At 41.4% G+C, this 56,897-nt stretch overlaps 2 pseudogenes; both read right to left on the reverse strand.

Moving 5' to 3' along the window:
* Nucleotides 1-23,051: 23,051 nt before the first annotated feature.
* LOC124707442 lies at nucleotides 23,052-23,944 on the reverse strand (annotated as a pseudogene).
* A 14,282-nt stretch (nucleotides 23,945-38,226) lies between these two features.
* Nucleotides 38,227-39,462, reverse strand: LOC124672245 (annotated as a pseudogene).
* Between the last annotated feature and the right edge of the window lie 17,435 nt (nucleotides 39,463-56,897).

A 56,897-nucleotide genomic window follows, 5' to 3' on the forward strand; every position in this document is an offset into this window, starting at 1 on the left:
CATGATGGAGAATTTGCAGCGAACAATATCAATCCAAGTGAACTTCCAAATAAAGCTATGCTCCCCGGCAACGGCGCCAGAAAACGGTCTTGATAACCCACAAGTATAGGGGATCGCAGCTGTCTTCGCGGGTAGTAAAACCCAATTTATTGATTCGACACAAGGGGAGACAAAGAATACTTGAAAGCCTTAACAACAGAGTTGTCAATTCAGCTGCACCTGGAAACAGACTTGCTCGCAAGAGTTTATCAGTAGTAACAGTTTTATAGCAGTAGCAATAGTGAAATAACAAGCAGCAGAGTAACGAAACAGCGAGTAGTGATTATAGTAAACGAGCAGGATTAAAATACCGTAGGCACGGGGACGGATAACGGGCGTTGCATGGATGAGAGAAACTCATGTAACAATCAAGCGGGGCATTTGCAGATAATAATAAAACGGTGTCTAAGTACAAAGCAATCAATAGGCATGTGTTCCAATTATAGTCGTACATGCTCGCAATGAGAAACTTGCACAACATCTTTTGTCCTACCAGCCGGTGGCAGCCGGGCCTTGATGTCTACGGGAGCTTCTATTCTTGTAGACAGTGTTGGGCCTCCAAGAGCAGAGGTTTGTAGAACAGCAGCAAGTTTCCCTTATGTGGATCACCCAAGGTTTATCGAACTCAGGGAGGAAGAGGTCAAAGATATCCCTCTCATGCAACCCTGCAACCACAAAGCAAGAAGTCTCTTGTGTCCCCAACACACTGATGTCTACGGGAGCTTCTATTCTTGTAGACAGTGTTGGGCCTCCAAGAGCAGAGATTTGTAGAACAGTAGCAAGTTTCCCTTAAGTGGATCACCCAAGGTTTATCGAACTCAGGGAGGAAGAGGTCAAAGATATCCCTCTCATGCAACCCTGCAACCACAAAGCAAGAAGTCTCTTGTGTCCCCAACACACCTAATAGGTGCACTAGTTCGGCGAAGAGATAGTGAAATACGGGTGGTATAAATAAGTATGAGCGAGTGGCAACGGCACCGAGAAAAGTGCTTTGCCCAGGACGATGAAACAAGCGAGTAGTAACGCAGCAGTATTTAGGAACAAGGCCTAGGGATTAGACTTTCACTAGTGGACACTCTCAACTTTGATCACATAACAGAATAGATAAATGCATACTCTACACTCTTGTTGGATGATGAACACCATTGCGTAGGATTACACGAACCCTCAATGCCGGAGTTAACAAGCTCCACAATTCAATGTTCATATTTAAATAACCTTAGAGTGCATGAAAGATCAACACGACTAAACCAAGTACTAACATAGCATGCACACTTGTCACCTTCACACTATGTAGGAGGAATAGATCACATCAATACCATCATAGCAATAGTTAACTTCATAATCTACAAGAGATCACAATCATAGCCTACGCCAAGTACTAACACGGATGCACACACTTGTCACCATTACACCGTGCGGGAGGAATAAAACTACTTTAATAACATCACTAGAGTAGCACATAGATAAATTGTGATACAAAACACATTGCAATCATAAAGAGATATAAATAAGCACTTCACTACGCCATTCATAACAGTGAATAAGTATTCTGTGAAATATAGCCTAAGAGACCCACACGGTGCACACACTGTCACCTTTACACACATGGGACAAGGAGTCTCCGGAGATCACATAAGTAAAACCCACTTGACTAGCACAATGACATCTAGATTACAAGCATCATCATATGAATCTCAATCATGTAGGGTAGCTCATGAGATTATTGTATTGAAGTACATAGGAGAGAGATGAACCACATAGCTACCGGTACATCCCCGAGCCTCGATGGAGAACTACTCCCTCCTCATGGGAGACAGCAGCGTTGATGGAGATGGCGGTGGTGTCGATGGAGGAGCCTTCCGGGGGCACTTCCCCGTCCCGGCGGCGTGCCGGAACAGAGACTCCTGTCCCCCAGATCTTGGCTTCGCGATGGCGGCGGCTCTGGAAGGTTTCTCGTACCGTGGCTTTTCCGTCTCGAGGTTTTAGGTCCAGGGGCCTTTATATAGGCGAAGAGGCGGCGTCGGGAGGTCGAAGGGGCGCCGACACAATAGGGGGCGCGGGCCCCCCTTGGCCGCGCCGGCCTAGGGTTTGGTGGGCCTGTGCCCCCTCTCTGGCGGTTCTCGTGTGTTCTGGATGCTTCCGGGCAAAATAGGAACCTGGGCGTTCATTTCATCCAATTCCGAGAATAGTTCGTTACTAGGATTTCTGAAACCAAAAACAGCAGAAAACAGCAACTGGCCTTTCGGCATCTCGTCAATAGGTTAGTTCCAGAAAACGCATAAATATGACATAAAATGTGCATATAACATGTAGATATCATCAATAATGTAGCATGGAACATAAGAAATTATCGATACGTCGGAGACGTATCAGCATCCCCAAGCTTAGTTCTGCTCGTCCCGAGCGGGTAAACGATAACAAAGATAATTTACTGAAGTGACATGCCATCATAACCTTGATCATACTATTGTAAGCATATGTAATGAATGCAGCGATCAAAACAATGGTAATGACATGAGTAAACAACTGAATCATAAAGCAAAGACTTTTCATGAATAGTACCTAAAGACAAGCATCAATAAGTCTTGCATAAGAGTTAACTCATAAAGCAATAAATCAAAGTAAAGGTATTGAAGCAACACAAAAGAAGATTAAGTTTCAGCGGTTGCTTTCAACTTGTAACATGTATATCTCATGGATATTGTCAACATAGAGTAATATAACAAGTGCAATATGCAAGTATGTAAGAATCAATGCACAGTTCACACAAGTGTTTGCTTCTTGAGGTGGAGAGAAATAGGTGAACTGACTCAACATAAAAGTAGAAGAATGGCCCTTCGCAGAGGGAAGCATTGATTGCTATATTTGTGCTAGAGCTTTGGTTTTGAAAACATAAAGAGAGCATAAAAGTAAAATTTTGAGAGGTGTTTGTTGTTGTCAACGAATGGTAGTGGGCACTCTAACTACCTTATCAACCAGACTTTCAAGAGCGGCTCCCATGAAGGACGTTATCTCTACCGAACAAGGTAGATCATCCCTCTTCTCCTTTGTTTACACATGTAATTTAGTTTAGTTTTTCTTTATTTATGGATGACACTCCTCCCAACCTTTTGCTTACACAAGCCATGGCTAACCGAATCCTCGGGTGCCTTCCAACATTCACATACCATGGAGGAGTGTCTATTTGCAAAATTAAGTTGCTTACTGATGAATCGAGCAAAACATGTGAAGAGAATTATTAATGAAAGTTAATTAATTGGGGCTGGGAACCCCATTGCCGACTCTTTTTGCAAAATTATTGGATAAGCGGATGTGCTACTAGTCCATTGTGAAAGTCTGTCAAAAGTAAATGACAAGATCGAAAGATAAAACACCACATACTTCCTCATGAGCTATAAAACATTGACACAAATAAGAGGTGATAAATTTTGAATTATTTAAAGGTAGCACTCAAGCAATTTACTTTGGAATGGCGGAGAAATACCATGTAGTAGGTAGGTATGGTGGACACAAATGGCATAGTAGTTGGCTCAAGGATTTTGGATGCATGAGAAGTATTCCCTCTCGATACAAGGTTTAGGCTAGCAAGGTTATTTGAAACAAACACAAGGATGAACCGGTGCAGCAAAACTCACATAAAAGACATATTGTAAACATTATAAGACTCTACACCGTCTTCCTTGTTGTTCAAAACTCTTTACTAGAAATTATCTAGACCTTAGAGAGACCAATTATGCAAACCAAATTTTAGCAAGCTCTATGTATTTCTTCATTAATGGGTGCAAAGTATATGATGCAAGAGCTTAAACATGAGCACAACAATTGCCAAGTATCAAATTATTTAAGACATTCTACCAATTACTACATGTACATTTTCCGTTTCCAACCATATAACAATTAACGAAGCAGTTTCAACCTTCGCCATGAAAAATAAAAGCTAAGAACACATGTGTTCATATGAACCAGCGGAGCGTATCTCTCTCCCACACAAGCATGTATTTATTCAGAGAATGAAAATAGCAAAACAAAAATAAAAGCACACAGACGCTCCAAGTAAAGTACATAAGATGTGACCGAATAAAAATATAGTTTCAAGAGAAGGAACCTGATAATTTGTCGATGAAGAAGGGGATGCCTTGGGCATCCCCAAGTTTAGACGCTTGAGTCTTCTTGAAATATGCAGGGGTGAACCACCGGGGCATCCCCAAGCTTAGAGCTTTCACTCTCCTTGATCATAGTATATCATCCTCCTCTCTTGATCCTTGAAAACTTCCTCCACACCAAACTCGAAACAACTCATTAGAGGGTTAGTGCACAATAAAAATTAACATGTTCAGAGGTGACACAATCATTCTTAACACTTCTGGACATTGCATAAAGCTACTGCACATTAATGGAACAAAGAAATTCATCCATCATAGCAAAAGAGGCAATGCGAAATAAAAGGCAGAATCTGTTAAAACAGAACAGTCCGTAAAGATGGATTTTATTGAGGCACCAGACTTGCTCAAATGAAAATGCCCAAATTGAATGAAAGTTGCGTACATATCTGAGAATCACGCACGTAAATTGGCATAATTTTCTGAGCTACCTACAGAGAATTAGGCCCGGATTCGTGACGACAGAAGATATCTGTTTCGCGCGAGTAATCCAAATCTAGTATTGACTTTACTATCAAAGACTTTACTTGGCACAACAATGCAAAAAAATTAAGATAAGGAGAGGTTGCTACAGTAGTAACAACTTCCAAGACACAAATACAAAATAAAAGTACTGTATCAAAATAAACACATGGGTTATCTCCCAAGAAGTGCTTTCTTTATAGCCATTAAGATGGGCTCAGCAGTTTTAATGATGCACTCATAAGGATGAGAGTTGAAGCAAAAGAGAGCATCAAGATGTAAATTCAAAACAAATTTAAGCCTAACATGCTTCCTATGCATAGGAATCTTGTAAATAAACAAATTCATGAAGCATAATGCAACAAGCATAGAAAGATAAAACAAGTGTAACTTCAAAAATTTCAGCATATAGAGAGGTGTTTTAGTAACATGAAAATTTCTACAACCATATTTTCCTCTCTCATAATAAATTTCAGTAGCATCATGAGCAAACTCAACAATATAAATATCATTCTTATCATGAGTCTCATGCATAAAATTATTACTCTCCACATAAGCATAATCAATTTTATTAGTAATAGTGGGAGCAGATTCAACAAAGTAGCTATCATTATTATTCTCATCAAGTGTAGGAGGCATAGTATAATCACAACAAAATTTACTCTCCATAGTAGGTGGCACCAAAAGACCACTATCATTATAATCATCATAAATAGGAGGCAAAGTATCATCAAAGAAAATTTTCTCCTCAATGCTTGGGGGACTAAAAAGATCATGAAAACCAGCTTCCCCAAGCTTAGAACTTTCTATATTATTATCAACAATGGTGTTCAAAGCGTTCATACTAATATTACTACCAGACATGCAAATAAGATTCCATAGGTTTTTTAATTTTCGCATCAAACCATCCATGTCTTAAATCAGGAAATAGAATAAGAAGCTCATTGTTGTCCATTATGCCAAACTAGTGTAAACAAGAAACAAAAAGATGCAATTGCAGGATCTAAAGGAAATAGCTTCAAGTACTTACAACGGCGAAAATAGCTTAGTAGCCGAGATCCGGAGTGTGATTACCTTTTACCTTTCCTCCCCGGCAACGGCGCCAGAAAATAGCTTGATGTCTACGGGAGCTTCTATTCTTGTAGACAGTGTTGGGCCTCCAAGAGCAGAGGTTTGTAGAACAGCAGCAAGTTTCCCTTAAGTGGATCACCCAAGGTTTATCGAACTCGGGGAGGAAGAGGTCAAAGATATCCCTCTCATGCAACCCCGCAACCACAAAGCAAGAAGTCTCTTGTGTCCCCAACACACCTAATAGGTGCACTAGTTCGGCGAAGAGATAGTGAAATACAGGTGGTATAAATAAGTATGAGCAAGTGGCAACGGCACCAGAAAAGTGCTTTGCCCAGGACAGTAAACAAGCAGTAGTAACGCAGCAGTATTTAGGAACAAGGCCTAGGGATTAGACTTTCACTAGTGGACACTCTCAACTTTGATCACATAACAGAATAGATAAATGCATACTCTACACTCTTGTTGGATGATGAACACCATTGCGTAGGATTACACGAACCCTCAATGTCGGAGTTAACAAGCTCCACAATTCAATGTTCATATTTAAATAATCTTAGAGTGCATGAAAGATCAACACGACTAAACCAAGTACTAACATAGCATGCACACTGTCACCTTCACACTATGTAGGAGGAATAGATCACATCAATACCATCATAGCAATAGTTAACTTCATAATCTACAAGAGATCGCAATCATAGCCTACGCCAAGTACTAACACGGATGCACACACTGTCACCATTACACCGTGCAGGAGGAATAAAACTACTTTAATAACATCACTAGAGTAGCACATAGATAAATTGTGATACAAAACACATTGCAATCATAAAGAGATATAAATAAGCACTTCACTACGCCATTCATAACAGTGAATAAGTATTCTGTGAAATATAGCCTAAGAGACCCACACGGTGCACACACTCGTCACCTTTACACACGTGGGACAAGGAGTCTCCGGAGATCACATAAGTAAAACCCACTTGACTAGCACAATGACATCTAGATTACAAGCATCATCATATGAATCTCAATCATGTAGGGCAGCTCATGAGATTATTGTATTGAAGTACATAGGAGAGAGATGAACCACATAGCTACCGGTACAGCCCCGAGCCTCGATGGAGAACTACTCCCTCCTCATGGGAGACGAGCAGCGTTGATGGAGATGGTGGTGGTGTCGATGGAGGAGCCTTCCGGGGGCACTTCCCCGTCCCGGCGGCGTGCCGGGAACGGAGACTCCTGTCCCCCAGATCTTGGCTTCGCGATGGCGGCGGCTCTGGAAGGTTTCTCGTACCGTGGTTTTTCCGTCTCGAGGTTTTAGGTCCAGGGGCTTTATATAGGCGAAGAGGCGGCGTCAGGAGGTCGAAGGGGCGCCGACACAATAGGGGGGCGCGGGCCCCCCCTTGGCCGCGCCGGCCTAGGGTTTGGTGGGCCTGTGCCCCCTCTCTGGCGGTTCTCGTGTGTTCTGTATGCTTCCGGGCAAAATAGGAACCTGGGCGTTGATTTTGTCCAATTCCGAGAATATTTCGTTACTAGGATTTCTGAAACCAAAAACAGCAGAAAACAGCAACTGGCCTTTCGGCATCTCATCAATAGGTTAGTTCCAGAAAACGCATAAATATGACATAAAATGTGCATATAACATGTAGATATCATCAATAATGTAGCATGGAACATAAGAAATTATCGATACGTCGGAGACGTATCACACACCTAATAGGTGCACTAGTTCGGCGAAGAGATAGTGAAATACAGGTGGTATAAATAAGTATGAGCAGTGGCAACGGCACCAGAAAAAGTGCTTTGCCCAGGACAGTAAACAAGCAGTAGTAACGCAGCAGTAGTAACGCAGTAAAACAGTAAACAAGCAGCGATAGCAGTATTTAGGAACAAGGCCTAGGGATTAGACTTTCACTAGTGGACACTCTCAACTTTGATCACATAACAGAATAGATAAATGCATACTCTACACTCTCTTGTTGGATGATGAACACCACTAATTGCGTAGGATTACACGAACCCTCAATGCCGGAGTTAACAAGCTCCACAATATTCAATGTTCATATTTAAATAACCTTAGAGTGCATGACAGATCAACACAACTAAACCAAGTACTAACATAGCATGCACACTCGTCACCTTCACACTATGTAGGAGGAATAGATCACATCAATACCATCATAGCAATAGTTAACTTCATAATCTACAAGAGATCACAATCATAGCCTACGCCAAGTACTAACACGGATGCACACACTGTCACCATTACACCGTGCAGGAGGAATAAACTACTTTAATAACATCACTAGAGTAGCACACAGATAAATTGTGATACAAAACACATTGCAATCATAAAGAGATATAAATAAGCACTTCACTATGCCATTCATAACGAGTGAATAAGTATTCTGTGAAATATAGCCTAAGAGACCCACACGGTGCACACACTGTCACCTTTACACACGTGGGACAAGGAGTCTCCGGAGATCACATAAGTAAAACCCACTTGACTAGCATAATGACATCTAGATTACAAGCATCATCATATGAATCTCAATCATGTAAGGCAGCTCATGAGATTATTGTATTGAAGTACATAGGAGAGAGATGAACCACATAGCTACCGGTACAGCCCCGAGCCTCGATGGAGAACTACTCCCTCCTCATGGGAGACAACAGCGTTGATGAAGATGGCGGTGGTGTCGATGGAGGAGCCTTCCGGGGCACTTCCCCGTCCCGGCGGCGTGCCGGAACGGAGACTTCTGTCCCCGGATCTTGGCTTCGCAATGGCGGCGGCTCTGGAAGGTTTCTCGTACCGTGGCTTTTCCGTATCGATGTTTTAGGTCAGGGACCTTTATATAGGCGAAGAGGCGGAGTCGGAGGGGCGACGAGGCGACGACACAATAGGGGGGCGCGGGCCCCCCCTTGGCCGCACCGGCCTACCATCTGGTGGGCCTGTGGCCTGATACGTCTCCGACGTATCGATAATTTCTTATGTTCCATGCCACATTATTGATGATATCTACATGTTTTATACACATTATATGTCATATTTATGCGTTTTCCGAACTAACCTATTGACGAGATGCCGAAGGGCCGGTTCTCGTTTTCTGCTGTTTTTGGTTCCATAAATCCTAGTAAGGAAATATTCTCGGAATCGGACGAAATCAAGGCCCAGCATCCTATTTTTCCACGAAGCTTCCAGAACACCCGAGAGTCGCCAGAGGGGGGCCCTGTGGGCCCCAGACGATAGCCCGACGCGGCCAGAGGGGGGCCGCGCCCCCCTGTTGTGTCGGCGCCCCGTTGAACTTCCGACTCCGCCTCTTCGCCTATATAAAGGTCCCTGACCTAAAACTTCGATACGAAAAAGCCACGGTACGAGAAACCTTCCAGAGCCACCGCCATCGCGAAGCCAAGATCTGGGGGACAGGAGTCTCTGTTCCGGCACGCCGCCGGGACGGGGAAGTGCCCCCGGAAGGCTCCTCCATCGACACCACCGCCATCTTCATCAACGCTGCTTGTCTCCCATGAGGAGGGAGTAGTTCTCCATCGAGGCTCGGGGCTGTACCGGTAGCTATGTGGTTAATCTCTCTCCTATGTGCTTCAATACAATAATCTCATGAGCTGCCTTACATGATTGAGATTCATATGATGATGCTTGTAATCTAGATGTCATTGTGCTATTCAAGTGGGTTTTACTTATGTGATCTCTGGAGACTCCTTGTCCCACGTGTGTAAAGGTGACACTGTGTGCACCGTGTGGGTCTCTTAGGCTATATTTCACAGAATACTTATTCACTGTTATGAATGGCATAGTGAAGTGCTTATTTATATCTCTTTAGGATTGCAATGTGTTTTGTATCACAATATATCTGCATGCTACTCTAGTGATGTTATTAAAGTAGTTTATTCCTCCTGCACGGTGTAATGGTGACAGTGTGTGCATCCGTGTTAGTACTTGGCCTAGGCTATGATTATGATCTGTTGTAGATTATGAAGTTAACTATTGCTATGATGGTATTGATGTGATCTATTCCTCCTACATAGTGTGAAGGTGACAGTGTGCATGCTATGTTAGTACTTGGTTTAGTTGTGCTGATCTGTCATGCACTCTAAGGTTATTTAAATATGAACATTGAATTGTGGAGCTTGTTAACTCCGGCATTGAGGGTTCGTGTAATCCTACGCAATGGTGTTCATCATCCAACAAGAGTGTAGAGTATGCATTTATCTATTCTGTTATGTGATCAAAGTTGAGAGTGTCCACTAGTGAAAGTGTAATCCCTAGGCCTTGTTCCTAAATACTGCTATCGCTGCTTGTTTACTGTTTTACTGTTTTACTGCTGCCGGCAATATTACCACCATCAACTGCACGCCAGCAAGCACTTTTCTGGTGCCATTGCCAGTGCTCATACTTATTTATACCACCTGTATTTCACTATCTCTTCGCCGAACTAGTGCACCTATTAGGTGTGTTGGGGACACAAGAGACTTCTTGCTTTGTGGTTGCAGGGTTGCATGAGAGGGATATCTTTGACCTCTTCCTCCCCGAGTTCGATAAATTTTGGGTGATCCACTTAAGGGAAACTTGCTGCTGTTCTACAAACCTCTGCTCTTGGAGGCCCAACACCTGTCTACAAGAATAGAAGCTCCCGTAGACATCAAGCTATTTTCACGGCGCCGTTGCCGGGGAGGAAAGGTAAAAGGTACTCACACTCCGGATCTCGGCTACTAAGCTATTTTCGCCGTTGTAAGTACTCGAAGCTATTTCCTTTAGATCATGCAATTGCATCTTTTTGTTTCTTGTTTACACTAGTTTGGCATAATGGACAACAATGAGCTTCTTATTCTATTTCCTGATTTAAGACATGGATGGTTTGATGCAAAAATTAAAAAACCTATGGAACCTTATTTGCATACTGGTAGTAATATTAGTATGAACGCTTTGAACACCATTGTTGATAATGATATAGAAAGTTCTAAGCTTGGGGAAGCTGGTTTTCATGATCTTTTTAGTCCCCCAAGCATTGAGGAGAAAATTTACTTTGATGATACTTTGCCTCCTATTTATGATGATTATAATGATAGTGGTCTTTTGGTGCCACCTACTATGGAGAGTAAATTTTGTTGTGATTATACTATGCCTCCTACACTTGATGAGAATAATAATGATAGCTACTTTGTTGAATTTGCTCCCACTACAACTAATAAAATTGATTATGCTTATGTTGGGAGTAGTAATAATTTTATGCATGAGACTCATGATAAGAATGCTTTATGTGATAGTTATATTGTTGAGTTTGCTCATGATGCTACTGAAAGTTATTATGAGAGAGGAAAATATGGTTGTAGAAATTTTCATGTTACTAAAATGCCTCTCTATGTGCTGAAATTTTTGAAGCTACACTTGTTTTATCTTCCTATGCTTGTCACTTTGCTCTTCATGAACTTGTTTATTTACAAGATTCCTATGCATAGGAAGCATGTTAGACTTAAATGTGTTTTGAATTTGCCTCTTGATGCTCACTTTTGCTTCAAATACTATCTCTTGCGAGTGCATCATTAAAACTGTTGAGCCCATCTTAATGGCTATAAAGAAAGAACTTCTTGGGAGATAACCCATGTGTTTATTTTGTTACAGTACTTTTATTTTGTATTTGTGTCTTGGAAGTTGTTACTACTGTAGCAACCTCTCCTTATCTTAGTTTTGTTGCATTGTTGTGCCAAGTAAAGTCTTTGATAGTAAGGTTCATACTAGATTTGGATTACTTGCACAGAAACAGATTTCTTGCTGTCACAAATCTGGGCCTAATTCTCTGTAGGTAACTCAGAAAATTATGCCAATTTACGTGAGTGATCCTCAGATATGTACGCAACTTTCATTCAATTTGAGCATTTTCATCTGAGCAAGTCTGGTGCCATTTTAAAATTCGTATTTACGGACTGTTCTGTTTTGACAGATTCTGCCTTTTATTTCGCATTGCATCTTTTGCTGTGTTGGATGGATTTCTTTGTTCCATTAACCTCCAGTAGCTTTGTGCACTGTCCAGAAGTGTTAAGAATGATTGTGTCACCTCTGAACATGTGAGTTTTTGATTATGCACTAACCCTCTAATGAGTTTGTTTTGAGTTTGGTGTGGAGAAAGTTTTCAAGGGTCAAGAGAGGAGGATGATATACTATGATCAAGAAGAGTGAAGAGTCTAAGATTGGGGATGCCCCAGTGGTTCACCCCTGCATATTCTAAGAAGACTCAAGCGTCTAAGTTTGGGGATGCCCAAGGCATCCCCTTCTTCATCGACAAATTATCAGGTTTCCTCCCTTGAAACTATATTTTTATTCGGTCACATCTTATGTACTTTACTTGGAGCGTATGTGTGCTTTTATTTTCGTTTTGTTATTTTCGTTCTCTGAATAAATACATGCTTGTGTGGGAGAGAGACACGCTCCGCTGGTTCGTATGAACACATGTGTTCTTAGCTTTTAATGTTCATGACGAAGGTTAAAACTGCTTCGTTCATTTTTATATGGTTGGAAACAGAAAATGCTACATGTAGTAATTGGTAAAATGTCTTGGATAATTTGATACTTGGCAATTTTTGTGCTCATGTTTAAGCTCTTGCATCATATACTTTGCACCTATTAATGAAGAAACACCTAGAGCTTGCTAAATTTTGTTTGCATAATTGGTCTCTCTAAAGTCTAGATAATTTCTAGTATTGAGTTTGAACAACAAGGAAGACGGTGTAGAGTCTTATAAAGTTTACAATATGTCTTTTATGTGAGTTTTGCTGCACCGGTTCATCCTTGTGTTTGTTTCAAATAACCTTGCTAGCCTAAACCTTGTATCGAGAGGGAATACTTCTCATGCATCCAAAATCCTTGAGCCAACCACTATGCCATTTGTGTCCACCATACCTACCTACTACATGGTATTTCTCCGCCATTCCAAAGTAAATTGCTTGAGTGCTACCTTTAAAATTTCCATTCTTTACCTTTGCAATATATAGCTCATGGGACAAATAGCTTAAAAACTATTGTGGTATTGAATATGTACTTATGCACTTTATCTCTTATTAAGTTGCTTGTTGTGCGATAACCATGTTCCTGGGGACGCCATCAACTCTTTGTTGAATATCATGTGAGTTGCTATGCATGTCCGTCTTGTTTGAAGTAAGAGAGATCTACCACTTTAACGGTTAGAGCATGCATATTGTTAGAGAAGAACATTGGGCCGCTAACTAAAACCATGAATCATGGTGGAAGTTTCAGTTTTGGACATATATCCTCAATCTCATATGAGAACACTAATTGTTGCAACATGCTTATGCATTAAAGAGGAGTCCATTATCTGTTGTCCATGTTGTCCCGATATGGATGTCTAAGTTGAGAATAATCAAAAGCGAGAAATCCAAAATGCGAGCTTTCTCCTTAGACCTTTGTACGAGCGGCATGGAGGTACCCCATTGTGACACTTGGTTAAAACATGTGTATTGCGATGATCCGGTAGTCCAAGCTAATTAGGACAAGGTGCGGGCACTATTAGTATACTATGCATGAGGCTTGTAACTTGTAAGATATAATTTACATAACTCATATGCTTTATTACTACCGTTGATAAAATTGTTTCTTGTTTTCAAAATAAAAGCTCTAGCACAAATATAGCAATCGATGCTTTCCTCTTTGAAGGACCTTTCTTTTACTTTTATGTTGAGTCAGTTCACCTATTTCTCTCCACCTCAAGAAGCAAACACTTGTGTGAACTGTGCATTGATTCCTACATACTTGCATATTGCATTTGTTATATTACTCTATGTTGACAATATCCATGAGATACACATGTTACAAGTTGAAAGCGACCGCTGAAACTTAATCTTCCTTTGTGTTGCTTCAATAGCTTTACTTTGATTTATTGCTTTATGAGTTAACTCTTATGCAAGACTTATTGATGCTTGTCTTTAAGTACTATTCATTAAAGTCTTTGCTTTATGATTCATTTGTTTACTCATGTCATTACCATTGTTTTGATCGCTTCATTCATTACATATGTTTACAATAGTATGATCAAGGTTATGATGGCATGTCACTCCAGAAATTATCGTTGTTATCGTTTACCTGCTCGGGACGAGCAGGAACTAAGCTTGGGGATGCTGATACGTCTCCGACGTATCGATAATTTCTTATGTTCCATGCCACATTATTGATGATATCTACATGTTTTATACACATTATATGTCATATTTATGCGTTTTCCGGAACTAACCTATTGACGAGATGCCGAAGGGCCAGTTCCTGTTTTCTGCTGTTTTTGGTTCCAGAAATCCTAGTAAGGAAATATTCTCGGAATCGGACGAAATCAAGGCCCAGCATCCTATTTTTCCACGAAGCTTCCAGAACACCCGAGAGTCGCCAGAGGGGGGCCCTGTGGGCCCCAGACGATAGCCCGGCGCAGCCAGAGGGGGGGGGGCCGCGCCCCCCTGTTGTGTTGGCGCCCCGTTGACCTTCCGACTCCGCCTCTTCGCCTATATAAAGGTCCCTGACCTAAAACTTCGATACGAAAAAGCCACGGTACGAGAAACCTTCCAGAGCCGCCGCCATCGCGAAGCCAAGATCTGGGGGACAGGAGTCTCTGTTCCGGCACTCCGCCGGGACGGGGAAGTGCCCCCGGAAGGCTCCTCCATCGACACCACCGCCATCTTCATCAACGCTGCTGTCTCCCATGAGGAGGGAGTAGTTCTCCATCGAGGCTCGGGGCTGTCCCGGTAGCTATGTGGTTAATCTCTCTCCTATGTGCTTCAATACAATAATCTCATGAGCTGCCTTACATGATTGAGATTCATATGATGATGCTTGTAATCTAGATGTCATTGTGCTAGTCAAGTGGGTTTTACTTATGTGATCTCCGGAGACTCCTTGTCCCACGTGTGTAAATGTGACAGTGTGTGCACCGTGTGGGTCTCTTAGGCTATATTTCACAGAATACTTATTCACTGTTATGAATGGCATAGTGAAGTGCTTATTTATATCTCTTTATGATTGCAATGTGTTTTGTATCACAATATATCTGCATGCTACTCTAGTGATGTTATTAAAGTAGTTTATTCCTCCTGCACGGTGTAATGGTGACGAGTGTGTGCATCCGTGTTAGTACTTGGCGTAGGCTATGATTATGATCTCTTGTAGATTATGAAGTTAACTATTGCTATGATGGTATTGATGTGATCTATTCCTCCTACATAGTGTGAAGGTGACGAGTGTGCATGCTATGTTAGTACTTGGTTTAGTTGTGTTGATCTCGTCATGCACTCTAAGGTTATTTAAATATGAACATTGAATTGTGGAGCTTGTTAACTCCGGCATTGAGGGTTCGTGTAATCCTACGCAATGGTGTTCATCATCCAACAAGAGTGTAGAGTATGCATTTATCTATTCTGTTATGTGATCAAAGTTGAGAGTGTCCACTAGTGAAAGTGTAATCCCTAGGCCTTGTTCCTAAATACTGCTATCGCTGCTTGTTTACTGTTTTACTGTTTTACTACTGCCGGCAATATTACCACCATCAACTGCATGCCAGCAAGCACTTTTCTGGTGCCATTGCCACTGCTCATACTTATTTATACCACCTGTATTTCACTATCTCTTCGCCGAACTAGTGCACCTATTAGGTGTGTTGGGGACACAAGAGACTTCTTGCTTTGTGGTTGCAGGGTTGCATGAGAGGGATATCTTTGACCTCTTCCTCCCCGAGTTCGATAAACCTTGGGTGATCCACTTAAGGGAAACTTGCTGCTGTTCTACAAACCTCTGCTCTTGGAGGCCCAACACTGTCTACAAGAAAAGAAGCTCCCGTAGACATCATGGCCCCCCTCTGGCGACTCTCGGGTGTTCTGGATGCTTCCGGGGATTCTAAGATGCTGGGAGTTGATTTCGTCCGATTCCGAGAATATTTCCTTACTAGGATTTCTGAAACCAAAAACAGCGAGAACAACAGAACTGGCCCTTCGGCATCTCGTCAATAGGTTAGTTCCGGAAAACGCATAAATATGACATATAATGTGTACAAAACATGTAGATATCATCAATAATGTGGCATGGAACATAAGAAATTATCGATACGTCGGAGACGTATCGGCATCCCTAGCTTAGTTCCTGCTCGTCCCGAGCAGGTAAACGATAACAAAGATAATTTCTTAAGTGACATGCTATCATAATCTTGATCAATACAATTGTAAAGTATATGTAATGAATGCAGCGACAAAAACAATGGTAATGACATGAGTAAACAAATGAATCATAAAGCAAAGACTTTTCATGAATAGTACTTTCAAGACAAGCATCAATAAGTCTTGCATAAGAGTTAACTCATAAAGCAATAATTCAAAGTAAAAGGTATTGAAGCAACATAAAGGAAGATTAAGTTTCAGCGGTTGCTTTCAACTTGTAACATGTATATCTCATGGATAATTGTCAATGCAAAGTAATATAACAAGTGCAATATGCAAGTATGTAAGAATCAATGCATAGTTCACACAAGTGTTTGCTTCTTGAGGTGGAGAGAGATAGGTGAACTGACTCAACATAAAAGGTAAAAGAATGGTCCTTCAAAGAGGAAAGCATCGATTGCTATATTTGTGCTAGAGCTTTGGTTTTGAAAACATGAAACAATTTTGTCAACGGTAGTAATAAAGCATATGTATCATGTAAATTATATCTTATAAGTTGCAAGCCTCATGCATAGTATACTAATAGTGCCCGCACCTTGTCCTAATTAGCTCGGATTACCGGGATTATCATCGCAATACACATGTTTTAACCAAGTGTCACAAAGGGGTACCTCTATGCCGCCTGTACAAAGGTCTAAGGAGAAAACTCGCATTTGGATTTCTCGCTTTTGATTATTCTCAACTTAGACATCCATACCGGGACAACATAGACAACAGATATTGGACTCCTCTTTAATGCATAAGCATGTAGCAACAATTAGTGTTGTCATATGAGATTGAGGATATATGTCCAAAACTGAAACTTCCACCATGATTCATGGTTTTAGTTAGCGGCCCAATGTTCTTCTCTAACAATATGCATGCTCTAACCAATAAAGTGGTAGATCTCTCTTACTTCAGACAAGACGGACATGCATAGCAACTCACATGATATTCAACAAATAGTAATTGATGGCGTCCCCAGAAGCATGGTTATCGCACAACAAGCAACTTAATAAGAGATAAAGTGCATAAGTACATATTCAATACCACAATAGTTTTTAGGCTATTTTGTCCCATGAGCTATATATTGTAAAGGCGAATGATGGAAATTTAAAGGTAGCACTCAAGCAATTTACTTTGGAATGGCGGAGAAATACCATGTAGTAGGTAGGTATGGTGGACACAAATGGCATAGTGGTTGGCTCAAGGATTTTGGATGCATGAGAAGTATTCCCTCTCGATACAAGGTTTAGGCTAGCAAGGTTTATTTGAAACAAACACAAGGATGAACGGTGCAGCAAAACTCACATAAAAGACATATTGTAAACATTATAAGACTCTACACCGTCTTCCTTGTTGTTCAAAACTCAATACTAGAAATTATCTAGACTTTAGAGAGACCAAATATGCAAACCAAATTTTAGCAAGCTCTATGTATTTCTTCATTAATGGGTGCAAAGTATATGATGCAAGAGCTTAAACATGAGCACAACAATTGCCAAGTATCAAATTATCCAAGACATTTTATCGATTACTACATGTAGCATTTTCCGTTTCCAACCATATAACAATTAACGAAGCAGTTTCAACCTTCGCCATGAACATTAAAAGCTAAGAACACATGTGTTCATATGAACCAACGGAGCGTGTCTCTCTCCCACACAAGCATTTATTCAAACAAAAACAAAAACAAACGAACGACGCTCCAAGCAAAGCACATAAGATGTGACCGAATAAAAATATAGTTTCAAGAGAAGGAACTCGATAATTTGTCGATGAAGAAGGGGATGCCCAAGGCATCCCCAAGCTTAGATGCTTGAGTCTTCTTATAATATCCAGGGATGAACCATGGGGGCATCCCCAAGCTTAGACTCTTCACTCTTCTTGATCATAGTATATCATCCTCCTCTCTTGACCCTTGAAAACTTCCTCCACACCAAACTCGAAACAAACTCATTAGAGGGTTAGTGCATAATCAAAAATTCACATGTTCAGAGGTGACACAATCATTCTTAACACTTCTGGACATTGCCCAAAGCTACTGGAAGTCAATGGAACAAAGAAATCCATCCAACACAGCAAAAGAGGCAATGCGAAATAAAAGGCAGAATCTGTCAAAACAGAACAGTCCGTAAAGACGAGTTTTAAAATGGCACCAGACTTGCTCAGATGAAAATACCCAAATTGAATGAAAGTTGCGTACATATCTGAGGATCACTCACGTAAATTGGCATAATTTTCTGAGTTACCTACAGAGAATTAGACCCAGATTCGTGACAACAAGAAATCTGTTTCTGCGCAGTAATCCAAATCTAGTATGAACCTTACTATCAAAGACTTTACTTGGCACAACAATGCAACAAAATTAAGATAAGGAGAGGTTGTACAGTAGTAACAACTTCCAAGACACAAATACAAAATAAAAGTACTGTAGCAAAATAAACACATGGGTTATCTCCCAAGAAGTTCTTTTCTTTATAGCCATTAAGATGGGCTCAGCAGTTTGAATGATGCACTCGCAAGAAATAGTACTTGAAGCAAAAGAGAGCATCAAAAGGCAAATTCAAAACACATTTAAGTCTAACATGCTTCCTATGCATAGGAATCTTGTAAATAAACAAGTTCATGAAGAGCAAAGTGACAAGCATAGGAAGATAAAACAAGTGTAGCTTCAAAAATTTCAAGCACATAGAGAGGTGTTTTAGTAACATGAAAATTTCTACAACCATATTTTCCTCTCTCATTATAACTTTCAGTAGCAACATGAGCAAACTCAACAATATAACTATCACATAAAGCATTCTTATCATGAGTCTCATGCATAAAATTATTACTCTCCACATAGGCATAATCAATTTTATTAGTTGTAGTGGGAGCAAATTCAACAAAGTAGCTATCATTATTATTCTCATCATCAAATATAGGAGGCATATTGTAATCATAATCAAATTTATCCTCCATAACAGGCGGTACTAAAAGACCAATATCATTATAATCATCATAAATAGGAGGCAAAGTATCATCAAAGTAAATTTTCTCCTCAATGCTTGCGGGACTAAAAAGATCATGAAAACCAGCTTCCCCAAGCTTAGAATTTTCTATATCATTAGCAACAATGGTGTTCAAAGCGTTCATACTAATATGTTCTATAGGTTTTTTAATTTTCGCATCAAACCATCCATGTCTTAAATCAGGAAATAGAATAAGAAGCTCATTGTTGTCCATTATGCCTAACTAGTGTAAACAAGAAACAAAAAGATGCAATTGCAGGATCTAAAGGAAATAGCTTCGAGCACACACACAACGGCAACGAGAAAAGTACTTTACCCGGGACCGGAGTATGAGAGCCTTTTACCTTTCCTCCCCGGCAACGGCGCCGTGAAAATAGCTTGATGTCTACGGGAGCTTCTATTCTTGTAGACAGTGTTGGGCCTCCAAGAGCGAGAGGTTTGTAGAACAGCAGCAAGTTTCCCTTAAGTGGATCACCCAAGGTTTATCGAACTCGGGGAGGAAGAGGTCAAAGATATCCCTCTCATGCAACCCCGCAACCACAAAGCAAGAAGTCTCTTGTGTCCCCAACACACCTAATAGGTGCACTAGTTCGGCGAAGAGATAGTGAAATACAGGTGGTATAAATAAGTATGAGCGAGTGGCAACGGCACCGGAAAAGTGCTTTGCCCGAGGACGAGTAAACAAGCGGTAGTAACGCAGCAGTAGTAACGCGATAGAAACGAGTAAACAAGCAGCGATAGCGATATTTAGGAACAAGGCCTAGGGGTTAGACTTTCACTAGTGGACACTCTCAACTTTGATCACATAACGAGAATAGATAAATGCATACTCTACACTCTCTTGTTGGATGATGAACACCACTAATTGCGTAGGATTACACGAACCCTCAATGCCGGAGTTAACAAGCTCCACAATATTCAATGTTCATATTTAAATAACCTTAGAGTGCATGACAGATCAACACAACTAAACCAAGTACTAACATAGCATGCACACTGTCACCTTCACACTATGTAGGAGGAATAGATCACATCAATACCATCATAGCAATAGTTAACTTCATAATCTACAAGAGATCATAATCATAGCCTAGGCCAAGTACTAACACGGATGCACACACCTGTCACCATTACACCGTGCGGGAGGAATAAACTACTTTAATAACATCACTAGAGTAGCACACGGATAAATTGTGATACAAAACACATTGCAATCATAAAGAGATATAAATAAGCACTTCACTATGCCATTCATAACAATGAATAAGTATTCTCGTGAAATATAGCCTAAGAGACCCACACGGTGCACACACTCGTCACCTTTACACACGTGGGACAAGGAGTCTCCGGAGATCACATAAGTAAAACCCACTTGACTAGCATAATGACATCTAGATTACAAGCATCATCATATGAATCTCAATCATGTAAGGCAGCTCATGAGATTATTGTATTGAAGTACATAGGAGAGAGATGAACCACATAGCTACCGGTACAGCCCCGAGCCTCGATGGAGAACTACTCCCTCCTCATGGGAGACAACATCGTTGATGAAGATGGCGGTGGTGTCGATGGAGGAGCCTTCCGGGGGCACTTCCCCGTCTCGGCGGCGTGCCGGAACAGAGACTCCTGTCCCCCAGATCTTGGCTTCGCAATGGCGGCGGCTCTGGAAGGTTTCTCGTACCGTGGCTTTTCCGTATCGATGTTTTAGGTCAGGGACATTTATATAGGCGAAGAGGCGGAGTCGGAGGGGCGACGAGGCGACGACACAATAGGGGGGCGCGGGCCCCCCCTTGGCCGCGCCGGCCTACCATCTGGTGGGCCTGTGGCCCCCCTCTGGCGACTCTCGGGTGTTCTGGATGCTTCCGGGGATTCTAAGATGCTGGGAGTTGATTTCGTCCAATTCCGAGAATATTTCCTTACTAGGATTTCTGAAACCAAAACAGCAGAAAACAACAATCGGCCCTTCGGCATCTCGTCAATAGGTTAGTTCCGGAAAACGCATAAATATGACATATAATGTGTACAAAACATGTAGATATCATCAATAATGTGGCATGGAACATAAGAAATTATCGATACGTCGGAGACGTATCAGGCCTCAAGGGAATCTACTGGATATTAAGGTACTCCTTTTAATAGAGTACCGGAGCAAAGCATTAACACTCCGTGAACACATGTGATCCTCACATCACTACCATCCCCTCCGGTTGTCCCGATTTCTGTCACTTCGGGGCCATTGGTTCCGGACAGCGACATGTGTATACAACTTGCGGGTAAGACCATAAACAATGAATATCATGATGAAATAATAACATGTTCAGATCTGAGATCATGGCACTCGGGCCCTAGTGACAAGCATTAAGCATAACAAGTTGCAACAATATCATCAAAGTACCAATTACGGACACTAGGCACTATGCCCTAACAATCTTACACTATTACATGACCAATCTCATCCAATCCCTACCATCCCCTTCAGCCTACAGCGGGGGAATTACTCACACATGGATGGGGGAAACATGGCTGGTCGATGGAGAGGCGTCGGTGGTGATGATGGCGATGATCTCCTCCAATTCCCCGTCCCGGCGGAGTGCAAGAACGGAGACTTCTAGCTCCCGAGACGGAGTTTCGCGATGTGGCGGCGTTCTGGAGGGTTTACGGCGACTTCGACTTCTCTCGTGCGTTTTTAGGTCGAGGCCGATAAGTAGTCCGAAGGAGGGCGTCGGAGGCCGGCCGAGGGGGCCACACGCTAGGGCCGCGCGCCCCCCTCCTGGCCCGCGCCGCCCTAGGGTGTGGGGCCCTCGGGCCTCCCCTGACTTGCCCTTCTGGCTCCGTAAGTATTCTGGGAAAATAGGGCCTTCTGTATAAATTCCGAGGTTTTTCCTGAAAGTTGGATTTCTGCACAAAAACGAGATACCAGAACAGTTCTGCTGAAAACAGCGTTAGTCCGTGTTAGTTGCATCCAAAATACACAAATTAGAGGCAAAACAACAGCAAAAGTGTTCGGGAAAGTAGATACGTTTTGGACGTATCAAGGCGCGAGAGGGAAGGTGCGACGAGAAAAAAGGCGTGAACCAACGGTTTATGGAAATAATCGCCGACAGGTGGAAATAACCCGCCTCGCTTTTCGTTGTGTCCGGCGTGCCCAGAGCGTCCCCTGTGGGGCGGGGACGGGCTCGGGGCGCTGGACAACATATCAGGTCGCGCTGATAAAAAAAAGGCTTTGGGGGGACGCGACTGAAAACGTTTTTTTATCCGGCGCGTCCCAAATCCTTTTGTAAGACGCTTTTAAAGGACGCGAGTGGAGATGCTCTTAAGCAGTACAGAATACAAAGTAGGATACGCCACACTGGGCAGTTTTGCAGGTTCAGGAGCCTCCCAAGTCCCAACCATAAGAGCAACTATAATAGTATATCTGGTTGTTGGCTATAAGCAAGATGTCATCTCATCTATAGTCAACATATAGCCAACAAGTACAATAGTTGTCTATAAGAATGTACTACTCATATCGTTCACACAACTTATATACGAGCACATGCTAGAGCTAGCTCTTGCATAAGAGCTCACTTACATTCTCTTTTCTCTTTTCTCTCCTCTAACTAGACATAAATATATTATTTTAATCTTTGTAGCCAGCTCACTAGAGTTTATTGTACTTGCTCTAACCAGATGGTCACGTTGTGTTTGCACGTCTCTGTATCATGCAATAGGTGTTGGTGTCAGTGTCACTCTCTCACAGTCTCACTCCTAGTTCCTTCATCAGCTCAGCTCCACCACACTTGGTGGCCATGAATTAAGATCAATCTTTCAGATCGAGCTGCGGTTTCAGCTCAGATGCCTTGCTATGAACAGGATGAACAGCGTGAGGTTAAAGCAGCAGCAGGGATTCGATTGAAATTACTCGAGCTGCATGCACGCATATCCGATCTATATAACTAAATCTTTTGTTTATAATCGTGTCATCTCATCGGGATGCCAAATTTCAGCCTATATACTATGTACAACAACCAGAGATTATGTTACAACACAGTACGGTTTGGGGGGGTGGGATCAACGCAAAAATCACCTCACACCCCGCCCGCGCCTGGGTGGGCGGTCACAGCTCCTTGTTGCCGCCGTCGTGGTCGTCGTCGTCGCAGACGCCGCGCTTGCCGTAGCAATGCAGGAAGACCCAGAGCAGCGCGGCGTTGAGCAGCGTGTTGAACACCCAGGCCCCGATGCCGCTGCACCCGCCGGCGACGGCGCCGCCGAAGTGCATCCACGCGACCCCCGCGTGGCACGCCAGGTTGCACCCCAGCAGGCCCGTCTGGCAGGCCAGCGCCACGGGCGCGCTCCGGGCCGCGCGCGCGACCGGCAGCCCGGCGCCGACCCAGAACCGGAACCCGGACGCGACGGCGTGCGCGAGCGTGGAGGCCAGGATGGCGAGCACCTGGAACGACTGGGAGAACTCCAGCCAGAGGAAGGCCATGGCCACGGCGGCGGCGTGCGCGAAGACGCGGGCGGAGGCGCCGCGGCGGCGGCGGAGCACCGCGAACAGGCCCCGCGCCGCGTGGAGGTAGCGGGACAGGTAGTAGGCGTAGGACCAGAAGAAGACGCGGCCGGAGGAGCGGGTGCCCGGCGGGAAGCAGAGGAGCCACCGCAGCGGGGTGGTGCGGCTACGCCCACGCCACGACCACCGGGTGTCGCGTATCTCCGCGACGGCAGACAGGATCGTGCCCGTGAAGATGGCCGCGGAGACGAATGCCATGAGGACCGCGTGCGCGGAGGGGAGGGGCCCGAGCGGGAGCGGCCTCTTGCGGCGGAGCGCGGCGAGGAGGGCGTCGAGGATCAGGCAGAGGGCGACGTACGACGGTACGCGGCGAGGAAGCAGAGGAGGGAGGCCCAGGTGGAGAACCAGAGGCCGACCGAGGGGCTCCACCGGAATCCTACGATGGCAGGGTGCTCCGCCAGCCAGTACCTGGCGTTGTTGTCGCCGGCGAGCGCGGCCATTGAAGGGTAGTTGCGGTCGTGTGGTTTGGAGGATAGAAAGGGATTTTGGAACAAGGACGTCAAATATATATACTCGCCTGGTAGTCATTTCGTTTGTCGGTCACACTTTGTGGACGGTGGACCCAGTCATGGGCAACCTCGGCCATGGCCCGGTCATAGTCAGACATGAAACTAGTTTCCAAGCTGCATATATATGCTTCTAAATATTGATTTAATCCCTTTGACGCCTCCTATAATCATAGCACCGCCTTAATTTTTTTCCAAATATTCAATAATGGCGGTCTTCTCGAAATACAAATAATTCGAAAACATGCTGGGAACAATTTTTTGACAAAGTCATACCTGATAAAGTTAGAGTAGCAAAAATTATTATTATCTATGATATAATATATATATATATAATTTGGAAATATGTTTCTCGGTGATTCTAATAGTGTTGATTTCATATTATAATAGAAAGTTTATAAAACTTGACTTTTACGCAAAATTATGTGCAACATAAATTAGGACTTTTAAAGGAAACAAGAGAAGACAATTGAAATGGGCTTGTCTAAAGAAATGGTGGCATGACCAGCATGGGTTGGTCATTGTTTTAGGGAAGGTAGGTCATGCATGAAACACGATATGCATGCTTGGTAGTATTGGGGATCCGTCGATACAACCAATCCTAATTAGGCTGGTACCAATGCATCACCCCACTATAGTCTCGCCACGTCAGCTTTTACCCCACTCTCACCCCACTCTCACCCCACGGTGCCAGTGCACGGGCTATAGTGGCAGCTCTCACTTCTCTCTCCTCCCTACCGCCTCGCTACCACCCCCACTAGCACCGCTATCGCCTCCCTCTCGCCCCGCTCTCGCCTCCAACGCAGGCTATAGGCGGGCGGTACCGCCCCCTACCGCCGGGCAGTGGATCCACCGCCCGCCGCTAGCGTCTCGCCCGCCTCTCGCCTCCCTCTAGCCCCGACGCGGGCGGTACCGCCCCGCCTCCAGCCCGCGTTGGCACCAGCCTTATAGGGAGCTCATGCATGAACAAGCGTGCGTGTGTAGTGTTCTCTTGAAAACGGGCGCTACTCGAGTGAAGAAGTGAGTCTAACTTACAATGAATGTACAATAAAAGTGCCTAGGTTCAACCGTTCAGGTCTTCAAGAATGTGATTTTTAGATAGTATTATGTTTCCGCTTAAAATAAGTACCCGGTCATTCGATATGCACCTTAGAGCAAATACAATAAGGTACAGTCAGCTGGCTATAAGAGATAAAATATTATAAGTTTGCTTAGTTGGAGGAGAGAGATTATGAGAGAGAAGAGAACTGGACTCTTATCTAATAGCCAGCTCTAGCACGTGCTGCTAGGCACTATGTGAGACTAAAAGGTGGACCATGTATTGTAAAAGTACTACAGTTTTATAGCTTACTATTGTACATGGTAGCTATAAGTTAACTATAGATGATGTGGCAAATTGTTATAGCCTGCTGTCAACTACATTATTGTTCTTGCTCTTATGGATGTGAGTAACTCTCAATGGACATAAAATCACCGTAATTATCCATCAGATAACAACATCGAAATATGTGTGCAGCTGGAAATTTTGTATGCAATTGTAACTTCATGTACAATTCTTGAATCCATGAATCACAACACAAATCCAATGGTATGGAAGTCGGTCAAGCTAATTTAATTCTCAGTCAACCTAGAATTAGTAAAACAGTAACTAAATCTGTTCGTCTGTTGCTTGCAACCGTGAAATTACTTGAGTGTGAGACCTCGAAATTCTTTAAAGAAATACTTGGAAAAAGTCAAGAGGGGGTCTGTTCGGGTTGTCTTGCTTGAGATCTGGTTTTCCAATCTTAACTTGTTTATATTCTTCGTGTTAGACCTATGTAGTTAATTAAGCTACTTTTTGGATTGCAAGTGTGCACTAAAAAATTGTTGACAACCAAAAGACTACTCATGTATCTGGATTTCATAGATTCTTTCAATAGTTCAAAAACGCCGTCTATGTCTACCAGGTGACATCATTATTCTTCACTGCATAGGTCGGTGTTTATTATATATACATCTAGCGAAATGTATCATACACTGTGCATCGGTTGCTTAACAAATCTCCCTTCATTTTAAAATAAGTCTCTCGACTTTTTTTAAATATAGATGTATCTATAATTAAAACATATCTAGATACATTCGTATGTAGACAAAACTGAGACACTTATTTCATGATGGAGCTAGTATTACATATGCTCCCTCTATTTCAATTATAATTGACCCTTGATTTATCTAGATTTGTATGAATCTACATACTCCTTCCGTTTCCAAAAAAAGTTGCTCAATTTTTTCAAGATACAAATGTTTCTATAATTAAAATATGTCTAAATATCTTCGTATCTTTTTCGATAAGGGGTGCTTTATTACTCCAAAAGTTTTTAAGCATTACACTCAACCTCTGCATAATTAGTATGCACACAGCAGTTTAGTAGTCCAGTATCAAACAAATGGCTATAAAAGAACGATGTAAAAAAGCCAACTACTATAAAACTTCATTGGCTTCAATCCTCCGACTATGCAGCCACCCATGTTAGGAAATAAGCTCCATTTCATCTTCGTATCTAGATGAAATTGTGCACCTCTTTTAGGGAAGGAGGAAGTACTAAATACACATACTGGGCCAAATGATGCCGCTAGTAGGATTACGTACTCCCTCCATCCAAAAATATGTTGCATATAAGTTTTACTCAAAAGTCAAACTTCGTAAAGTTTAATCGGCTATGTAGTAATATATATTTTTACCTATAATATAAAAGTTATATAATATAAAAAAATATTTTACCGTGATTTAAATAATATTGATTTGTGCCACAAAAGTTTGTATATTTTATTATATATTGAATAAAAAAAATAAAAAGTTTGACTTTCACGCAAAATTTTATGCGCAACATAAACTGAGACGGAAGGAGTATGTAGATAAATCCACATTAATTAATTTGGAAAAAAGAAGTATATATCCTTATCGTTCAAGGCATGTGCGTCATTGACCTCTGAGGGCTTCTAGATCGAGTCTGTTTTAGTTAGACAGACTAGACCAAATGGCTTGCCCGTGGAAAAATTAGTGAACTATAGCTTCAAGCTTCCATTCTTCTTCTTCTCGAACCAGGTTGAAGAGTTGGACGAACAACAACAAAGCTGTGTGTGTCAACTGCTCATGGATGATGGATGGATTCGCTTATCTAGATTAGTTTGAATGCAACGTAGTGGAGAAAAAGTCAATATTCTGGGTTGGGCGTACATGAGGACATGAGGTGGTCGGTTCTTGAACCCAGCGTGGTTTACGCGTAATAGTATTGGAATATCAGGCATGCATGCATGCCACTTCTATACGTCTGAAGCATATGTATTTCTTTCTTCAGAATTAAGGTCAATGAATCCTCTTTTGCTGACATCTCGAGAAAGTGGTTAAATTAACTTGCACTGATCCGTACATTGGAAGAAAAATCTGGTTGATGCCTAAAAATGGTTTGACTAAACGGATTGTAGTACTTTGTTAGTGCTGGTCTGCGAACATCGACATATGTAACTTTGTCTATTTGTTTGTTTGTCTTTAAGAAAGGAACTAGGTAGTAAACCTAATAGGTGCAGCTTCTCTGCAGACTCCAACACCGGAGAGGAATCGAAAAGCATATGTAGGCAGAATGTCAGATTTCTTTAAACAACATAGGGGCGCATGCAAATATTTACATATACTTACTCCTATTAACGCGAGCACACCTTACTCTACGAGCACCTGGTGTGTGCAAAACAACACTTGATCAGTGTTGTTAACTCATGGAATTTTTTTTCGAACCATGCAAGAGCCTTGCATGTATTAAAATAGAAGAGGGAAAAAACACAAAAGTGGTTAGAGTTTACAGAACAACCAAGGGGTTCACAAAAACTAAAGAAAAAAGAAGAACAACCAACTGAAGAAAAACAGACTACTCGACCTTCTAACTACACGGGAAAGATTAATTTCCTAGGAAGATTAAGCGACATGCACTAGCTAAAGACCATTGCCTCCCTTCTGTCTTGATTTGATCGATTAGCACATTGACTGGCTTGAATGTGTTGTCGAATACTTGAGCGTTTCTTTCACGCCAGATAGACCAAGCGACCAGTATCACCATGAAGTTCAGTTTGGTTTTGTTTGTTCCTTCCGTCCTTGCTCTTCCCTAATGCCACCATTCCTGTAGTGATCGATCCATGAGTGGAACGGCTTGCTGCAACCCAGCCCAGTTAACTCATGGCATGTAACTCAACGATTGCACACTATGGACAAATCGACTTCATGTTAGCATGCTCAGAAATGGATGGAGTAGAGTAAAGGGTCCTCAGCTTAGAGCTTGCAAGTGTCAACCCTTTCCTGTCCTTGTTCTTGACCACGGGCTGCCATGGCTGCAGAAATGTAATCATTTGGAAGAGAATGTAGTTCTACTTGGACAAGTAGTTGTCTTCCTTCTAGAAGCATGTGCTTGATTTGTTTGAATAATAAACTGTTTTCTGCCATCAACAGTCATGTACTCAACTGGATCAATTGTTTTCCAAGTCACAGTTAATATTCTGGCTGAATGCATCAGGTGGTTGGTTTTTCCAGAAACTTTTTCTAGAGGGGCAATGAATATAGTTCTAGATGCCGGAGAAAAGTTTGGATGTATTCATGTACAGTATGTAACTCCACGACTTTTGTGTAATTTCTCTTATTTTTTTCTAGAGAATGAAGTTGGGTTTCCCATCCTGACATGAAAGGTCAATCCCCTCCGCTCTGCTGCTGATATCTATAGACAGTTCCTTCCTGAAATATATAAAGGAAGTGATTAATTAGGAGTAGAATGCATACTCTTTTTTTCCGACATAAATAATACTCCCTCCGTTTCTAGATATGAGTTGTATTGTTTTTGGGGAAAGAAAATTAAAATACGCACGTGGAGAAAATATTACACCAGGTTTGAATGAGATTATTCCTGAATAATCGATGTGAGAAAATAGAAAAGTTTTGCAAAAGATAAGGAGATAGAATACAAGTTGTGCAACACAATACACCTTATATTACAATTTTTTCCTAAAAACATATACACCTTATATCTAAGAACAGGGGACTAGTACAATATTATCTAAGAACCCTATTTTATTGAAATAATCATTTTGACCTGCTAGTGTAGCAGAGGAATAACTGGATCTTCAAATTAAGGAATTGGACCAACTTTCAGAGATTGTAAAGCAATGTTTTGTCATGAAGTCACTATGCTTAAGCATCGTGTGAAAGCTGAATCTGCAAACAAACTATCATCCTGGCTTATTTCTCTTCCATAAACTCTAGGATCCTCCTTCTTTTATGTATACTAGATGACCCGGTGCGCCCCGGCGCACAGGCAAATGCAAGACATTAATATAACCATAAATTTATGTGACTGATGTTTGTTTATTTGTCCAAGCATTCAGTAGGTCTTCTACAGCCCTTAAGCCTGTATAAGCAATTTTTTTATAGAAAATAAAAACTTTCAAGCAACTATCTACAGATAACACATGTACAACACATGAGCAACTTTTTGTGCATCCAACCATTTGTTCATAGCAAAGAGAAATAAATGTGTATAAACATTATGTTTTTCGGTGCCATCAAGACATTCAATAACCCAATAAGTACATAAGAATACATCAGGAGCATCACTAAGAAGCAAAGAACAAATGGGCCCAGGCCACCAAATGGTCCTGATCATACTTGTATACCAAGATCACTATACATCATTACCGGCGGTTCCTCTGATATTAAGCCTATCAAACAAATACAAAAGAACTACAATCAAATATACAGTTGAAAAAATAGAACATACATACTGACTAAAAAAAGTGAGGACTATTAACCTTGCTATGAGGGCATGCGTGTGACTTAACAAGATTTCAAGTATCCTCTACTTTGGACTCCAAAAAAAAATGAATTTGGTAAGCACGTAATAAAATAGAAACAAAAGTGTTCAACCAACAGTGTAGCTATCTGCATAAGATACTACTTTAGAAACACATTATCTGGGATAGTTTTCAAATCTATTTCTCCCTCGGTCCATAAAAGGATGTCGGGAGGTTCGTCTAAATTTAGATGTATATTTATGTACTATAGAGTGTCAAGATACATTCGAATTTAGACAAACTTTCGACATCATTTTATGGATAGAGAAGTATGTTCTATCAGTACAAACATTGAGGTTGCGATTCCCAGCCAACAAACTGCAGCAACATGCATAGCTTCTACCACTCTACAAATCTATAATATCTGGGGTGATTTCTAAAGGTGTTATCTTCTATCCGAAGTAAAAACACGGATACACATTAACATAGAAACACCGACCTTACTCCAAGAAGCAGTACTCAAACTCATCAAGAACTCAGATTGTATACCTCAAATATCTCGATTTGATAGGGTGTTGGCTGGCGTATAGTGGCAAGTCGACAACGATTTGAGTCCGCCTAGTCTCCACATTGACGCGACCTCTTCCTCCAAAATGAATCTGAAACTAAACAATAACTAATAGCATACACCCTTCCAAATAATAAAGCCACAATTTAATCTATGGAGATTTTTTCTTGGGGAAAACAAAGTTACTTTAAATTCTTCACTACCTTAAGAAAAGCGTGCTATTACGAACCAAACATAGAATATGTAAAGGCATCCATGAAAACAATATGCAGCTTCCCTAAGCCGACGCTCCTCCTCCCATTTCTTCATCTTGAGAGCCGGCCTCATGGCACTACACACATAAACAACCAAGTAGAAAATCAAGCAACAAAATTAGGTAGATATAAAACCATAATCCGAAACAAGGATAGTAAATGATATGATATTTGTAACACCCCAGAAAACACGTTAAGGTCAGGAGAGGCACAAAACTTGACATAGCCGAATAAGCGCCAGAGAAGAGCAAAGCACATGAGCATAGAAAAGAAGCAACCCTGTGAAACTCGTACAACACAACCACCAATGACTCTAGGATGAACCAACTACACAGACACAAAGAAGGGCGCAGCGGCACGCCACACCAGATCGTGGTAATTGTGTAGTTAATTTGTTACTTAGTAAGATTTTTTTTTTGTTTTTTTGGAAATTGTAACTGAGTATGTGTTTTTACCTGTGGGTTCTATACGGTGGTGCGGGGTAGCTGTCATTTGAGTGGTCTGTGATGTCCTGTGTCCGAATTTAGAGGATGTGTCTGCATAGCGGTAGTGTTAATTGCGATGGTTGGTCGTCCGTGTATGGACATGCTTGTATCAGTGACTTGTGTCAGTGTTTTTGCAGTGAGGAAGCTTTGTGTGAATGGTTGCACTGAGGAAGCTTTGCAGTGCTTTCATATATAAGCTGTGCAGAATATTTGTTTTTCTTACCATGGAAGTGGATAAGGATTTTGTTTGCTTGATTCAGTATTCTTCAGAGGGGGAAGCAGTCGCTCCTTTTCATGATTAAGCGATATAGATTGCTGCCTCTATGTATAGGAGTGGTTCCCATGTAAGTCTGTGGTGGATAAATTTTGTGGGACCTGAAGTGTTTAGTGACAACTTTGTTTTACTATTTATTGAGGATGGTACGGTGCATATGTCGAGCGTTGCAAGTCTATTTGTTGTTCTTAGCTACACTTTCTCAGTCTTATATATTACTTAGAGGTAAAAAAAATTTGTAACCACTTCGCAATAAAACTGAAGGGATGAATTGATCTAAAGTATACGAAATACCATGCCTATAGACAACAAATTAATTGACCAAACGATCATTACATAAACAGAGTCCGGATATTAAGAAGCACATAATACAGAAGAAGCAAGCATGCAGATAGAATACAACATAAGTGATAGGCAGTACACAGGACTTAAACAGTTTGTCTGAATGTTGTCCTAGTCCTAGACATGAAAATAGTTAAGCCCAAGACGATGGGTTTTTAACAACCAGAACGAATGTGCATAAAGGAGTCTTTGTGCTACATATTGGGCAGATAGAGCAGTCTGGAAATAGTGCGGACGATAGCAGATATAATATCACTGACAAATGAACTGTCTTGGTGTGAGCATGCACATGAGAATCTAATCGTCTTCTGAGAAGTTCAGGTCTTTCTTTGACTTAGGGTTTTTGCCATCATCGATCTTCCAGATGAGTTGGAGACTACCTGCAATTATAAGTACTAGCAATGATTGGCGCGGCGGCACGCCGCGCCATATGGTAGCTGGTTTATGGTAATTTTTGGTGGTTGCAAATGTTTGTAGGCTCCGGTGAACGAAGGCCAACATCCGCTTGTCAACATTATCGAAATCGGTGGGACCAAGGTGCAAAGGCAGTGAAGCACATATAACTTGTAACTCACAATGTACAAACAAATATGAAATACATTGGCAGTGTATTAGCTGACGCAGTAACATATGACCACGACTATCATAAGTTATCTGCGATATCATCATATTGGGCATCTATGGCATTTCTTCCTTGGACATAGAAATCGGCTTATACAATAGGAGCCTATTTATGCAGTAACCTGTGACTGCATATCTTAGTTAGCTTACGTGTTTCACAAATCCCTGTACTCTCAGAAATTCTTTCATCAAGAAGGCCAGGTTCAGCAACACGCACATGTACATTCTTGTAGTCTGATGTTTGAAGCATCAAATAGCCTACAAAATACATAATTAACTATGTTTATTAGAAAATCTAGATGATAGACACACATGTTCATGGCAATCATTTCTACACGTCCTTCCAGTCCGTTTTTCCAGTGGTACTCAATTAGACGATTAGCAAACAACCAAGGGCTTGTCGTGTATAGGAGTTTAATGGTTTTTTCTCTAAAATGAGAATTTTAACGACTTGATATTGCCGTATTGGTAGCCTTTGCACTCCTGCATTTGTTTTGAACATGGACTAAGAGGTGGTGAGACGATTTGCTAAGAAGAAAAAGGAGACAGTAAATCCCTACCCCATTCTTTTCACTGGAGCAGTCTCCGCGTGCCTTGATTGGTAAATTTGTAGCCAACATCACACAACAAACCAAAAGAGAACTCAGCAATTCATGCATGCTTTTTTCCCATATTGATTCATGTATGCTGGAAAAGCTAAGCATCTAAAACGTTGAAAATTTAATCCAAATCTGCCAGAACCAATTTGGAAAACAATAATCTAACAGAACCATTGTAGAAGCACCATACGGTCGTCCGCACCCAACCAGGCGCTTATGTTAATGTAAGCTGTGAAGCTGGTGTTGTTCTCACCTGAGGTGACAATGGAGTTGGTCTTCGGCTGTAAACCATTAGTTCTGTACGGGATCATCTGTCGTGGCACATCGACCAGCTGGAGGGCCTGCAGGTTTGGTGCCGTCAGTGTTTGTCATGACAAATTGTACTAATAGTTCAGTTTGGTAACAAATCAGGCTAGCAGTGTTCGTCTAGTAGTATTTGATTTTGCAGATTTGGGATTGATAGATATTAGTCAGCTGATACCCTTTCCTGATTGTGTAGCCGCTGGGCAATTATTATTAAGGTGTGACTGTACCAGGCATAGAATCAGTATTTTCTTTAGTGTTTAGTGATGAGCATGAATGCTATTTGTAACAGAGATGGTGACTGACCTTTTTAATTAGAATAATGGAAGTGTTCTTATTGTAGTTGATAGTTGCAGTGCATTGTCATCTAAATGTAGCCGGTACAAAACTCCGAATAGTCCGGTGAAGCAAAATTACAGTTAGTTAAGAAGTATAGCTCGAGAATCATAAGAAAAGTAGCACCTAATAGGACTAACATAATATTTTCATAAATGTAGAAACAAAACTCCGTTCCATAGTAGTAAAGCTTGAAGAAGCTTTGTCCAGAAGGCAGACCCACTTCATAATGATCCAGTATCGTACAAATATGCATATGCACTATGGATTTATTGTCTTGTGACAGGGGAGCTATAGGTAAATATTGTGCTTTAGGAGGAGGTGCTTCCAGAAATTCTAATACTCTCTCGGATTCATATTACTTGACACTAATATAGATGTATCTAGACACATTTTAATTACAGATTTATCCATTTTGATGGCAAGTAATATGGATCAGAGGGAGTACTAATTTGAACCAATATACCTAAAAGGCTGGAAGCATAAAACTTTTTTTTCCTTTTGTAGAGATTGAATTTGTTTAGTAAGTCTTGGGTCAGTTAGTAAATTAGATGCTCACAAACATAAATGATTAGTCTGATACTTATATTGGCATTGTTGACAGTGAAGCCTCAGAAGGAACTGTCTATTTAGGAGGTAGAAGTAGCGGTTATTGAAAGTATAATTTATGTAGCTTCAAAATGACAATATAGGAAAATGGGTCTTGGTAACAATGACGGTGAAGTTTTGAAAGTATAATTTACGTATACATTATGACATATGACAATGTGCCACTTCATCAAAGTAACTTCTATCTAGGATTGCCCTGGATAATATTTAGAGCAACATCTAAAGAAAAGAAGTAAACTGTCTTACTAAATAGTACAACAATGTTTTGAATTCATATCTAGAGAGAGATTCAAATAGTAGGGTATGTAATAAGACCTATAGATATAATTTTTAAAAATAATTTATAAAATCAAATCTGCAGTACCACCAAATAGTATAGTTTCTTGAGGACTACACAAATATGTGACCATGTAGGAAGATCACCTTCTGATAGTTCAGGTTTGTTGCTCTTTCCTTTATTTTGCTACAACACTATTGATTGTTGTAACTCAACAATTAGGATAAAGAGGAACACGATTTATTGGATAAAATGGTCACACTGCAGAATGGTCTTGGTATCTATTTATCAAGTAAGAATTTCAGAAATAATTCATAACTAACTTTTCTGAACATCATTTTTGGAGAATGATCTCTTATGAAAATTGAACAATTAGAAAGCCGAGTTACTGAACCTTTTCTTAATTTCCTAGTTGTTCCATCTTCTCAAGACATATTAAAAGTATCAAGTGATCAACAATCAACTTTGTACACATTACACAGCAACTTAATGCGATATATAACAAACTGCAGGATACATGAAAGCCAGCTGTTAACTCGATTTGTTCAAAAACAAATTGTATATGAAATGCACGTACATCTAAATAAAACCTTTCCATCAAACACATAGACTGTTGTGAATGAGCTGGATGCGAATGCAGTACATCAGTGGAAGTATCTAAACTGAAAGTTGAGTTCTTAGGTTGATCTCATATACAATAAGACATATCCATGACACAACAGTTTTTAGTCACGGCTTAAACAGGTGGTATTACGTCAGATTGGCAGGATCTGAATATGCAAACCAACTGCTACATAAATATGTCTACATCTAACAGTTAGCATGAGCTGAATTTCAAATTATCCAGTTGGATAGACAAATGTTTATCTTATAATATACTCGGGTTGTCTAGCATTCTTGGTTCTAATTCATTCCCAGATTATCATCAGTATTATCCGTAGTCCTTCGGGCTATTCATTATCTTGGCTTCTTGATTTTTTGAGAGTTGCATGGTGGTACTGTTTGAAGATTTTCATTCAAAATTGAGAAAAAATGAAATACAATGCAACGATACTCTGTAAATACTAAATAGGCTTTTATATTAACCGTAAATGTAGCATTAAAAATGCATGGAAGGAAGCAACATGCAGGCGATGAGCAGTAGATAACCTTTACGTAATATCTGAACTCATATATCCCTTGAGAAAACTAACTGAATTGATATACTACACTTGGAACGTTATAATCTAGAACAATAACATGGTCATATAGGACTCCCAGGAAATTGAAACTCCCACCTACTGCATCAACAACTATAACTTGGTCAGTATGTCTAATTCAATATATTCAGGACCTTTGAAACATTGATATTTATTTTATTATACTCGTTTTCATATGTCTCAACAATTTCATCACAAAAACAACCACACCATATATAGGTCTTCTATTTGCACGTTACCTCAAATATATATGGATGTTGGAAGGTGGGATGTTTGCAACTGCGTATATGAAAGTAGCATGTTGCAACCAATGTCATTCTCACGAAAGGATTAGTGCAGCAGAGGGTTGATACCTTCATTGTGGAAGTCAAGGTGCTACTTCTTGCAGGGTACATGCATATTGGGCCTGTCGTCATGGGAGCAGGCCATGCCGACCTTCCCATAGCAGGTCAACCTCGTCACCTCGTTGTCCGCCATGAATTGTCATCGCAACATGACCAGTTTTTGCTTCGCCGTCCTCATCCTTTTCTCCCATTGCTGAGATAGCAACGTTGAGGTAGCGTCAACTTGGTCGTTGACGCCTCAGATGCATAGAAGACAGGAGACATTGCTCCAACTGACTTGCCTCTCCTCCCTACAGGCTAAAGCAACCAATCGAGTCACACATGTGCAAAATCATTTTTTTTCTTGATTAAAACGATAGGGATCAGACCAAACCGAGTCTGCCCGCCGCAGCGTCAGACCAATCTGCTTGAAGAATCACGTCAGTACACCTCCTCCTCTCCTCGCCAACAATTGTGAGATTGATTACAATGCAATGCAGCATCTTGGTCCTGCAATTAGTCATGAACAATCAATTTTTGTTTTGTCTGAACCAGAACAAATTCAGATGGCAAATAATGCATTAAAAAAAATTGTACCAGCATGTAAGGAAAACTCTCCTCAACTAAGATTATATGGTCTTGGCTACAGGTTACACTCGCTCTTCAGGGTCAGCCATCTAAACTCTGCCATCACTAAAAACTCCGATGGAAGAAGTTGAGTAGAGAGTGCACCCTGGAAAAAAGTACAACAAAGGAAAACATTATTTGACTAAATATACAAGATACATCAAGCGAAAATACATCAGAAGATAAAAATCCATATAAAGAAACGTACCTGTGTGACTGTGAGATGGCACATCTAGAGATCAAATTGGCAGACTTAAAGGGTCAGAGATGAAAAGGATTGTTGAGAGACCAGATTGAATCGTATCTCTTTTCTAGATTGATTACAGGGTCAATAAATATCCCAAATTCATGAGGGGAAAACGAAGAGACAGCGCTGCAAAAGTTGAAGAGGATAGGCGCGAGGAATCGCTCGGCGATGAGGATCTTGCCTGCAGACCCTCACATGTGAACATCTACCATAAGGAAGTGAAGATAAGCCGAGAGAGGCTTTCCTGCGCCCCTTCTTCAAGCTGAAGAGGCTTGCCCGGAGGGGTTTGCTTGCATCAATCCAGACCTCGTCCGTCGATCTTGTTGTTGTTGACTCAGCCTATAAACGAATCCATTGCGGGGTCTGGCTGATCTACGCGTCGCGAGATGGAAATGAGCTCAGCCATGACGAACTGGAGGTGAGCCCGCAGGCAGCCCCGAGAACCTCGGGGTACACCGCTCAATCCCGTGCTCCAGCATCGAACCTGGCCGGCGAGCTCATCATGGGGGCGTCAGTGGTTGATGCGAAGAACAGGGCGCCAAGGCAGGAGTGAGGCCATGGAAGAGGGAGGGACCAGGCGCTTCGCTACATACACACGACCAAGCCATCTAAAAAGCCCACCATCGAAGCATCGTGAACAAAAACTAATAAAAGTGCCCACGCGTCGACAGCGTGTGAGTTCTCAGCCTCCCCAAAATTCTAAGTGGGCGCCGAAAATGTACACAGAGAATACCCTGCGAAATCTAACAATTCAAAGTGCATACGTGTCAGCTACATATTAACCCAAAAGAAACTTCAAAACTCTCTCAAAATTGATGTTGGTTGCCGTATAATATAGTACTTATACATGGTTCATCAGAAATCGAAAGAAAGGTGCTTTATTAGGACAACCTAAGTTTACCTCATCGATTGTAGAACCTAATGATGGTACACTTCATGGTGTAGGATTTATAGACGGTGGCGGAGTTGAAGTTTCACCAGTGCCCTGAACCTAGTTTGGAGCTTGAGGAATGGGGAGACTCTCATTGTTTTGACCTGTTGTGGGATCGATCTTGCCTTGTCGCGGGGTAGCATTGGCCCGGATAATTGGTTTAGCGATCTGCATTTGAAGGTGGTTGTACAACGCGTCTAATGATTCACACCTTGGGGCGACAACAACGCTGTACTCTTTTCCCACGAACAGCAAGCAAATCCTGGGGCAAAAACAAAAAGTGAGCAATATCATTCAACATTTTTTCCTGTGTGCTACTTAAGAGGACGATAATAACATGCAATAGGCACACAATGTGGTCTCAAATGGTAGATGAACACAAGAGTCTTACTGCTCTACTTAGAGGTTTATTATAGATGGAACACACATTCTTTTGGAGGCCGTCAAATGAAGGTCGATCTTAATATGTTTGTGACTAAGGTGCTTACGTACATTCTGCTCTTCGACATGAACCAAATTCTCTTCGCAACATCCAGTTCATGAAATATAGAATAGCTACAACTTTGTTTGATCATTTTCCTCACCAGGCTTGGCATGCATCAGAAATTTGAACCATTTCCAATTTACATATAGTGTAGCTTCTGTATCAAGTTGAATAGTTTCCCCTCGGACTCTTGGAGGTCATAATCTAATTTAGTGTTCCAAGAGACAACTGGAAGCTGCTCCCGATTTCTTCAGCTTCTGAAAACAGCTTCTGCAGTAGCATAAGACAAATGGTATAAGAAAAAATACATAGGACAAAAATTGTCAAAGGAAAATGGATTGCAGTTCAGTCTTTCACCTCCTTGTCTGAGAGAAATAAATGAGGAGCATTCTCAAGGTCTGCTATGCTGCAATTAAGTATCAAAGTAAATTAGAGGGGTTCACCATATCTGACCACAAAATCTCACTACAAACTACAAATAAATAATTTAGTTACCTAGTACTACTATGTTGTTTTCAAACAATTGTTGACAATTGAGCAAGTCCAATACACTGCGATTGAGGTATACATGAGAGCAATTTTGTCAGAAACATTTGACTTGATGAACAGAACTTTCAGCTAATCGTGTAGGTTTAGGATCTGACTATGAGGTCATTAGTATCTTCATCTTGCTGTATAATGCAAACACGTATGCTGCAACAAACCGGTTTGCAGAGGTAACCAATTACTTCAATGAAGAATGAGTAAAAGGCTTCTAATTGTTCTAGTTAATAACGATGGGCAGGCACAACAATTTGATTGTTCCTACATTGTTTTTCAAGTCTGTAAATATATTTGTCCTGTCAATGAGCTTAAATTTCAGAAGGAATGATCTCAGCATCCTGAAATGTAGGCGAAGGAAACATAAGACCTGATTTGAAACACTGCAATTGTACAACTATTAATAACAAGAGACAGTAAAATTAAAGAAATCAATTTCTTTATTGCCCCAATTCTTGTAAGAAGTCCACCAGTATTCCACTCATAAATTTTAACCTCAATTGGCTCGTCAAGTTGCATAATCTCTCTATTCCAAGACACATGAATCATTGTATCAGTATGAGCAAGGGAGCTATGCTCTCGAACTCATCAGGATCAGAATATGTAGATTGAAATGAACAATGTGGGGACAAAACCTGCCTGGGTCGGTGCCATGTGAGGCATCGGAAGAGCCGCCTCGTGAACAGCAGCAGACGGATGCTCAGCCTGCGTGCCCGAGCACCTCGGCGAACACCACCATGTCGGGCACGGCCAACGTCCTGGCCACACGGTTCTGCTCATCCACGGGGAGGCCACGACGAAATTTACTAATTAAACATGATTAAGACATAATCTATCATATTTGTCAGTCAGTAAAAGTCTGAAGGCAATTTTCCAGTGATGTTATTTGCACTGTAAGAGAACAAATAAGCAATGCTTCAAGAAATCCTAGATTATCGATTACTATAAGAAAGAAGATACTGCATCAGAATCTATAAGAAATGAAAAATGAAAAACGACACATTGCATCAATATCTTTACTATAGTCCTGTATACGTGTACAAAAGGGAACTATTTTAGCTAAAATGATGTATGTAAACATTTAAGTAGCTCCACTGTCAAGATTAAGATCTGAATAAAATTCACACCTTCTCAAGACCAAGGAAAATCTTTTGATAGAAATTTCAGTTCTATGCAAAATAGCAATTAATGTAATGTTAAGTCCGCCAAATGTACAAATTAAATAGGGAAGGCGGTGTTTCTTGAAATTTTTGAAATAATATGGCATTTCAAAATTTGGAATTGCATGTTCCTTAAATGTTATGAGCTAATAAAAATGAAACAATTTGATACCATTGAGACAGTAACACCATGCATTTCTTACAAAATACTTCAAACATAATGTGTAGACGTTAAATGAGAGGGGTTGGTGATCAAATATATGCCGGTAGCACCATGACCACCTCAAGTTTACCAGGTGATATGATCATGCTTACCAGGACTATCATCAGCCAGTACTTGACGCCATCACTTCAGAAATGTTGTGTATCACCGACTCTTGCATGGAGTGAAGGACTATATACAGAGAACCAAACCTGAAATGTGTTGAGAAAAAGGTAAGTCAATCACATTCATGTCCCTATGTCCCAGGTTGTAAAATCAAAATTGAAAACTGGGAATGGTTAACAAATACAAACAGAACTAAGAAGCACGAGGTCATTTAAGTACAATGCAATTGCTCCCAGCACGGAGTACCCCATAATTAGCCTGGTTAGCACCACCCATGCTAAGAATATAATATTTATTTGCAGTTATGTAGATATTACTACACATGTCTAAGAACATCAGATAGTTTCAGAATAAACGGGTATGTTAGAGACACAAAAAAATTAAAGAGAACTAAGAACGATGGTCAAAAACATTCTTTACTCGCCTCTCAACATATATGATTTGCTTAGATTTCAGTATCTACATGATGACTGATGGCTGATATTTTCCTGTTGTTTTTCCAGGAACCTAACATTCAAAATCAACGTGTATTTGCTTAAAGTACTGATATTAATGGAGCACGATCTGAAATAGCTAAATGTAAACAAGTGTCTAATAATGACCTGGTGCGTCCCGCGCACAGGCGAAACCAACACAATATTGAAGCCATGTGTAATACTACACTATTTATTTTGGTTGTAGAATATTATGAATTGTTTGGGTACTTCATCTACATGAATTAGAAATCCTTTTCTTAATGTTAAGCTTTCTTGGCAGCATTTCGTTTGCCGGACCAAAGACCGTTATAAACATCTCTCAGGAAACAACCAACTTGCTTTTTCTTAGTTGCTTTGGCGAAAGATCTACTATCTGGTGACAATATCTTGCTTCAAAGAGGGCAAATCCTGTATGAACATGTTTTTCAACCATGCTTGATTGTAGAAGAGCATCATGTGAAAACTTGCTACATATTTTGATAATTATATATTTGGGGAATTCAATCCCTCAGTCCAGCAACCATAAGTCATATACTTGAGGTTACGTGAGGTATAATCGATGGAATGAACAATACAATATGGCTGCCAGATCCGAGTACATATATACCAATAGCAATACATATTGGACAGTACCAATGATCCTAGTAGATTGCTAAAGAGGCGATAAAAGCTCTTGATTTAGACAACCTAGAAAAATACATATTTATAACTCTTAAACAGCTATAAATTTGAATATTTTTCAATATAAAGTTCTAAGATAACTAATCGTAACCTCTGATGTTCACATAATAATTTACGTAAATTGGTATAACTTTTTATAGCAGTATGATACACTCAAACATAAACTGGGCAACCATCATTGAATTGGAATGCAAACATCAGCAGGTCTTTTCCAAATCAAACCGAGAAGTAAGACAACAGTAGACTGAAAAAATAAGATTAGTGGAAGAAGGAACCAAATAATTCAACAAATATATATCCAGCGGAAAAAAAACTACCACTTCCCTCTCTCAGCATGCAAGCTAACATTAGAGAGCAAACGGCAACAGGAACATACCAACACAAGCACTTCTATCCCAGAAGCATTCGGTGAATATACGCTTTCACTTCTGTTACATGTTACTGGATCATGCGATACTCTTAACTAACTTTTTTGCGAGGATAAGATACTCTTAACTCACCACAAACATAAAACTGCCACAAGGAAACTTTGTCCCCTCCGACTGCTATTATTTCAAGATAACATCAGAACCGGAAAAAATCGAGAACTGATAGTTCCCGTTCACACACTATAAAAAACCTAAACACATTATACAATAATAATGTAGCAGAAGCATTTAACATTGAAATCCAGTACCTACTTGAATGCCCATAGGAGTGAGGACTGACTTGAGCTTCAGCTGCGCCACGACCTTCCTTCTGTAGTTTGCTCCCATGTGTCATACACCTAAGCATCACAACAAAGATGTTTCAGAAAAGAACAGTAAATTCAGGAATGGATTCCCACGAACATGGATCTATTGTTTTGAGTTCCTAAGCACAGACAAAGAGATATACTTACTTACAAACACCACCACTGTTTACAACAATGCACACCTTGTATGCCAGAAATCACTATCCCAAATAAACACAAACAACATGAAAACCTCACAAAATACTCTCAATATATTTAATGGAAGCTTGTTACGTGCCCAACGCACCAGCAAATCAAAAGCAGCTTGTGTTACATGCCAAAGGATCCATTTAGATAATAAACAACTGGATTATGCTCTATTATTCCCTCCATGCACATGCCAACACCAACCTAAATAAGAGAAAGGGTCAAACATAAGTATCCCCATTCAGAAAATTTTAAAAATATGCTTTTCTAGGAGAAGAGCAAAGGAAACTTATATTGCTAGTAATAAATATACATAAGAACTGAAAGAAAAATGTACCGTTTTTGAATTGCACATAATATATCACTGTTTTACTCCAAATACAAAAACAGCGCAAGATTATATCTACCATTCATCATGAAACACTTCACCACTCACAGAGGCCCAAGGGATGGAGAGGCATAGAGTCTATATCCTCCAAAATGGTGATGATAACCATGGCACTTTGCTTCTGCACAAGGAGAATATGCTATGTATGGCTCACACCTTAACCAGTATCAGAGATGCATAGCAGGAATTATAGGAAGCGTATGTAGGTCACTTCAGCTTTTTGTAGTGAGATCGTTTAGGGTTCTTTGCTCAGTGATAACGGTTGAGTAGATTAACTTCACTGAAATTTTATTAGTAAGGAAATCAAATTATCAGCATGTAAGATTCTGGGCTATTTTGTAGCGTCCCATTTGAATCTGCGGGCCTTAAAGTTCTCTGGCATTATATTGAACTAAAGGTACACTATAGAGACACATGGTCTAGATGAAGACACTGGAAAATCTGCATTTAGATATGCCGTTTTATTCCTGTAATTCCGTATCGGCCACTAAAATCAAATGGTTCTCTCCTTTTGCATTAGTAATTCTATATCAGCCGCCAAATAACAATCTACAAAAGTATGAACAAGAAAAATCCATGGAGAAACACCAATTTGTACAATTAAACCATCAGCTTGATTTTGAAGTTATTCTTGATGTCTCAAATTGTCATTGATTTCAGTCAACTCAAGCTGCACATAACTAATCAAATTTCATAATCTTATTCCTAATCACCACATGACTAAACTGCTCTCCCAGTCAACCATCACGGATTGTTGAATAACACAATTGACTGCCAGAAACTGCAGGGATGGTTGTTTTATTTTAGCAAGTGCTTAGTCATGTGGAATGGGGGACCAAAGAGTATATATTGGTGACTTCCAAACAAACATGAAAGAATATACAAATTCCAGATATTGAAATGACACTAATGAGTAACCGAAGTACCACCTGTGCATTTTATCCTACAGTACGAACTATTTTGCTATTGAATGAAACACTACACACAAGAGACACCCTCTGGTACCTCGTGGGGTGACAATGATAGTGCAATGGCACCATATCTGGATAGATATTTATATCCCCTTTTCCCACCCACATAAGGTGCATCAAGGGCATGCTGGCCAATGGCATCATATATGCTGAAAAAGTAACAAGCTATTTTAGTCAATTGGCCGCTCCGAAGTAAAAGAAAATAAAAAAAACTGGGAAAATTATTCAAATAGGACAAATGGACCGAATCGCCAATAGCTCCATAAAGGCAATTCTATGCAAGGATGAATGAAAGAAACCAAACATGAAAGTGCAGAATCAAAGTATCCAAGTATCAGAAGTAACTCGCAGAGGAAGCATAGCTTAAAACATACTGAGTTTAAATTAAGAAACCAATTATCAAAGTGCAGAATCAAAGAAAGGATGAGTTGAGTTTCATAGTCATGAAAATTGAACACACACATAGCACTCGTGTCCCCTCCCTATGCTATTATTTCAGGATAATATCAGCATGCTATTTCTCTCACGTGGAACATTATTCAGTCCAAACAGGTCTTGCTAATCATTTAGCTGCAATTGGAGAAAACAAAAGTGGTATAATCAACACAGCTAAAACTAAAGAACAATAATGCTTATAGAGCTAAGAACGGGTCTATAGAGTCCCGCTAATTATTCAACTACAAAGAGAGAAAATAACAGTGGCACAATACTCAGAACTAACCATATTCTAAAACTCATCATCTTTAAACCAAAATTTTCGTTGGTAGAACCAAAATGACAAGAATCCTAAGTGATCATGTACATTCAGATATAAAGGACGCCAAATTTAGCAAATAAAAAAAATGAAGCTATTGATTTGGGCACCTGACTGAAGATACATGGTGGTCTAGCTGAGCTTGAGCAGCAAAATGGCTTAGTGAAGATGTGCAAATGGAGAATTGTTAATGAAGATATGCTATTCTTAAACCAGAATATAAAACAATAATATATGCAACACTGCTTAGAGTAACTGACGATGGCTTAAACCTACTAACTGCAGCTCCAGTGTTCAAGCTCTAGGACACAAATTTTATTTTTGTTTTTTTTATTTTTCCATAGTTTCTCTGTTTTAGCCAGCAACACTGAAGCTTTACAAAGATATGGTTTCATATCTCAACTTGTCTTAGGTCGTCATAATATTACTTGCACTTCAAAAATGTTCAAACATTTATTTCGTCAATTTGGGGTATTACACTACAACCGCTATACACAACATGAAAACCAATGTGGCCGCTGCCCTGCAGTGTGCCTGGGGACTCTGGTTCAATCAGCCCAGCGCCGGGCTAGAGGCGGGTAGGGGATGGGCGGCGCCAAGGCATGTCTGTGTCTGACAAAGCATGAGAACATCACCGGGACGTCGCCTCTGCGGCCACAATATGCTACCAAGACAACAGAAGCACGTACCTGCTTCTGGTCGCTCATTGGCCATTGTCATTCATCAGCTGAGGTCACGCCGTTGTCTAATTCATTTTTCCAGTAGGAGACTCTATTTATAGAGTGAACAATCAAACAGACTTGTTCAAAGATTCCTTTAATCTTTTCAGTTTGGTTACAAAATATAAATGAGCACAGTGATATAAAAAATGAAGCTTGTATGCTCACAACAATAGGCTCTTATGAACTGAACTCCAAATACTTCAGGACAATACAATACAAAAGTAAGTAGGTCATGCGGTATAGTAAAGCGAAGTATAACAGTACTACCTTGGTTTCACTCATGCCCGGCCCACGAATGTCCTGGTGATGATACTCCTTTTTTGAAGTGCAGTAAAGCTACACCTAAGAATAGCAGAAACCATTGTTAGTTGTTGCCACTGACACTGAAAATCTGGGATTGAGCATTATTTAGCAGACCACATACAAATATATAAAAAAATTCTTAAAGCAAAACAATATTGCTCACACCGTATCTCTCTTATCATCTTTGAGACAATAAATCTGAGTTACAGGCATTGTGCTGGAATGGATATAACATATTTTTCAAAAAAAGTCAAATCTGCACCAGGATTTTTTGTAGCCGAAAGTTGAAACTCGAGGCACCAAATCCTTTTTTTTTTGTAGCGCACACACCTGGTTGCAACCATATGAAAGCAAAACAAATTTTAATGAGAAGCACCCAATAAAAGAGAACTGCTACGAGATGAAAAAAAAACAGATCCAAAATCTGCAACTCACCGAGTTCCACGCTCGTGGGCGCCTGTGAACTGGGATCATGGTCAGCGTCAGCCTTCTTGCTTTTGAGCGAAGTCGTCAATAAGGAACTCCTTTTAGTTCCCCCATCTGAGAACGAACACATGGTCTGAACAGACGTATTCCTTGGTTTGGGGAATAAACCCCAAGCAGGCATATTGAAGAGGATTTGGGTGGGGAATCGAGATAGAAGGGGGTAAGTACCAATGGGCTATCTGGAGAGGAAGCAAGGAGGCGCAGCAGAGGCACCAGTGCAGACAAGGACGTGAGGAGGAGTGAGCAGCAGCGCCGCCGCTGCGCTTCCCCTGAGCAGGCAACCGACACCCTCCTTGGCTCAAACCCCGTCCTCCTCCGTTCCCTCAACCTGCACCCTCGTCCACAAGATAGAGAGGGGAAACGAGAGTGAGAGCAGAGAGAGACAGAGAGCAAAAGACACAGAGAGGAGGGATAACCAAACCCGAACGAATTCGGCCCTGTACCTGAAACAGCAGGACCAGCTCGGCCACCTCCTCCATCGCCGCACCCTTCGCGCTCACCTCCTTCTGCAACCGAATACAGCCGCCGCCGCCGCATCCAGACGACGCCGTCACCGGCCCCGTGTCCAGCCGCCGCGGAGCACGCTCCCTGCGACCGGTGGCCCCCGTGTCCATCCGCCGCGGTCGCTAGGGCGCCGCTCTTCCTGCGGTGGAGTCGCAGAGAGGAGAGGAGCGGGAGGCGGCTCGGGGCGGGAGTGGGGAGGCGGAGACGAGAGAGAGAGGAGACACGGGCTCAGATATTTTCACGAATCCAGATCTAGGTTTTACCGCGGGACATGGGCGCGACGCGGACGGCGTGTGCAGAACGGACGTGGTGATTGTGCTGGATCGCTCGCTGAAACACCGGCCCCGCACGCACATGGGCCCAACCGTCATGGAGTCATCCAGATTAGCAAGAAGTGAAAGAAAAATTACTGCATCCGACGGCTGAGATGAAAAGTGGGATGCAGATTTTACTGTTGCAACCTGATTGGACGATCCAGATTCGTTTGCCCCTTCAGATCCCCTGGTTGAGAGGGTAGTCTTTGAACATTTATAGGAGAAATGCTGTAAATAATTATGTTGTAACTTTATCTTGGTGGGTTTAATAAAGTGGCACTGTGGGGGGCTCCCTCACAGTAAAGTTAAAAAAAATATTACCTGAGAAAGAGGAAAACATTTTGGCCGATGTCTAAAAGAAGATGGTTACTCTGGAATGATTGGCAATGCAGAAACTACCGACTAGTTGAAAACACACCCATTTTCAGATGTCACGTTTTCAAGTTTTCAAAAATGTGAAACAAATCAGGGACATATATTACGTTGTATATTATGCATATGCAAAGTTTTATCCAAAAATTTGAAAATGCCTGGCCTCCACTAAAAAATGATATGCACACAGTTATGGAATACTATTCATTTTGTTCTTTTTTTTCTACGCACCGTATATGGTTATATTTTGAAAGAGAATTTTGTGTATGTACAAGATACAACATAAGCTATGTTCATAATTTATTTCACAATTTTTTAAAAAAACTTGAAAGTGTGACAGTAACGGGGTGCGGGCGCAGTTGCGAAATATTGACACGCACAGCCGGTGTGGATGACGTCCTCCTCCAAGAGCGACGGACGGATGGAGGAAAAGTCGTCGTCCATCGTCGTGTTCCACATTTTATTTTGTGTGGAGAGAAGGCTACTACCCGACGACAGTACGACACCGGTTGCTAGTTCCTCTCGCTGCTGTGATGACATAGTTAATTGATCAATGATTGGTCGTTAACTGATTAAAATTATTTTATCCAACTCGTCTTTTAAATTACTGGAAAATCAGCCAACCTGTTACTACTTTTGACTGAATTTTTGTCAAAAGAGACCACCTGCCTCAATTCATTGATAAAAAGGACCATCTCTGAATTAAATTGGCAAAAAAGACCCCCTCTGGGGTGGCGGCAGCGCCCCCAGCCGACACGTTGCGCTTGCCGCCGGAGGGAGTGGCGGCAGGGACCCGCCGCCGCACCAGGTGGCGGCACGTTGCTGCGAAGTCGCCGTTACGTCGCGCCGTCAGCCGCCGTCCGCCCCTGTGGGCCATGCCGCCGGTGCATGGGGCGGCATCCCCAGGTGGAGCCTGCCGCCGCACCGTGTGGAGGCATGTCCTCGAGGGAATCTCTCCGGCCGACAGCCTTCTGCTGACGCTGACTAAAGAAACGGCGTTGATTCCGAGGCGATTAGAGACAAACTGCGCTGATTTTTATGTGACTTTGCTGATTGTGATGATTCCCGCTCGCGAAAGTTTGCAACGTTTTTATCAGTGGATGCACTACAGTGTACAGAAATTAGACTGAGATTTGTAACAGTGGACAAACGGCGCTGATTTCGATATGCCCTGTGAAAGATGCTCAACTCTTCTTTATAAGCCTGAGTGTGTTTCGTCTGCGCGAAATCAGTCACTCAGTCTCTCATATTTTGCCTCTCGCTGTAAACTCAGACGCTTAGCGTACCGTGCAGCACTCAATCTCTCTCGCTTTAGCCTCTTGCTGTGAACACACGTTTAGTGTACGATGCAGCAGATTGAGTTGCAGAGAAGACAGATCAAAGTAAGACTCTCATGCTTTGCCTCTTGCTGTGAATGTTACTAGCGCGTGTAATTAGAGAGAATGTGATTAGGATATTTGTTATTTTAAAATTCGTATGACTATGATTACGCATGTAGTTAGTGGGTATGGCCGCATGCATGATGGGAAACGAGTGGTCTGTGCAAGTAATGAGAGATTTAAGGGAGGCTGTGCGCATGCATGTAGGGGTAAGAAAGGAAAGATTTTTTCAGCTAATCACTCCTTAAAAATCGCGCCAGAATATATACGCCTTAAGCAATGAACCGGAGGGAGTAGTTTATTTGCAAAGAACATTGTAGAGTAGTATATTATGGCTGTCGCAACACAATAATATTTGTATAGTTCATATTCTCAGCGGATTAATATTTGGTAGTATTACATGTGGTAGCAGATAAGTGGTTGGTAGTACCCTTTTATCCTAAAAATAGGGACACATGCGAATATTTGTAAATATATTTGTTGAATATGAATTTCAGGTGTAATAGAAGTGGACCGCTTGTGGTGTTGACGATTTGCATTATTTGGGAATTTCGTGGCGCGTAATTTATTACTGGAAGAACCGTCATCTTCAAGTTGAGGTATAAATGATGTGGTCTTATATTTGATGTTAGAATATTTATCTGATGGATGGAAATTTATTCCAGATTTTGTATGGAATTAATAATTGAAAATTATTAAGTGCATGTTATAATTGATATAATAAATTATGAAAACAGTAATATGAGTTCAGGTGCGATTTTACTAATATAATTTTAAACATATGGTTGTGCGGTAGGTACGATGGAAACTATGTTAGTGTTTTATGGAGACGTCGTATGGCACGAATTTTCTTGTGTCGATGTGTCGCGTTGCGACTCGATGAAAGTTGTAGTGACAGACATGGTCAATAGAGAATTTTTGGATGTTAGAAGATGCATCCGAGCACAGTTTGGGCGTGAGATGCGTGGGAAGAAGATGACCGTTGAGGCTCTCATCGCCGTAGAAGGGAATGATGGGACACCTGCCCGATGGGGTTTGCGGGAGATAAAGAGTGATAGAAATTGGGGTACGTACATGAGGTTTGCAAGCACACCTGGTGCTGCTATGTTCGGAGAGCCCATGGTGTATGTTCAGTTTATATCAGGTGATGATGGTGCCGAAAGCAGTACCGGCGCTGGTGAAGAGGAGATGGCCATCGTCACAGGACCGAGCACCGTTCAATCGGAGCTTTTGGCCCCGACCGCAGCGAGGCATGATAGGCCAATCGAGCATAAGGCACCGACCGTAGGCCATAGCACCGGCCCATCGGAGCGGATGGTCGCCCGGCTTTGTCGCCGAGCCAGGATACTGGTCCGCGTTCGTTGACATTAGCGAGCGTGTGGGGGGACTGCCGGAGGCGTTGGACGATGACGCTCGTTCTTCTTCGTCGGAATCCTCCTCGGACGAAGAAGGCGTCGGTCCTTCCCGGAGGGCGGTTGCGGCACCAATTGATACGTCTCCGACGTATCGATAATTTCTTATGTTCTATGCCATATTATTGATGATACCTACATGTTTTATGCACACTTTATGTCATATTCGTGCATTTTCTGGAACTAACCTATTAACAAGATGCCGAAGTGCCAGTTCCTGTTTTCTCCTGTTTTTGGTTTCGAAATCCTAGTAACGAAATATTCTCGGAATTGGACGAAACGAAGACCCAGGGGCCTATTTTTCCACGGAGCTTCCTGAAGACCGAAGAACATACGAAGTGGGGCCACGAGGTGGCGACACCACAAGGCGGCGCGGCCTGGGGGGGCCCGCGCCGCCCTATGGTGTGGCCCCTCGTCAGGCCCCCGACTCGCCCTTCCGCCTACTTAAAGCCTCCGTCGCGAAACCCCCGATGCGAAAAAACCACGATACGGAAAACCTTACTGAGACGCCGCCGCCGCCGATCCCATCTCGGGGATTCTGGAGATCTCCTCCGGCACCCTGCCGGAGAGGGGATTCATCTCCCGGAGGACTCTACACCGCCATGGTCGCCTCCGGAGTGATGAGTGAGTAGTTCACCCCTGGACTATGGGTCCATAGCAGTAGCTAGATGGTTGTCTTCTCCTCATTGTGCTTCATTGTTGGATCTTGTGAGCTGCCTAACATGATCAAGATCATCTATCCGTAATACTCTATGTTGTGTTTGTCGGGATCCGATGGATAGAGAATACCATGTCATGTTAATTATCAAGTTATTACATATGTGTTGTTTATGATCTTGCATGCTCTCCGTTACTAGTAGAGGCTCTGGCCAAGTTTTTACTCTTAACTCCAAGAGGGAGTATTTATGCTCGATAGTGGGTTCATGCCCGCATTGACACCGGGACAAAGTGACGTAAAGTTCTAAGGTTGTGTTGTGCTGTTGCCACTAGGGATAAAACATTGGCGCTATGTCCGAGGATGTAGTTGTTGATTACATTACGCACCATACTTAATGCAATTGTCTGTTGCTTTGCAACTTAATACTGGAGGGGGTTCGGATGATAACCTCGAAGGTGGACTTTTTAGGCATAGATGCAGTTGGATGGCGGTCTATGTACTTTGTCGTAATGCCCAATTAAATCTCACTATACTTATCATGTCATGTATGTGCATTGTTATGCCCTCTCTATTTGTCAATTGCCCGACCGTAATTTGTTCACCCAACATGCTTTTATCTTATGGGAGAGACACCTCTAGTGAACTGTGGACCCCGGTCCATTCTTTAATACTGAAATACAAATCTGCTGCAATACTTGTTTTTACTATTTTCTCTCGCAAACAATCATCTTCCACACAATACGGTTAATCCTTTGTTACAGCAAGCCGGTGAGATTGACAACCTCACTGTTTCGTTGGGGCAAAGTACTTTGGTTGTGTTGTGCAGGTTCCACGTTGGCGCCGGAATCTCCGGTGTTGCGCCGCACTACATCCCGCCGCCATCAACCTTCAACGTGCTTCTTGGCTCCTCCTGGTTCGATAAACCTTGGTTTCTTTCCGAGGGAAAACTTGCTGCTGTGCGCATCATACCTTCCTCTTGGGGTTGCCCAACGAACGTGTGAAATACACGCCATCAAGCATATTTTCTCGGCGCCGTTGCCGGGGAGATCAAGACACGCTGCAAGGGGAGTCTCCACTTCTCAATCTCTTTACTTTGTTTTTGTCTTGCTTTATTTTATTTACTACTTTGTTTGCTGCATTATATCAAAACACAAAAAAATTAGTTGCTAGCTTTACTTTATTTGCTATCTTGTTTGCCATATCAAAAACACAAAAAAATTAGTTTACTTGCATTTACTTTATCTAGTTTGCTTTATTTACTGTCTTGCACTCTATATTAAAAATACAAAAAAATTTAGTTACTTTTGTTACTATGTCTAGCTCTGAACCTGTTACTTCTTCACCTGAAGAATTAGTCTTCACTTTTAAACAAGGGGATGAGGAGAGTTTTAAGGATGCTTGGTCTAGAATTTTTACTTCTTATCGTAAAACTGAACCTCAAATGACTCTAAGTTTGCTCCTTAGTAATTTTTATTTTGGTCTTATGGTTCGCTATAGATATGCTTTGGATACTTTAGTGGGAGGAGATTTCCTTCATTGCAATGGGGATCAAGCTTTTAATGCCATAAAGAAGTTGGTTGCATCACATGATTCAGCTAATAACTTTGATTCAGCCCTCACTAGCATATATAGTAGATTAAACAATCTCGAGATAAGTACATCTCGCTTGGATGATAACTATTGCCACATTCGTAATCGTCTTGAACAAGTTTTAGTGAACTCTAAACTTTCATTGTGGGATCCTACTGTTAAAATTGTTATCGGAGATCGAACTCTTCATGCCTACTGTGATATTATGTATGAATTTTGCCTTATGCCCGAAAGCATTTATAAATCTTTGAAACTTTGGGGAGTCGATGAAGGAGGAGAAGAAATAACTCTCATTGATAACTCTATTATAATTCCTAAGGGAATAGCTGCAGGTGTGCATACAACCATTCTTGGAAGAACAATATCCATTGATTATCTTGTTATTGAAACAGGAAAAATCATACTCGGGAGATCCCTGTTGAAACTATTGGGAGCAGTCATTGATGTGGGAGAAGGCACTCTGAAATTCACCTCTATACCAGGGGGAAATCATATATTTCCTAAACCAAAGGGAAAGAAAAACAATAAGAAAGGTAAGGGTAAAGCCCAAGGTAAGGTTGACACACCATCTCTTGATAACACTTGAGTTACACTTTCTGCGCCTAGCTGAAAGGCGTTAAAGAAAAGCGCTTATGGGAGACAACCCATGTTTTTACTACAGTATTTTTGTTTTATATTTGTGTCTTGGAAGTTGTTTACTACTGTAGCAACCTCTCCTTATCTTAGTTTTGAGTTTTGTTGTGCCAAGTAAAGTCTTTGATAGAAAAGTAAGTACTAGATTTGGATTACTGCGCAGTTCCAGATTTCTTTGCTGTCACGAATCTGGGTCTATCTCCCTGTAGGTAGCTCAGAAAATTAAGCCAATTTACGAGCATGATCCTCAGATATGTACGCAACTTTCATTCAATTTGAGCATTTTCGTTTGAGCAAGTCTGGTGGCCTAATAAAATCCATCTTTACGGACTGTTCTGTTTTGACAGATTCTGTCTTTTATTTCGCATTGCCTCTTTTGCTATGTTGGATGAATTTCTTTGATCCATTAATGTCCAGTAGCTTTATGCAATGTCCAGAAGTGTTAAGAATGATTGTGTCACCTCTGAACATGTGAATTTTTATTATGCACTAACCCTCTAATGAGTTGTTTCGAGTTTGGTGTGGAGGAAGTTTTCAAGGATCAAGAGAGGAGTATGATGCAATATGATCAAGGAGAGTGAAAGCTCTAAGCTTGGGGATGCCCCGGTGGTTCACCCCTGCATATTCTAAGAAGACTCAAGCGTCTAAGCTTGGGGATGCCCAAGGCATCCCCTTCTTCATCGACAACATTATCGGGTTCCTCCCCCGAAACTATATTTTTATTCCGTCACATCTTATGCACTTTGCTTGGAGCGTCGGTTTGTTTTTGTTTTTTGTTTTGTTTGAATAAAATGGATCCTAGCATTCACTTTATGGGAGAGAGACACGCTCTGCTGTAGCATATGGACAAATATGTCCTTAGGCTCTACTCATAGTATTCATGGCGAAGTTTCTTCTTCGTTAAATTGTTATATGGTTGGAATTGGAAAATGCTACATGTAGTAACTCTAAAATGTCTTGGATAATTTGATACTTGGCAATTGTTGTGCTCATGTTTAAGCTCTTGCATCATATACTTTGCACCCATTAATGAAGAAATACTTAGAGCTTGCTAATTTGGTTTGCATATTTGGTTTCTCTAGAGTCTAGATAACATCTAGTATTGAGTTTTGAACAACAAGGAAGACGGTATGGAGTCTTATAATGTTTACAATATGTCTTTTATGTGAGTTTTGCTGTACCGTTCATCCTTGTGTTTGTTTCAAATAACCTTGCTAGCCTAAACCTTGTATCGAGAGGGAATACTTCTCATGCATCCAAAATCCTTGAGCCAACCACTATGCCAATTGTGTCCACCATACCTACCTACTACATGGTATTTATCCGCCATTCCAAAGTAAATTGCTTGAGTGCTACCTTTAAAATTCCATCATTCACCTTTGCAATATATAGCTCATGGGACAAATAGCTTAAAAACTATTGTGGTATTGAATATGTACTTATGCACTTTATCTCTTATTAAGTTGCTTGTTGAGCGATAACCATGTTTCGGGGGACGCCATCAACTATTCTTTGTTGGATATCATGTGAGTTGCTATGCATGTCCGTCTTGTCCGAAGCAAGAGAGATCTACCACCTTCATGGTTGGAGCATGCATATTGTTAGAGAAGAACTTTGGGCCGCTAACTAAAGCCATGATTCATGGTGGAAGTTTCAGTTTGGACATATATCCTCAATCTCATATGAGAATAATAATTGTTGCCACATGCTTATGCATTAAAGAGGAGTCCATTATCTGTTGTCCATGTTATCCCGGTATGGATGTCTAAGTTGAGAATAATCAAAAGCGAGAAATCCAAAATGCGAGCTTTCTCCTTAGACCTTTGTACAGGCGACATGGAGGTACCCCATTGTGACACTTGGTCAAAACATATGCATTGCAAAGATCCGGTAGTCCAAGTTAATTAGGACAAGGTGCGGGCACTATTAGTATACTATGCATGAGACTTGCAACTTGTAAGATATAATTTTCATAACTCATATGCTTTATTACTACCGTTGACAAAATTGTTTCATGTTTTCAAAATAAAAGCTCTAGCACAAATATAGCAATCGATGCTTTCCTCTTTGAAGGACCATTCTCTTTACTTTTATGTTGAGTCAGTTCACCTATTTCTCTCCACCTCAAGAAGCAAACACTTGTGTGAACTGTGCATTGATTCCTACATATTTGCATATTGCACTTGTTATTTTACTCTATGTTGACAATTATCCATGAGATATACATGTTACAAGTTGAAAGCAACCGCTGAAACTTAATCTTCCTTTGTGTTGCTTCAATACCTTTACTTTGATTTATTGCTTTATGAGTTAACTCTTATGCAAGACTTATTAATACTTGTCTTGAAGTACTATTCATGAAAAGTCTTTGCTATATGATTCACCTGTTTACTCATGTCATCACCATTGTTTTGATCGCTGCATCCACTACATATGTTTACAAATAGTATGATCAAAGTTATGATGGCATATCACTTCAGAAATTATCTTTGTTATCGTTTTACTCGCTCGGGACGAGCAGTAACTAAGCTTGGGGATGCTTGATACGTCTCCGACGTATCGATAATTTCTTATGTTCTATGCCATATTATTGATGATACCTACATGTTTTATGCACACTTTATGTCATATTCGTGCATTTTCCGGAACTAACCTATTAACAAGATGCCGAAGTGCCAGTTCCTCGTTTTCTGCTGTTTTTGGTTTCAGAAATCCTAGTAACGAAATATTCTCGGAATTGGACGAAACGAAGACCCAGGGGCCTATTTTTCCACGGAGCTTCCGGAAGACCGAAGAACATACGAAGTGGGGCCACGAGGTGGCGACACCACAAGGCGGCGCGGCCCGGGGGGCCCGCGCCGCCCTATGGTGTGGCCCCTCGTCGGGCCCCCAACTCGCCCTTCCGCCTACTTAAAGCCTCCGTCGCGAAACCCCCGATGCGAAAAAACCACGATACGGAAAACCTTATCGAGACGCCGCCGCCGCCGATCCCATCTCGGGGATTCGGAGATCTCCTCCGGCACCCTGCCGGAGAGGGGATTCATCTCCCGGAGGACTCTACACCGCCATGGTCGCCTCCGGAGTGATGAGTGAGTAGTTCACCCCTGGACTATGGGTCCATAGCAGTAGCTAGATGGTTGTCTTCTCCTCATTGTGCTTCATTGTTGGATCTTGTGAGCTGCCTAACATGATCAAGATCATCTATCCGTAATACTCTATGTTGTGTTTGTCGGGATCCGATGGATAGAGAATACCATGTCATGTTAATTATCAAGTTATTACATATGTGTTGTTTATGATCTTGCATGCTCTCCGTTACTAGTAGAGGCTCGGCCAAGTTTTTACTCTTAACTCCAAGAGGGAGTATTTATGCTCGATAGTGGGTTCATGCCTGCATTGACACCGGGACGATGACGAGAAAGTTCTAAGGTTGTGTTGTGTCTGTTGCCACTAGGGATAAAACATTGGCGCTATGTCCGAGGATGTAGTTGTTGATTACATTACGCACCATACTTAATGCAATTGTCTCGTTGCTTTGCAACTTAATACCGGAGGGGGTTCGGATGATAACCTCGAAGGTGGACTTTTTAGGCATAGATGCGGTTGGATGGCGGTCTATGTACTTTGTCGTAATGCCCAATTAAATCTCACTATACTTATCATGTCATGTATGTGCATTGTTATGCCCTCTCTATTTGTCAATTGCCCGACTGTAATTTGTTCACCCAACATGCTTTTATCTTATGGGAGAGACACCTCTAGTGAACTGTGGACCCCGGTCCATTCTTTAATACTGAAATACAAATCTGCTCGCAATACTTGTTTTTACTATTTTCTCTGCAAACAATCATCTTCCACACAATACGGTTAATCCTTTGTTACAGCAAGCCGGTGAGATTGACAACCTCACTTGTTTCGTTGGGGCAAAGTACTTTGGTTGTGTTGTGCAGGTTCCACGTTGGCGCCGGATCCGGTGTTGCATACATCCATAGCACGTAAGCACTTCAACG

This window comes from Lolium rigidum, chromosome 1 (genome assembly GCF_022539505.1).
Source record: "Lolium rigidum isolate FL_2022 chromosome 1, APGP_CSIRO_Lrig_0.1, whole genome shotgun sequence".
Classification (NCBI taxonomy): Eukaryota; Viridiplantae; Streptophyta; class Magnoliopsida; order Poales; family Poaceae; genus Lolium; species Lolium rigidum.